The 72,089-nt window shown below is 36.5% G+C and overlaps 2 protein-coding genes and 1 long non-coding RNA gene across 4 annotated transcripts in view; all 3 read left to right on the top strand.

The window, feature by feature from the left end:
- The window catches only part of tlcd4a (TLC domain containing 4a), a 24,811-nt gene extending 22,035 nt beyond the window's left edge, over positions 1-2,776 (top strand). For both annotated transcript variants that reach the window (XM_055181565.2, XM_055181564.2), the window contains exon 7: positions 1-2,776. This exon is cut by the window's left edge and continues 257 nt beyond it. In XM_055181565.2, the coding sequence (XP_055037540.2) occupies positions 1-59 (59 nt within the window). In that variant the 3' untranslated portion in view covers positions 60-2,776.
- Positions 2,777-3,173: 397 nt separating this feature from the next.
- hccsb (holocytochrome c synthase b) lies at positions 3,174-7,908 on the top strand. The gene is made up of 7 exons (XM_055181567.2): positions 3,174-3,307; positions 3,966-4,127; positions 4,219-4,352; positions 4,474-4,622; positions 5,703-5,822; positions 6,633-6,719; positions 7,127-7,908. Exons 2-7 carry the CDS (start codon positions 4,007-4,009, stop codon positions 7,323-7,325), a joined length of 810 nt encoding a protein of 269 aa, XP_055037542.1. The 5' UTR covers positions 3,174-3,307; positions 3,966-4,006; the 3' UTR covers positions 7,326-7,908.
- Positions 7,909-38,980: 31,072 nt separating this feature from the next.
- On the top strand, positions 38,981-59,844 carry LOC129426317 (uncharacterized). The gene is made up of 3 exons (XR_008638376.2): positions 38,981-39,472; positions 53,924-54,015; positions 58,941-59,844. It is a non-coding gene; the product is annotated as an uncharacterized lncRNA (long non-coding RNA).
- Positions 59,845-72,089: the final 12,245 nt, after the last annotated feature.

Genomic DNA, 72,089 nt, shown 5'->3' with positions numbered 1-72,089 from the left:
TCTTGCGCTCCAGTCGGAAGTCCAAACCAGAGATCCAGGAGAATGGGAAAAGCGATTGAACGCAAGGAAATAGCATTTGAAACATACAACACTTGATCGCATACAGGGTTTTCGTTGACCTTCGGAGGCAGACAACGAGTGTTGCGAATACGTGGAACAAACCTAAATGTGACCCTAATCACCCCAAAGCAATATTTTTCGATGCGTGGCCAACACTTTTACAGATATTGGACCTTAAACCAAAATGTCAGTTTGAGATCTTTTTCGCCAATCAAGACTCCGCCCAATCAAGGCTCCTGTGCATGTTGATATTGTACAACTAAAGCGCCTGAACTGTATTTTAACCGTGTTTTGTTAACCACGTTATTTATTCATCAAAACGCAGTCATTCTCTTTGAATCACTGTATTGTGCAAAGGGGCCAAGCGGTCAGTGAATCACCCAATGTTTTCATTCACTTTAAACCTATTGTACGTTAAATGAAAGATTCATCTGTACAACTACACTAAACAAGAAAGACTGGAAAACCAACAAGAAAGACACCAGAAGACCAACTGTACAAACAGAAAGTGATTATTTTGGTAGTTCAAACATCACACTGTACTTGTACTACCGGTTATCCAGAGGAAAATATGGATCTTTAAGATCTGACTGTTTATTAATATTGTTGGAAATTGTGAAATGGGGGTTAAACAGCCAAAATATTTTTCCACATGTGTGAGATAACTCCTCTCGCTTTATCTTAAGAACGAAATCAGTTTACACCGCACCAGATTCGGGTCGGATTTTTGTTTTGTTACAATAAAACTGCACTGTACAATTTATTGCATGCAGCAATGTTGTCCTCGGGAATGTTCGCATTGTACATAGAAATTGTATCGGACAAATAATGATTATTTTAATTACATTTGCATACAGTACTGAAACTATCGGTTATGGTTTGGAAAACGTTTTTAAAGAATTACGAGAGCTTTAGATACCCAAGTCAGTTTGACTTGTGAATGTTCGATCTTGAGACGTTTTCCTGCACCGTAACTAATTTATTTAACCAGTTTTACACTGGGAGAGCATGGCAAATAATACATATTTATTATTTTTTAATGGAAAGATATAAACGTGTCAATGTATCTTCTGAGTAGATATGCATCATATGAGAGATTTACAATATACAACACAGAAATGCTTTTATGAATTCATTCTAAAATTCATTCGCACCTTGTTTGAAAATTCACTGTAAAAATGCAGCATGAAGTTAAAACAACTTTGTTTTGCAAGTCAATTCAACCTACAATTTTAAGTTTTGGCTTGTGAAAGTTGATATAAAATTAAGTTAAAATTGTTTTCCTTATTTTTTAAAGTTAAAGTAACATAACATATTAATTTGACCAAAATGCTGCGTATTTTTACAGTCTATGTATTTTATGTGGAAAATTCATACATGGACCGTATATTCATTCACAGTATAGATCTGAGAAAATGCTGGGTTTTATTAAACACATGAGGGTGGTTTCCCAGACAGTTTTTATTTTTTTTATTTTAGGACATTTAAGTAGTTTTTACAAGCAAACCTTACAATAAAAAACTATACTTGTGTGCATCTTGAGACAAAATAATGGTACTGATATATGTTAAAATATGTCAGTGCAAGGTGTAAAGCAGCTCAAACATGCATTTTAGTCTGGGAAACCTCTTCATGAAGGACTGCTGTTTGTGGAAATAATGTTTCAGTTCAGTTTTTTTAACAAAGTACTTGAAATTATTTTTTTCAGAGACAGATCTATATGAGTTGTCTTGGACTTCCACAAGTTCAACAGATAAAAGTCCTGGTAATGTTTGCCTTTGAAATCAATCGTACAAAACGCCTTTTTTAATAAACGTTTTATTTACTCATGTGACTTTTGTACCACATGCTTCATTTGCATATTCATGTAAAGGGATGTACTGCCTCATTTTTATTTTTTTGTTTGTGCCAATGTTGCCACCAAAGGTCAGAAAAATGATTGTTTGAAAGGTGTTCTTAATCTTTGATAGTGACTGAATGGTAATACACCAAACAAGGCAGGTAAATACAAACAAGCATTTTAACTTTAATCACTGAAAGTGTAAAGCAAGCAAAGAGAGGGATCACATTTTTTTACAAGTTTTTACAAGCTTCTCTGTAAGGTCAGCACTGATCTATAGATTGTTGAAGTTTTATCTAAAGATACAAATGTGGTTTAGCCTTTTTATTTTTGCTAAACCTTGCTTTCCTTTAAACATTTAATTGTTACAATACACAAAGGTACAAAAGGTGTCACTTGGACGGTACCCTTCATAAAGGTCTTAACATGTACTATTTAGGGAAAGATATGTACCTTTTCAGGTACTAATATTCACTAAAATGTACAAATGTGTGACAGCTTTTGTTCTTTATTTCCTGAGTGTGTAACAGTTTGAATGCATTTAGAAATAAGATATTTTAAAATATCAGTTATACACAACCTTTCAATTGTGTAACTTTGGAAATTCAATGAGTCTAATTTTTACCATTTGATGTATGAAATGTGGAGAGAGAGTACCATAACATTAAAAAAAATAACCATAACGTTGTCATTTATGCCATAGGCCTATGTTTACATTTACCAGGGTTGTCACAGGGATAATGCCGTGTGCCGAAGGAAAGTACATGTGTCTGGGGAATGACAGCACAGTTTTTTATTAAGCATTTGTTTATTCTTTCACAAGTCTGTTAATTTTTCACGTACATTTGCCTCAATAAAGCAATATGTTCATTTTCATCCATGATCATTGTGTATCTTTCTATTTCAGGTTAATTCTTTTAATAACTCATTTATGTTGTGTAAACATTAACAAAAACTGGCATGTGAATTTACCCATCGTAAGTGATTTTAACACTGTTATAAGTCATTTTGGCATATCGTGCTAAAGACAATCTACTGGATTTAAAGGTAATAATGGGAATTGTATTGGTTTAATGAAACCATTTGAGTTTGTAAAGGGGTAAAAGTTTATCTTTGTATAAACTGTGAGGTTTTGTCGCATGAAAATAATAAATTGACATTAATAATAAAAATAAAAGCTCAAACATAAAAAAACTGCATATGTAATTTTATCAGCAAGCATATAGTGTAATTCAAAAGACCTTCAATGCAGACACTACTAAGCAGTGTTACCAAGCAACAGTACGCGATCTAATCAATATTCATAAGCCGACCCATTCGCCCCGCCCCCACACGCAGTGTACGCTGGGTAGGCGGAAGTGAGATCGCACGTTGACATTGCGCTGCGTCCGATACAGACAAGCAGAGGTGAGTTGTACTCCGTTTTATTTTTAAACCGTTCAGATATCATATCTGTCTTGTAGTGATGTATTAGCACAGATTGTTTTAGTTTATTTGGAGTGTTTTTGTAATATAATGCTTGGTATTTAGTGTCAATTGATCTTTTATGTAAACCTGCCTGACGATTTCATAACGTATAAGATTAATGTTATAAAACGTTTGTTTTGAAGTGGTAAGAACCTAAATGTTTAAACCGGTGTTAATAAATTATTAGATTTTTGCAAGAAAATGTATTATTATTACTATTATTATTAAGGTAATTTACATCCATTATCAGTTTTTTTAAGTTTGATAATTTAGCAACCTGATCAGTAATTTACCTTTAAATAAACTATAAGCAGTCACTAAACTAAGAAATAACACACATGGATTTATGGAAACATTGGGCTTGAATTAAGTCAGCTTTATCATGGATGCATTTTAAACATTATTGCATGAGTTTCCTGCTCCTCTGGCTGGGATAACTTTACTTTAAACATATTCATAAAATAAAATAAAAAATCTGAGAAATTGGTTCATATGCAAGGCCTTAGAGTCTGGTATTGTACTTTTATAATACAAATTATAAAAAGCGATGACCTCTAGATTATTTATCTTATTTTTTTTATATTTTTGCTCTTTTTAGGGATTTTCCAGGACTTTAAGTACTGGTTGTTGTTGGTAATCATGGGTGCATCATTGTCCAGTCCTGCTCCAACTGTTAGAGCAGAGACTGCAATGGCAGGACCTCATTTGGCCGGGGCATCTCCACCCCCTGGATGTCCCATGCATCAAGAGCAACCCAAAAGTGAGTTATCATGTCTTTTATTATAAGCTTAAATAATATATCAAATGTAAATTCATGTAATAATAATCGATAATGTGTCATTTGACCCCAGACACTCCGCCACCTGAGTGCCCGATGCATCAGTCCAATACGGCACCGGCTGGACCAGTACATCAGGACAGAGCGTATGAATTTGTTGAATGCCCAATGAAAGCGGCAGAGGGACCTATTGATCCCACTAACATGGTAAGATAGCTACCACCTCTTTGTGGGATGTGTATGTAATAATATACCACCATTTACTATTTTTATTATTTTGTAATATTGGCTTGTGTGTATTAATGTTCCGCTTTGTGTGTCATACATGATGCCGCCTCCAAACCAGGTGCCTGCCCCTGATCAGCCTTTCCCTCTGTCCGTGAAAAGAGAGGAATCCAAAATCCCACGTTCTGGCACTGAAAAAAAATGGGTCTATCCATCAGAACAGATGTTCTGGAATGCCATGCTGCGGAAGGGGTGAGTCTCACTTATTGATGTTAGCAATAAGGTACGAGAGGCTGTACTGTATCGTGAATAAGTTATGGCTGAAGGATGTTGTGTTAGGCACTACGTGAATGCAACCCTTCAGTCTTGACTTCCGACATCCTTTAATCTGTCCTTCGTTCTTGGTGTATTCGTTCGCGTCTTCACATTCCCATCAAACAGCGTATACAACACACATCTATCGCGGATAATTGCATCCTCATGCCAAAAGTTTATTATTTGCATGCGTTTTAAAGTTTTGAGCCTTTAAACTTTCATACTTTCATACGGATTGAATCCAAATCTTAAAGGTCCCATTCTTCTTGTGTTTTTGAAGCTTTGATTGTGTTTACAGTGCGCAATATAACGTGTTCATGTTTCACGTGTAAAAAATGCGGTATTTTCACACAATTTACTTATCTGTATATCGCTTTATTCACTGTCCTATAAACGGGCTGATGTCTTCTTTGTTCTATAAAGCCCTCCTTCAGAAATACGTAACGAGTTCTGATTGTGTAGCTTGTTTAGTGTGTTGTGATTCGAAAACAGCTTAGCTTAGCAGAGCCGTTTGAGTCGGCGATAGATGTATTCCTGGGGACGGAGTTTAGTCAAATACTCTTGCTTTGAAGCCATTCAACCAGGAAGTAGAGGGCTGTAGTCCAAACCAGCCATTCGCTGTAGGATTTGAAAGGGGAAATTTGAGCTTTATCATTTTACAGGTATTATCTATACTCTAACAGCAAACGTACACACTATCTAAAGTTAGAAAAATGGGATCAGAAAGAACGGGACCTTTAAGTGTCTTGTTTTTATGTTTAGACAATGTCATGCTGGACCTCTAACTGGACCTTATAAATTATTTGCCTATTGTGCTAATATCCCATTTGGCTTGGTTACATGAAGCCTGCGAGGGCTGTAACGTGATTATTCAAACTTTTGAAAAACATGACATTATAGCAGCACCGTGGGATTTTGAGGCACAATATAAACTAGGATAGATGTGCTGAAAATCAACCTGTGTATCCAAAGCCTTTGTCACAAGAATCCTGTTGCTGTCTGTGTTGTTTTTGATAGGTGGCGGTGGAAGGACGATAATCTTGCCCCAGAAGATATGACCAATATTATTCAAATACACAATCGCAACAACGATCAAGCTTGGCAGGAAATCTTAAAGTGGGAAGCACTGCATGCCAGGTAAGATGATAAATGTTTTTACATGACTAAAATTAAAAGTATACACTATAGGCTGTATATATGTGTATTTAATTTCAGAGTTATCGTCACCCCAAATACAATGCACAATACAAAAAAAAGGTGCAGTGTGTAAATTTTAGCGGCATCTAGTGGTGAGGTTGTGAATTGCAACCAACGGCTCAGTCCACTGCTCACCCCTCGCTTTTGAAACACATAGAGAAGCTACTGTAGCCACCACCGGACAAACAGGTCATTGTCGGAGACAACTTAGTAAAAAATTGTCCATTATGGGCTTCTGTAGAAAAGTGGCGGCACAAAATGGCGACTTCCATGTAAGGGGACCCTCTGTGTATGTACATAAAAACATCTCATTCTAAGGTAATAAACACATAACGGTTCATTATGAAAGGTCTTTATACACCCTTGATAATATAGTTTTGTATATTATTTTGCATTTCTGTCAAGAGATCCTTCTAAAAATTACACATTGCACCTTTAAATATTTCACCAGATTTTTTAGTAAACAAAAGCACTAGGTTTCTTGTGTTTATGTGTTTTCACACTTCATGTTTTGTGGTTGTGCATCATGCTGGTCTCATTTCGATTGTTTGCAGATTTGTTGCTCACAGATCTTCTGTTTTCTTGATATTGTGTGAATGAGGTGATAATATGTTGCTTGTCAGATTCTTGCCTGTGGTGTGATGGTCACTGTCAGCGTGATCTTCACAGATTGTTGAGTAAATAAACATCACATAGATTCGTATGTTGTCATCACATCGAATGAAATGTTTTCTGTGTTTGTTTTGCCAGTGAGTGTCCATGTGGTCCATCTCTAAAGAAATTTGGTGGCAAAGCGAAGGAATTTTCTCCAAGAGCCAGAATACGTCACTGGATGGGGTGAGATATGAAAAGCACTTTTAATTAATAGAGCTCAAAAAAGGCCTTGAACCTTCCAATAGGTTCCCTATAACTAAATATGTCTTATAGGGTACCTTGACTATGAAGACTTGCATGCTTTAATATTTGAGGAGTTCAGATGCAAAACCCTCTAAGTGCATCTGATGAATTTTATTTATCAGGATGCTATGTCCAGGTTAAAAAATGTTCATACATTTTTAATTTATGTTCTTTATTGTATATTTATTTTATAGTAACTTTAACTTATGACCACCTGTATAGCTTTGCAATAGCAGCACAAAAGGTCATTGGTTCAAACTCAGGAACACACATAACGTCTGCCAAATGGATAAATGTAATGTTATGTAAATTACCAATATGTGATGTATACTTTATTTTCTCTGAAGATATGAATTACCTTACGACCGTCATGATTGGATCGTAGATCGCTGTGGAAAGGACGTTCGCTATGTGATAGACTACTACGATGGGAACATTGATAAAGACACCTACCAGTTTTCTATCCTGGACGTGCGTCCGGCTTTTGACTCTTTGGGGGCTGTTTGGGATCGAATGAAAGTGGCCTTGTGGCGCTGGACATCATAGACTCATAATATTTCTGTATTTCAAAGACAAACTTCAGGCGTACCAGGATTATTCAGCACCAACATATTACAATCTTTATGTTACATAACGGGTAGAATCTTACAAGGAAGACTTTCACAGAGTTAGATACGTGTCTGGGTTTAAAGTAAAGTTGGATATTTCATTGTAACATATATATTTTCTAATTATTGCACAGCTATGCAATAACAATGACCTATTGGTTGTTAATGTTCTCATTTTGAGAGCCCAATAAATCAGTGTTTGTTTTTAAAGGTTTTTGGTTGCGTATAACATTGACAGTCACTGATTTTTAGAGGAATTTGGCAGCTGAATGTGGTTCAGTGAGATGCACCAAAGGTCTTTGCTTTTTTTTCTTATGAATGTGATTGATCTGTTTCATTTGATGAAACGTCTATTAAATTTGCAGACGATAACATTCAACTTTAAAATGATGACAATTCTTAAACGCTCTTTGGGTTTATTTATTTAACATAAGTGGCTTCTTTGTCGTATACTGTTAAAGAGTGTTTTTAAAATGTTTTTGTCCTCAAATTTCTGAATAAATTTGTAAACTGCTCTAGAATGGCTCGCTGTCTAGTTTTGTTTTAAAGATAATTAGTCAATTTGTTAATTTCAGTTAGAAAGTAAGAGCTGTCAAATGTTTCAGAAGACTATCTTGGCTTTAAATCACACATTATTAGACAAATGTAAATAACATAATAGATGCATTTCCTCAGGCTACCAGCAGGTGGTGCCATTTCCTCAAAAATCCTTAAGAGTGAATAATAACTTACCATCACATCTGAAGGGCAAAAAGCCCTGGTTTTCACTATTATGTCCACTTCCCTTATACATAACTGCTTTTGGCACCTACTCGGGGATAAAACTAAACCTGTTTTACAGCTTTCTAAAGGCTTGTGATCCAAAGGATGATCTTTAAACTACAATCTGCACTCTTCCTGTATTTTACATTATGCATTTGACAGATCCTGTTATCCTAAGTGACCTGCACTGCAATCTATACAATTTATATCAGTATGTGTGTTGCCCAGAATCGAAACCATAACATTTGCATTGCCAATATAGTGTTTTTCCAGTTACTACATGTGTCCATAAACATCTTATTCTCAAGATCAAGTTTCTCTAAAAGAGCTAGAATACAAACAAATATGTAAATGAGGTTTATTGTGTCTGTAAATTGGGTGTGGAAAAGCAACCTTAGATTAAATTCATCCCCACAGGTGATTTTCTGTCAGTCGACTTTCAGCAGGTTGGAATTTGATTTTGGTGAAGGTCCACTTTAGCACTACTATCTCATTTCAACAATCTTAGGTCACCTTTTCTTTAGAAAACAGCCCATCAATAATGCATGTGTTGCGTGTGGTGACAGATATTTTGTATGTGTTTATTTGGTTTTCGTCTGGGCTTCTGTTTGGCAGAAAACCAGAAAATCCCCCTGTAGTGCAGAGAGCAGATATACAAACAGCCTGTAGCAGTCGAGTCTGACGGGGGATTCAAGCCCCCTACAATCCACCCAGTCTGTTTCATTAACATACCAAAAGATGCCCAGCTGTGCCAAGTACAATATCCAGGCTTTGTGTAGATTCCAGAAGTGTAACATTAATTACTTGGGATAACAGATCGAAAGAAAGACAACATTTTAAGCTGGTTAGTGCCCCTGACAGATTTATATCAACTGATTTGTTTTGCAAGAAGAATGACAGAATTCTCCAGTGATGCATCTTTGTTTTTAATGTGAAACATTACTAGTAGACCAATAAATTAGTGTGTAAAGCATGTTAAGGTTGTTTATTTTGTATATATATACTACATGTGGGGTCAAGGTTTGGCTGCTAACATTGTCTAGTTAACCCCTGCTGGTACCAACACCTGGGGGCAAACGTTTCTTGTAAACCTTTCTGACTAGTTTTTTTCTATTATGTTGTAGAATTAATATTTAATTATATGTATTTTAAATCTATTAAAATCTGTATTTCATTATATAGATTTTTGTTAAAAATAGCTAAAACTAGCCTTAGCTGGTTGACTGGTCTTAGCTGGTTTCCACTGGTCCTCTCACCCTTGCAAAGCTGGCCTTTCTGCTAAATCAAGCCAGTGCTCCACTGGCTTTACATTGTAGTTGAGCTGGCTTTCCAGTCTAACCAACTTGACCAGTTAAAAAAGTAAAAAGCCCTCTAAAACCAGCCTGCTAAACCAGCTAAAACCAGACTGGGAGACCAGGATGCAGCATTTAGCATCTTCACAGCTATTTTTTTTTAAATAATTATATTTCAGTATTATAGCAGATTTTATTTTATTATACATTATCATACATACTACCCAATATATATTTTATTATTTATGGATGTTGTGTTTGGTGAACTTCCATTGACCAATCAGCATATTCACGACGCTGTTTTCCTACGGCTTCACGTGATTGGACAGGCAGCATTCTCTTCCCAAACCCCGCCCACCGAAGACTTGACGCGTGCATTAGCAGCAGCTCATCTTCTCAATAGTATATCACAGGTGAGGTAAGAAATACTAAACATGCCCATACAACGAATTTAGATTTTTATACTGAGGTAATATTACATTAGCTTTACAAAACAACAGTAGAAATCAGTAGAATGATCGTTCTAACACGACGAATTTCTAATGCGCATGCGCGAATTGAATCTTTTAAAATGATTGACAGGTAGTTATTCTGCGGTCTAACGTTAATTATTGTTTTCAGGTTAAAAGGTTCAGTGCTGTCACATTAAACAAAATGATAAACATAACAAAAGTTAAATTTTTGGACACTTATATAAGTGCATTTAATTCCATAAAAAGTGTGTAAAATATAAGCCCCGTTTCACATTGATTTAGCCTCTGTGTGAACCCATGTGTGTTTGTTTATCACAGCTTAAAATGTAATTGCTTGTTTATCAGCGGCTGTTTTAAATGCAAATCCCATATCTGATTTGCATCAACACGTTTTACATTGCTACATGTTACTAATAACCAAAAAAATACCATTATACTAAAGCTACAATTAAATAAATGGATGCCGCCTGCCTTAAAATGCAATCTGTCCTGGGCCCATGGGAAGCTTTTCTGCACTTATTAATAATTTTTGTTTTTTAATGCTGATGCAAATGTGAATTGCCCGATAAAGCGTGTGTGAAAGATGGAGATGAATTTTTCTCTGATGTGCTATTAATTAAGACTGGGTTATGTTGTCACACAGGAAGTGGAAAGTTGCCTCATTTGTTTTAATTGTTGTACATTTATTTACTAAATGATTATTGTATGTGTTGGCCAAAACAAGGGTTTGATATAAAATTTACATTTATGGATTTGGAAGAGGCTTTAATCCAGAGATAAATTTAAGTTTTTAATTGACTTGAACTTGTATAGTGTGGTAAGTTATAGTGTGTCACAAAGTCAACCGGTATAGCTGCAGATGTTATCCTAAATAATCCCATGCCAATGTTCAACACCTTTCTTTTAAGTATGCACCTATACAGATATTTAGTAAAAAAAAATTAAAAATTACAGAGAAAAATCAACTGGATGACTTAGTTAGTGAGGCAACTAGCTCCAGTATATGTAATGCAGATTAATGAGTAACATGCAGGATGTAATTTAGATACATTTGCAAACAAAAGCAGTATTATACAACAGGACCACGTGATATCACAGAAATAAGAAAAGAGATATTTAACATCCTTAACAAGAAAGTTAAGGAAGTCTTTAAAACATCAAGTCCGCTTAGATGTAGCGACCCTTAGGCTGGAAAAATCCACAGACGTCAGCAATCAGAAACAAGGCTGTCTGCCTCGCTCACGGCTGATAATTTATGCACCCAGCGCACCGCCAGAGGGCTTTTGAATACATTAGGCTGTGAGACTGGACCTCACACTGTTTGTCATGAAAAAGTGTGTATGTGTGCATCATAGGCCGTCCACCTTATGAGTCTGTGGCCAAAGGATTGGCATGGCTCCATCTCACTCCACCCTTGAGGGATTTCTGATACACAGCCCACTGGAAAAAGAAAGCGAGAGAGCGAGGGCCTTTCGCAAGGTCTAATCAAACCGGTTTCAATTTGTGCCGTGGGCTTATCACGGCACTGGAAGTGATGAGTTCTTGACTTTTATAGTGCAGTCAACCAGCACGCTGAGATAGGCAGACCTTCTGCATTGTTTTTTAATGAGCTCTGATGGAAACAGGTAGAAAATCAACCGGATTAATAAGTGCAAAGGGAAACCAGTTCATGCATAATGACTACCGCAGCGATCCGTACAGCCCCGCCCCAATCCCGATCAATAAACTCACCCCCCTCCGTAGCTTCTTATCGCACTGCGAAACGATGAAATGGCAACAGCTGTGGAATAATTGTTTTTTTTGTCTTTGTTTCTTTGCACTATTTTGACCCTATATCCCATCACGATTGGATGGGCACCGCTGCCCATCTGCTTGGCTCTGCTCATTCCCAGCATCCGAATAAAAATGTGCACATTTCCTACACACATTATTTTCTAGATTAGTTGTTGAAATGTAACCAAAGATTTGGTGCATCAGCATCTGCCATGTTAGTCTGCTGATGCATATTTGTGAAACCGGATGTGCTTGCGTTGCTCCCCAAATGCATGATGCTTTTTAAAATGTAAAAATATTTATTTCTTTGTTTATGAATTGACGCACCTATGTATTAAACTCTCCCAGTAGTCAATAATTTTCCCCCTCAAAACACATCTGGGTGATTCTCGCGAAATTAGACTTAAGAGGGGTCATGAAACATTTTGATAAAAAAAGTAAATGCAAAGTAAGAGTATCAAAATAAGAAGCATACAGTTACAAATATCTCTTCATGTACTATTTTGCACATGATTTCAAATGACATCATACAAACCAATTTTGTTGTCTTTTCCACATTTAATGGGAACATTTTCATTACCGCAACGTTTCCATGAATGGATTTGGGTTCTTTAACATGGAAAATTTATAATTGAAACATCTAAAAAAATGAAAGTGTCAGTGCATCTTATACTATAAACATTTTAGTAAAGAAACATGTGGTATTTGGTGATCATTGGTAAATGTAGAGACAATAATAAGGAATATAAATGTGTCCTAGACCAATTTACTCATCCTCTGCCACAATCATTGTTTAAGCCCTCAAAAAAATTAAAAAATTAAAATTAGTGGGGACATAATTGAATGTGACACACAAGATGGCTGCCAGGTAAGCAGTTCTTATCTTTTCTCTCCAGATAAAAGTTGAAATTTTGTTTGTCATAGTACCTAGACAACTTTTTAGTTCTCATTACCGAAACATGAGTTTGTAAATGCATATATTTAATGTACGGTAATATCATGTTGCGGTAATGATAATTTTTGATAATGATAATCTAAAAATGTAACTAATTCTATAGGAAATATTTTTTAAATCCTATAAAAATAATGGTTATAGTAAGTTCAGACCATAATCTTATATGTGCAAAATGCATATATTTAATGTAATATCATGTTGCGGTAATCATAATTTTTGATAATGATAATCTAAAAAATTTAAATAATTCTATAGGAAATATTTTTTAAATCCTCTAAAAATAATGGTTATAGTAAGTTCAGACCTTAATCTTACATGTGCAAAAAATAAATAAATAAATAAAAAATTGGCTCTAAGGGCTTTTTAAAAATTCTGATGCTGGACACCTTCTAAATCTGGATTTCGTGAGAATCACCAATCTTTGATCATCAGAACCACATATTTAAAAGTTTTGCTTGTGAGATTAATTTCTTCACATCTTATAATAACACGAATGTAACTATATACCCTCGTTTAGTATATGACGATCTATAAATATGCAAATCAGTCCCCACCTCTACTCCATTACACCAGCTTGGACCATAGATATGTTTATATGCAAGATAAAGCAATAAAAAAACAGAAGCAAAGAGATAATGTTTCCTTGAATCAGTCTCAGCATTGACCAAAGCATCTTTTGCTTTAATGCTTCCAGCGAAATTCAGTCTTGATGTTGAAATAAAACGAGCTCTTTTGGTGTCTGAAGAGCACAGTGGATTATTTGATCCATCTCATTGTAATGGCCGACCATGGTGCTCGTATCTGGCCATGAGTGCTAATAGCTTTGATGATGATCTCTTATCCAATTACTGACTGGTGACCGCTAAGGCTACCTGTGTTTGTGAGCTCAGGCCGGATTCATTAGTGGGATAAAGCGTCTCCCGACCTGCTTGATCGGCCTGGATTTCGAGGGCATGGGGGTACGGCCAGTTCGTATTTTCTCTGGAGAAAAAGAATGCGAGTTTTGCCCATCGCCTCACAATTCCAGATATCAGCTCTGTGGCTGTGATAAATGGTAACAGCTAAAAGACCCTCTGACCTCATTCAACAGGGACTGAGTCAGATAGACATAGAGATAAAAGACCACTGAAGACAAACAGACGGGATGGATAGACGGTCTCCGGCTCTCTCAGGTTTGGGGCCCCGGAGGCCCCCGGGAGGAAAGATGCACACAGCCATGTCTGAGCAGGGCTGCTATTATCTCAGCGGGTCTTTAATAACAGTAGTGTGTGTAAGAGACAGAGGCACTGTGGAGATTACAGTAATCAGCAGATACTGTACATGAAAAGACGCCTTGCAGCATGTCAGTAGGTGGAATTCTGGGATGCTGACTGGATGCAGCGTTCCCAGAATCATTTTAAACTCTGAATGAACCCATTCTCATAAGAATTAACTTATAATGGGGGAAGAAGAGTTTCTAAGCTCTTTAACGAAAGTTTTTGTTGGTGACTGAAATGATTGTCGATAAATGGCATTTAAATATGCTGTGGGCGAGCTTTAATGTTGTTTAAATGTACTAAATATATAAAATATTAAAAGTGAGAAAGATCTTATGTTACCTTCATTGTTTTAATTTGTCTATATTTGCCCTGCTTATTTAAACTGTTTAGGTGTTATTATGAAAACAGCCTTTGAAGCTGTTATTGCATTTAAAAAACAAAAATACATACAAAAGGTGAACGTTTTCAAATTACTGTGGTGTTTATTTTTATCATTCACGTTTTGTTTTTTGGCCTCATTAGTTGAACATTATTAGGGTTAATCTAGTCAAAACAGCAACTTTAATTGATGGTGAAAGAAGTGCTTTATTTAAAGTTGAGAAAATTAAAGAAAAAGTTTGCGACAGTGAGGAGACTTGTAATTCTATCTGCATTAAAGGAACTGTATAGGCTTGTTTGACTTCAAGAAATGACATGCGGATGACGCACGATTCGAGAAACCATACGGAAAAGTCTAAGTTCGCGGTACCTTGACGTCATCCGCTTGTCAGTCGAACACTCCTATTGACTTCTAGCATTGACTTTTCTCTTAACCCCCTCGGGTTGCCAGACACTTACAGGAGAACAACTGACAATGGAAAGCATAAGTTTAACATTTGCAATGTTTTTGTTATCTGCAAATTATGAGCCATCGTGTGGATTTTTTAACTCAATCTGTGGCTCATTTCGGAGGTTGTGTCTATCCTTTCATTTGAAGGGACACTCAACTTTTACTGAAAATAGGCTCATCGCAATGATATTACGCAGCGCCCGAAAATAGTCCCCTTGGTAACTTTCAATAGCAGGGGACTATTATCGGACACTGCGTAATATCATTGCACCTGCTGCAGCCATAGTACAGCAGCAAAGTCCTTGATTATTATGCCAGAATGAGAGTATAGTTACCAATATCGGCCTAGAAAATAGCAACATTTAATTTTCTGTCGGTTTTGGTACACAATGTAACTACAGAAGAGTCGAGTTTTAAATAGGAACGATATTGAAACTCATAGAGACAGAGCGCAGCGCGTCATAACCTGAAAACCACGCCCACGGGGGGGGAAGCAATCCAACCGTCTCCATTGACTTTGTATTGCGAGAGGCCGCCTCCTTGTCATTTCTGGCTTACAACAAAAAACAGAATAATGCCTAAAAGCTGCTGTGTGACAATATGTACAGCTAACAAGCCAAAGAACCCAGAAATACGTTTTTATAAGCTGTCGAGCCGTAAAACCCAGCCTTTAAGGAGAATAAAGTGGATTGCAGACTACGTTTCCCCCTAGTGGACGCAGTTTTACTAATAGTAGTACTATGAAAAGTTCCCTGTTTCCATTTCTGTGTCTTTAAACGCTAGTTTTTTGAAGTCGACAGCTAATGGCCCTTCAAATGCATTCAGAATGTATAGAGGGACTCCAGAAGTATTTTGACACTTAAAAATGGATGAATGCCATTGCATTAGCTAACAAAATATCAAAACAAGTGGCATTTGCAAACAAATAAAGCTAGAACTTTTCTCAGAACCACTTTCAAAGCTATTTAAAGTGATAGTTCACCCAAAAATGAAAATTCTGTCATCATTTACTCATTCTCATGTTGTTACAAACCTGTATACATTTTTTTGTTCTGATGAACACGAGGAAGACATTTTAAGGAATTGTTTGTAACCAAAACAATTCCTTAAAATAGTTTTTTTATCAAATTTATCACCAATATTATTTTCTTTGTATATTAATGAGTATAAGATAAAAATGTGGGCTTTAGTCTCCTTAAATATGCCGATGATATGGCACTTGTGGGTCTTATGAAAGTGGGAGATGTTGGTAGTGCTTCGGTATATTATGAACATGCTGAAGCACTTTTTGAGTGGTGCCAGTCGAGTGCATTGGTGATAAATACAAATAAGACGAAGGAGTTGGTAATAACTGGAGACAAGCGTAATATTTTGGGGTTGGAACCTGTAGTGCTTAATGGAAATCCAATATTTTTATACCAAATATTTTTTTAGAAAATACTGATAGCATCTGTAAGAAAGCTCACCAGAGGTTACATCTAATTAGGAGGTTGAATCACTTTGGTGTGAGCAAGATTATACTTGAAATGGTTTATAAAAAATTTGTGTTATTATTATGCCATCATTGTATGGTAACCTGAGTGTTGTGAATAGAGAAGACTGTCCAAGATTGTGATTGAGGCAAGCATGATAATTGGCAAGACACAGAGACACTTTAATGATCTTTATCGTGGAAAATGTAAGGAAAAACCTTTAAAGATAGTCGGGGATGTGTCTCATCCTCTACATAGCGAGTTTCAACTGATGCTGTCGGGAAGACGTTATAGGCAACCACGAGTAATTAGGAAGGTTTACCAATTATCCTTTGTGCCAAATGCTGTCAAGATTTTAAATGGTAATGCTTTTGTTTCCATTCTCCCTTTTTATTGTATTTTATTAGTTATGTGTTGTTGTATTGATGTATGTGAAGCCAGAGACAAATTTCAGAGACAGTAAAGTAAACCGATCAAAAGACTGATTAGTATTCTTTTTCACTATGGAAGTCAATGGAGCATCTAATCAACCAGTTGGTCCCAAAGTGAATTTATTAGATATTTGAGTCAGTTGTCCTAAAGCTTGTTATTACTGAATCAAAGTAACAACAGGTGATGTTTTGGGCATATATGAATGTAAAACACCAGCACTTTATTGTTTTGTTGTCTTCTGACAATCTTCTTAATGTGATTAGTTTTGCTTGGAAAGCATATATCTGTGATTGTTTTTGAAAGCAAATGCCAGTTGGCAAGAGTATCCATTTTTTGTGGCATCCATCATGTTTGTGGCATTTACAAAACAATAAAAAAATAACATTTTACATTGCCAGTTCATGTTTGAACGGATGATTTAAAAAGCAATGTTGCTTCCAAGAACAAAGCGTTTTGAGACCACAAGTTTTTAGTTTTTTTATGAGCCTTAGCGTTTGCTTCTGTTTATCTTCCAAACTTTACCTTACAGCTGTTCCCGTTTTAAGGCCATTTCGTGAATAACATCCAACAGTGATTTTGTGTGTGTAGAGTTTGTTGTGTCTGTTTCTCTACCATTCTTGTATCTCTGTCACACGACCCTTAATAGTTTCAATGTCCCGCAGCTTAACGGGGCGAAAATTCAGTCACCTGCCTCTGTCGACCCAGCGTCTCTCTCTATTACAATCTCTTAATTACAAAAACAGCCAGGTTACAGTCGCTCATCAGCATGCACCCTCCCGCACTCCTGAATAATTTATCAAAGGTGTGCAGATGTCCTGCGTTCACACAGTGGAAGCAGGTTTGAACCATTCAAACGCACCTGCGTTTCAAAAAATAAAGAGGTTAGATGAGGGATGTCTTTACAAAGATCAATGTGAGGGGGGGTGATTCTCACGAAACCATTGAAACACCACGGCACTAATGATTTTAGCTTTAAAATGTGTAATATAGTAACATTAAAAAGCATCAGAATTAACACAATACTGTGTTCTACCTTGCACAATGTGTGATTTCAACATAAGAATTAATAATTGTAAATTTTATCTGATTTTCTGCTGAAATTCTCATTACCGCAATGTGTCCGGCTGTGTTTGAACATGCGTTAAGTTGTAATTTAATCAAATTAACACAAAAATATTAAGAAAAAAAAAAATTGATGTTTTGCTAGACTACTTTAGATGACAGAAATAATATTTACTGAATATTCATGTATAATAATAATGAAGAAAAATTAGGAAAATGATGTGTCCATGCCTGATGTTCTCATCCTCCGCAACACTTTTTGAGAACAGTTTAAGCACACATACAGAATTTTAATAAAGTTTGATTTTGAGGGACCAAGCACATGGACCAGTTACTTCAAGATGGCTACCAGGTAAGATTATTTTTTTACAGTTAATTTGAAATATTGTCTTGTCAGAATGCTTACACGACATTTTAATTATCATTACCGCAACAGATGCTTATTAAATGTTAATTTAATTAATAGAAGCATAATACTTTGATTTTAAATGCATGTGCAGAAACTCCAAATTATGTTCTTTTAGGTTTGTCATGTCATTTTGAAAATATGTCAGTGTTGATGTTTTCTGACTGTTGCGGTAATGAGATTTTTTAGGACTAATTTTTTAAATTATGTTACAAAAAGTGTTAAATGATAAGTAAAAGTTTTTAAATTAATGTTCCCATTTACTCCAGACTTTGTTTTTCAATGTCTGGTGGGAAAAAAAGTAAATTTAAGCAATTTTTACATTTTCATGCTTGACATTTTTAAAACCAAGTTTTCATGAGAATCACCTGGGGATTCAAAGAATGCAAGCTGAAATAAAACGATTTTGTTCACTTGTTTTTTTGTTAAATCTTACTTTGTTCATCCAGCGTCATGGTTTATAACATCTTCAATTTGCTAATAAATATTGCTTTTCAATAAAAATTGAGTGAAAAACCAGCCCTGTCAAAGTCTCATAATGTAATAATGAAATTAAGCGCATCAATCATTTCAATCATTGATTTCACTTTACTTTCAATCTTTGAGATGACCTTACTCAGTCAATATATAAGATATCAAAAGAACGTTCTTTACATTATTTGATATTCAGTGGTCTTTAAACGTTTCGCTTTTCAAAACAAGCATCTTTTATACGCTCCTGCATCTCTGTGAAGGCAAAACATAAGATATCATTTAAAATAAAAGGAAATTTGTAAACCAACTATGTTCAAACGCAAGATGCGACACATTTCATTGAGCTGTAGTGTCAATTATCAGCCACCAGAGGACACCATTGCACTTTAAAAAAAAGGTCATCGCTCGCACTTTGCGTGGGTGAATGTATGTCACATCTGATTATGAGTCCTTTTAAATATAAACTCAAATTAATGAGAGTGGATAGATGCATTATGCCGAGAATTATGCTTAATTGGACTTCTTTAAATAACACTTACTGTCAGACTCTATATAACCCCGTAGAAATGTTTATTTCTGCCTCTCTCCACTCTTGCATGAAGTGATGGCGTCTGCTGTCAGCGAATTAACCAAACTGTCATTACAGTTTGATTAAGCTTTTCAAATGTGCATTTCTATATTCGTCTCGTTCGCTTTTTGCTTTTACTTTTATCATCCGTGCTTTGCAATTTCCAGAAGGCTTCACGTCCTTTCAGAGATGTGATTTGATTGTGTTACGGATTGTTGGAGTCAAGTGCACTTGGCTTTTTCCTAAAAGTTTTCATACAGTAAATATTTTTCGTTTTTAGCGTACAGAAGGGTTTCTCTTGGTTTACTTTCTGGTTGTTGGCTGACACGTGCTGTGTCCTCTGTTCGCTTGGCACTGTGCCCTTGCATGCCCAGGCTCGGCCCGAACTGCATTTTAGCCAGAAATCTTGACCCACTGACTGGAATTCCCAGAGCGTGCGGCTGAAATCGGGCGGGCAGGTCGGCCCAGAGGGAGAGTCGGGGATCTTCACACTCACCATCTGCCCTGGTGTAGTAGTAGAGATTTAATCACACTTTAGTTATTTTTATTAGAATAGACCCTTAAAAATAAAGATTGTGGTTTAAAAAACAAATTGCTAGATGTCACTGGGGCGGTACCCTTTCAAAAAGTATACATTTGCACTTAAAGAGTTAACATCAGTACTTCATAGGTATATGCAAATTAGCACCTCAAGTACCAGATGTATGCATATCTGTACCTAAATGGTACATAGGACATTTTTAAAGGGTAAGAGATTCGTTTTTGACCATTTTTGAGTCGAAATGTTTCTTTTGAGAATGAGAAGTCCTTTTGTTTTTTAGAGTGTACATTGACAGAATCAGATGCACTTTAATAGCAGGGCCTGAAATAAATCCTACAAATAAATGCATTGGAAGTACTGTAATATTGGATAGCATGATTTTCTCTCTTTTAAAGTGTGTAAGTCCTGTACCATGCAGAATTACAAAATAGTGATTGTTCCCAAACAAGTTTTAAGCACACACGTCAAAGCCCCCCAAATGGCATCGGTTGAGCAGATTTTGTTATATGTGGCCCAGCATGCATAAACATTGCAAATCCATTTGGTGTACAGAAATGACACACTTGGCCTTTACATAAAGAAGTTTGATGTGTTGTGATGTGTGGCTATTTTTTGCTACATTTTGCTGCTACAATTTTTCATTGCTTTTTACATTGCTGTTCATGGTGGTATTGCAAATATAATGTAGATAAACTCCTACTCATGTATATTTTTTTCTTCTTTTAAATGTCATTTCCATGTAAGAGGGAAAGATGTGTAGTTTAATATGACCTTATTTATCATTTTAATTTTGATAGTTAAAGAAAACGTAGTTTTATTTAAAGGGCACATTTTACAAGACTTTTTAAAAAATAAGTCTTTAGTGTCTCCAGAGTACGTATGTAAAGTCTTAGCTCAAAATACCACATATATAATTTATTATAGCATGATAAAATTGACACTTTGTAGGTGTGAGCAAAAATTTGCAGTTTGGGGTGTGTCCTTTAAAATCCAAATGAGTTGATCTCTGCACTAAATAGCTGTACCGTGGTTGAATAGTGCAGATTAAGAGAGGCTGTATTATCCCCTTCTGACATCACAAGGGGAGCCAAATTTCAAAGACCTATTTTACACATGCTTGCAGAGAATGGTTTACCAAAACTAAGTGGTTTGATCTTTTTCACATAGGTTGATAGAAGCACTGGAGACCCAATTATAGCACTTAAACATAGAAAAGTCATATTTTCATGATATGTCCTCTTTAATTATTATATATTTATGGGGATTACAAAAATTGCAATGATATTACTATATTCTATTCTATTTTATAAGTCAGCATTGTTTTCAAAGCAGCTTTACATGAAATTAAATAAATTATTTATTTTTTTCCATGTTTAAGTGCTTTAAATGGCTCCCCAGAGCTTCTATCAACCTAGAAAATGTGAAAAAGATCAACCCAGTAACTTAGTTTTGGTAAACCATTCTCTGCAAGCATGTGAAAAAATAGACAATTGATATATGTCTCCCTTTGAGATGTCAGAAGGGGATAATACCACCCCTTAATCTGCACTATTCAACCACGGCACTTATATTTAGTGCAGAAATTAGCTCATTTGCATTTTAAAGGACACACCCCAAAACAGCACATTTTTGCTCACACCTACAAAGTGGCAATTTTAACATGCTATAATAAATTATCAGATATTTTTTGCTATAACTTCACATACTCTGGGGACACCAAAGGTTTATTTGACATCTTAAAAAGTCTTGTGAAATGTCCCCTTTAAGGTTCTCTTTACCTGTTGGACTCTGATATGTGTGTGTGAATGCATTGCCGTTCATCACAGAAGCACGAAGCGTCTCTCGTCCGAGCTTGTGGTCGTGCCGCCCTTTGAGCGCTAATACTGATAGATGATCTCTGTCAGAGGGGTCAGAACCCTCCCGTCATGCATCAGAGGTCGGACAGAAGGCCACCGAAACAATCAATGACAAACCAATCAAAGCGGCTTCATTTAACTATGTGCGCAGAACATGTCAACCAATCAGAACACAGCCGTCTATCTCGCCGTCTTACGGGCTGACTGAAACTCAATGATATGATATTATATGAACAAAATATACCAGGATTTAAAAAAATAAACTAGGTTATAAAAATCTTAGCTGAGAAGGTGTGCAGTTCCGCCTCAAACACTATATGGGTCAAAATTGTTTGCTTATCCAACCAATAGCATATAGGAGGATTTTTAAATATTTTTTGCAAACAATCATTATATTTGCAATGCTGTTTAGTGATGCTAGTGGTGCAAAAATAAGACAATGTATGAATTATCATAAGATTTACTGTAAAAGGTGAAAGTTGGATTAACTTAAAAAATTAATTCAATTGGTAACACCTAAAAATGCAAGTTTTGTCAACTTAATTTAAGATGGCAAAATTTTTTAGGTGTTACCAATTAAAGTTTTTGAATTTTGTAGTTACTAATTGAATTTTTTATGTTTTTTTTCACCCTAAATTTTACACTTAAATTGAGTAAAAATGAAAAATAAAACTTTTTTTTAAGTTGTTTTGAAGTAATTTTTTTAGATCCAACTTTAAGTTTTTACAGTGTATTTTATGAGGTGGCTAATTTGTATAAATTTGTACAATATCATTGGTACAATTCAGTACAATCTGCTTCGCCACAGTGAATTGGGTTTCAGAGTTACTGTGGGTTTACACCAGATGCGAGTTCAACGATTTGCGTGAATAGATTACATACAAAATCAATGCAAAGACGCAATTAGACGCGTCCTTGCATGGGGCGATGCGAATGATGCGATATGGGCGGCGCATTTGCAGCGAAAACACGCGCTATTCGTCTGACACAAATTTAAATCCCGCGAGTAATCTAGAGTGAGGAACGCGATGCCCCGTATTTTGGTGTGTACGTAACATTATGGGACATACACACCAAATGCAAGTTCAACGGTTTGCGAGAGAAGATTACATACAAAGTCAATGCAAAGACGCGATCAGACGTGTCCTCGCACGGGGCGATATGAATGACGCGATATGGGCGGCGCGTGTGCCATGAAAATGCGCTATTTGCCTCAAACGCGTCTTCGCCCCCAGTTGAAAATGTTTGACTTGCATGAAAAATTTGCACGGCACGAAGTTAAATCCCGTGAGTAATCTAGAGCGAGTAACGTGATGCCCCGCATTTGGTGTGTAAGAAGCATCAGACTTCATTCATCAGAACTATTGGTGTATTGGGCAGTGCCCCGACATATGGTGCAGAAGCACATTCAGGGACCCGATTTCGAATCTTGGCTCAAGGTCCTTTGCCGATCCCGTACCCCTTTTTCCACCCTATACTTTTCTGTCCTCTCCTGACATACTATCAAATCAAGGCAAAAATGGCCCATAAAATAACTTAAAAAAAGAATTAGACTTCATTCTTTGGTATTTTTTGATAATCTTATGTTTAAGTACAATTAACATTATACGAATTTGTACAAAATCACCTTTTTTCCTGTGAGATCAGGTTGGAAATTACACACTTCAGCAATTTTTTTCCTTACATGGCAATGATATTCAGATAAAAATAGAGACTTCTGCTGAAATGTTTTTATAATAAGATTGCCGACCCGACTATCTCAGGACTCTTGTGTAGAGGAAAGCTTCTGAAAAGATCTCAAAAAAAAAAAAAAAAAAAATTAAAGCTAGTATCGATATGAACATTTCTTATCAATAACAAATTACAATTCTATACACCCTAAACACAGATGTAAGGATTTTTGGATCAAACAATAAGAAAAAGTTGATACTTAATTGAAACATAACTGAGAGCTCCATTAAGTCTCCCGAGCAATGAAAGAGCAAACGCTGAGCAATTACGTTTTCCTCTAGGAACCCGAAAGCATTACAGCTCCGTCTGACGCAAGCACTTTCTTCATCATCTAGATTTGGTGTGAAGTTAGTGATTTGTTCTTGTATAGTCTCTGAATTATGGTCTGCCATGCCGCATGATGAATGTGGCGGCCCAATTTTAATGTAGAGTAGTTTTCAGTTGTGTGTGTGTGTGTGTGAGTTTGATTAAACGGCTAGCAGATTGTAAAAGCTTTCATTATCCTCCTGCTACACAACTGCAGCGTCTCAGACTTCACACTTCTGCGATAATCTAAAAACAAGCTTATTTTGAACACACATTGTTAAATCCCAAACGGATGCCACACCTTTGCAACATCTGGCTTTTGATCTCTCGTTTCGACTTTCTCTTCACACTTGCAGCTGTAATTTTTTCCTGTTGTTTTAGGGACTTGGCACAAAAATCATTATTTCAAAGTTTTTGGATCAGAGTCCATCTCAGAGTTCATTCAGATAACAGTGATTTCCACATTTTGTCTAGCTTGGTTACAGTCGGTGCTGAGGTGGAAGTCTTTCTGTGGTTAAGATTATCGGGGGAAAATGAATTTTATACGCTCATTCGTCTGCATATGTCAGTCATAAATGGCATCCATGCACTGCAATACAAACACCCGTCACTGTTGAATTATGTTAAAGGGGACATTTTGCAAGACTTTTTATGATGTAAAAAAAATCTGTGGTGCCTCCAGAGTAAATATGCAAAGTTTTAGCTCAAAATACCATATAGATAATTTATTATAGCATGTTAAAATCGCCACTTTGTAGGTGTGAGCAAAAATGTGCCGTTTTGGGTGTGTCCTTTAACATGCAAATGAGCTGATCTCTGTACTAAATGGCAGTGTCATGGTTGGATAGTGCAGATTAAGGGGCTGTCTTATCCCCTTCTGACATCACAAGGGGAGCCACATTTCAATGACTTATTTTTCCACATACTTGCAGAGAATGGTTTACCAAAACTAAGTTACTGGGTTTATGTTTTTCACATTTTCTAGTTTAATAGAAGCACTGGGGACCCAATTATAGCACTTAGACATGGATAAAGTCAGATTTTCATGATATGTCCCCTTTAAAGTAGTTAAAAACTTAAGTAGACATGATGATACACAAGAAGCAAAGTTTAATGTACACAATAATGGTCCAAAAGCACATGGCTGCCTTTCAGGTGAAATAAATGTAGATGCAAAATTAAATCTGGGTTCTTATTACATTAGGAAAGAAATCAATGAGATATTATCACCCATTTATAATGGCAATTGCACCACCGCTGTGAAAACAGCAGTATGTCCATCTGGGAAAAAGCACCAAATTTAGATGTCATTTGTCCATACTTACACACCATGAATCAATTGGTCGTTCTTTTTTAATATGTCAGTAATGTTAGAGAATCTGAAGAATGAATATGATAAATAAAATATTGCAAAGTTGCCAACAGTAATTATTCAATCCATATTTAAAATAGTTTTACATGTAAGTGCACTTTTGTTCGCATAAATATTAAATAAATAACATCAACATTTATCATGGCACATTTGGGGTTGTGAGATAAACAAGTGAGTAAATCAGATTTTAACACAGGCCAAATCAGCAAGTCACCTGCGTATGTTGTGAGAAATTGGGTGTACTTTATGACCCAAGAGTAAGCTGCACGACGTGCATGACCTGCGCTCACAGCAATCGCAAAAGAAACAAACAAGTAGAAAGGAGCTTTAAACTCATCAGATCACATCATTTAATGGAAAATGAATAGAAAAGATGGATCTGTAAACATGTGTCAGTACAACTAGATTTCCCGAAATGTGAATTTTTTTGGATTTAATGTAAATTCAGTCAGTGAAGCACTGTCATCACAAACACATGGGAGCGGACGTAAATGAATGTGTTTGTCTCACGTTATTGCTTAAATTGTTTGATGCTGGACAAGGGATGCCGTGACACTGGCATGGTTAAACTGTAATTAAAAAATGACACGGTAATACTAACCGTTGGACATTTTTATTGCTGTAAACCATTAAACCGGTAATCGTTACATCTGTATTTGTCACGTAGCTGAACAAGCCCACTTCCTGTCGCTATCGGTCACTCGTGTCACCAGAAATCTGCTAGCTTCCTTCGAAATAAATAATATTGCATTGATCCGCCGTTGCTAGTCGCTGGCAGTGTGCACGCAGCTTTAGCCAATAGTCGACCGTTTGGGGGTCATCTGACTTCACCTTAAGGGGCGGTTCACATATCGTGTCTTTTGCGCGCTCAAGTTTGTTATGTCAAATGTAGCACGCTCATAACGGAAGCGACGCGGTTGCAACGCTGTTGTGGTACGATGCGCAAGTTAAAAACATTTAAACTTTTCAGGAGTTTCTCGAACAACGACGTAACTCGCTGCTGAACCAACATAGTACGATGCATAGTTGGAGAAACGAACTACTTTGTCACAACTGTTTCCAGAAAGCATAGTAACTTTGTCGCACATTCGTCGTTTGAACCATGTTGGTTTAACAACATAGTTGATGATGTCACGTGGGAGGTGAAGTACTAATTAATCTGTGCAAATCGATTTAATTTCAGATTATTGCTGTAAATAACATATTGCATCGGAAGACAGATTTTGTTATCATGATTTAGTTATCTGTTGTTTATTTTCAAGATATTCAATTAATGCGCAAGTTCCCTCTTACATCACTCCTCCCAGGGATTCCCCAAGGTTTTAAAGCTCGTAGGATTGCGCACATGCGCAGTTTTCAAATGCAACGCTTTAATTCTGTTTACAAACTTAAGATGTAAAATAAAGATTTTATATTTTTAGAATGATGGATATAGAATGTACTACATGTTTTTTGCTTATTTTGTTCAAAAGCATGATCAACTCTATGTATTATAATAACAAGGAACTGTGCTTCTAACGACAGTTGAAGAGCTGCCGTTCAAACCACAAAAGTTTGCGATGCAGCTTGCGAATGTTCGTTTGAACTATGGTTTCGGGAAACACCAAATCCTTGACCTTCGTCAGTAACGACGTAACTTACGACAGTAGTTGGCTAACGATGCTTTTGGGAAACGCGCACCAGAATGCCGCAAGCACACCGCAGGCCATGTGACAAGAACCAACCAACGTGTGAGCTCACCGCACAGACTGCACAACTTCGTTGGAGTCGTTTTGGTGTGACCCTATCCTAACATACACCCTCCAGGACCGACAGCACAGCTGAGCCTGACACACACACACACACACACACACACACACACACACACACACAAAAAACTTATTTAGTATCTGTTTCCTTTATTAGTAGAAGTGGAACATGTGTTCTGATACAATGTGTTTTTCTTTTAGCATCAAAAAGCATTTTCTTTTCATTGCTTGCTAAGCTCAGCTGAATAAAAATATGATGGATTGAGAAAACGGTAGATAGAGAAGAGAGAGACAGGTTGTGTGAGCTGTTTGATATTACTGTTTCTGCTCTCATGTGTTGTACGTAGTGATGATGGATCTACGCTCTGATTGGCTGAGACGTCGTTGAATGGAGCACTGCGGCCCTCGATGATCCAACAAAAACCAGAGCCACCTCAACCAGACGTGTATTGGATGCGACTGTATGAATTAAGGGTGTGTGTGGTATGATTTATAGACGGGACAAAAGCCGCAAAACTGATCTGAATATTCATGTAAAACAGCATCGTTCATAAAGTGCAATTATTTGCATAAATGTTTGTCGATGGAGGTTGAGAAGGACGGTAGTTTTTCTCAGAAATGAATATCAATAATCTCAATTTTAGTTTATAACAACAGTACATCTCTAAATCCTGCAATTATGTTTTAACCTATACCTTAAATTTGTTACCTATACCTAGACAGCATTTTAAAGCATCAAAGACGTGTTCACAAAGATTTAGACAGCAGTATTGTGATGCTTTTTATAACAATTCAGTAAATCTAAGACAGAATTATACTTATGCTAAGATGACATGTTTTCTTCTAAACGTTTAGGTTCAGTAATTTCACTTTAATGACAATGAAAAGGTTATTGGTCAATTATGGAAATGCCTTATTTTTCACAAATGTCACTTTTGTCATTTGATTGGTATTTAACAAATTTGACTTTCTTTCACAGTCCTTTCTCAATAAATTTAAAAGGCTCAAAAACTTCGGTCAATATCCTAATATATTTTGGTAAATGTCCTTTAACCAAGTAAAAAAACCTTGCACCTTGACGTATTTGTGCTGTCGTTCATCCAATTCTTATTCTGTGCACTTAGAGGACTTCGTAGAAAAATCATTGTAGTGTTTAACCAACATTTCTGCCATTATACAGGATTAAGCCATAGACCAGTGCTTCACAAACTGTGGGCCGCGGCTCCCCAGTGGGCCGTTGTGGTAGTGCAAGGGTGCTTTGGCTGGGCTAAATCAAAATATTAAAATAATTAAAATATTCTAATTGTTCTGAAATGTAATTTCCCCTCCCTATTACATAAACGTAAAACATATAAACCATTTTTTACCCATTATAGTGAGGTGAGATACATTGCTTGTAAATGGTTTTAGATTTTTTTTAAACATAGTTATGTGAGTAATTGCAATAGATTTGTGAAATATGTAGCTTCTCGATTATACACTTTGCATTATAATTGTAAAAAGTATGCAGAAAGTTGTAGTGTTGTGAATTTAAATATATTTGTAAAGATTTTACATCATCTTTCACCAGAATCTAAAAATACTTCTCATAACTTTTTTAAATACACTGCAAAAATGATTTTCAAGAAAAAATGTTCTTAGTATTTTTGTCTTGTTTTCAGTAAAAATATCTAAAAATTCTTGAATTAAGATGCTTTATATATCTGCCAATGGGGTAAGCAAAAATATCTTGAACATTTTTCTTAAACACTGAATTCAAGTAAAATTCAAGAAAAATTCAAGAATTTTTTTTTGCTTGTTTTATGCACAGAATCACTTAAATGTGATATTTTTGGTCTAAAAACTAGACTTATTTTCTTGGTTGTTTTGCTCATCAAGAAAAAGCTTCTTAATTTAAGAATTTTTAGATGTTTTTACTGAAAACGAGAAAAAAATACTAAGATTTTTTTTTCTTGAAAATCATTTTTTGCAGTGTATTTCATAGTGTATTCACATAGTTCATATGCAACTCTTAAAAACTGGTTAATAAATGTTTTAGTGCAAACAGACAATCTGCTTTATTAAAAATATATTAATAAAGATATTTACAAATGGGGGTGGTCGTGGAGCTTTGCTATGTTTTTGGGGGGCATTACCACTCTGAAGTTTGGGGAGCTCTGCCATAGACTGTAAAAAAGATAAAGTGACATCACTTCCTTCCATTGTAATAAATTGAAGCCAAAAATGTCCGACCATGGGCGCTGCCATGTTATGTAAAAACGTTACAGTTTGGAGCCAGGGCATGCGTAAAAGGAATTGTCCGTGAAGCCAGAAGTGGAGCAGCGGTATCAAATTTCTGCCCAAACGCCCAATTCAACCACGCCAATCATAACGACATGCCCCATTTCTATATCATAAAATTATTTGCTAAAATTAACAATTGAACATACTGTATATCAGTGTGATAACAACTACCATAAAGGACCAAAAACATCTTTCGGAAAATTTTATTGGAAGTGTAATTTTTTTATTTAAACCCGAGTCCCATTTGTTTGCATGGAGAGGGCGGGGTTTATGACTTGTACTGCAGCCAGCCACCAGGGGGCGATCAAAGAGCCAGCGGCTTTGCTTTTCAAAATGTATGAATACGTGCAGAGGGCATTCGATCAATATCATTTATCTCATTTTTGACGGAGGTGGCTTTTGCATCTGACCCCTTCATATATTCTTCAGAGATGAGTTAATCCCACAATGTACTGGGTCAAGCTTAGTCAATAAAGTGATCCGAGATGGCAGACAAAGCATGTGGATTCTGCTACAGTAATATACAGTAAACCACAGAAAAGTGGCAAAAAATTTTGCACATAAAGAGCACATATGTAGAGTTGCTGTCTATTTTGACTGTTCCAATTCAGTCACTTTTGTTTTTTGTTTCAGTTATGATGTTTCCGTAAAAGACTATGTGCACTGCTGACAGCCTGCTAGGTTTTGGAAAGAAGCTTTACTGTTGTTAAAAAACAAACCAAGAAAGGAAAAAAAGCATTTGACGCCTTTATGAATCTTATTACCCCAGTGTTCACCCTTAAGAGCGGAACAAAATGGCCACGTTAGAAATGATTTTATGTCATGTTGTAATTTGTTGTGTTTTAGTGCACAAGTTCCCCAGCGAACGGAGAGCGGTGTCATTAGTGCGAGACGCGTGCGCGGCTCAACCCGGCGCCGGGGTGGAATGAGCTGTTTGAATTCTTAACAAATGTAATTTGTCAGCGTTTATTGTGGCAGGTGGGGAGGCTTCACTTTCTGGGAAGGGGGTAAATAGGTAAATCCACCAGGATTAGTGTTGGAGACAGTTCCCTGGATCTGAAGTTCATGCGCTGTTAGCAACCAGGACTCAGTACAGAGAGAGAGAGAGAGAGAGAGAGAGAGAGAGAGAGAGAGAGAGAGAGAGAGAGAGAGAGAGAGAGAGAGAGAGACTAAACAGCAGTGTTTGGGAGTGACATCTGTTATCATCAACTTCAAATCTCATTGGTTCCTGCATGTTTCATGTTGTCATATGATATGCATAAATGTAAGTATATTTAATCACAAACCATTCGAGAACCAATGAGATTTGAAGTTATTATTTTGGTTTCGCCATTACAGCACTCATATCTGGTTGCTTTGATGCTTTCATCTGGTAGATCTTGTGATGGATGGATCAATAGATTGATAGATTAAGTGAATATATAGCATTGCCAAGTTCATAACTTTATATTAAAAACACAAATCACATTATTTAAACATTATTATGTAACAGTTGTGCCATTTCAACTGTAAACAGTGTAATTGCGTAATGTGTAAAAATGTGTAATGCTGCGTTCAGCCGCTAGAGGCGCCAAGCGCGAGTGATTTCAATGTTAAGTCAATGTGAAGACGCGTTGACGCGCGGCTGGAGGTCTCGCGGCGCAAATGAAGCGTTTAGTGCGGCGCGGTAAGACGCGATTCTGCCTAATTCGCGCGTCTAGTTGCCGCGAATTGAGCGTTGCTGCGGCAGACGCGTGAGTTGAAAAATTTGAACTTTGGTGGAAAAACTCCTGATTAACCAATCAGGAGCTTGCTTTAGTAGTGACGTGATTACAGAAAGCTAGCGGAGTCGCAGAAGCCCCTCCCATGACGCAAATTTCCACGTGAATGTCTCGATGAGTAGAATTTTACGTGCGACTTTCACGTGCGAATGAAGCGAGTAAACTCACACTGTTCAAGCGGCAAACTAGGCACGGTAGACGCGATTTTGACGCCTCAAGCGCGGCTGGTGTGAACCCACGGTTAATCCTAAATTCCACTTCCCGTGCCACTTTTGCAGAATAAATATGGCTTAAAGCCGGACTAAGTCTCATGTTTTGTTTCCATGTATGAAGAAATGGAAAACAGGAAGCGCCATCTCCCAAAGCGCAGGTGCCAACCAGCAAGAGATTTTCCAACAGCCTGAAACTTTGGTCTCCAAAGGTGATGACAGGGTGGACAATTGTGGGGATTAAGTCCTGGTATAATCCTGCACTTAGCCGGCCAGAGTCGTGTGCAGGAGAAGTGTGTGTATTGGTTTTTTGCCACGGTGAGCCTGTGTGTTTGTCGGTGTAAGTGTGCTCATGCACAGAGGAGTCCGGGGATTACAGGCCTTTTTCAATTTTCTTTTTGAAGCATTATAAGCTGTTTCTGGAAGCTCACATGGGCGGCTTGTACGCAAGCAACCTTTGGCGATACCCGAATGTGCCACGTTGCATAGGGATCAGACCAGACCCCTGCATTTCGCTGGCTTAAAATTTCATGGGCAGCCAGTAGGTGACATTGTACTGTGATGATCATCTACTTATAACCCAGCAGCCAGTGGCACAGACAAAGCCGTCCGCTGGGTGAACAAGTCCAATGGGAAGCTACTTCAAAATTTGGAAAGTTGGCATCAAAGAACCTTTGACTACCTGACAATTATATTCAAGGAAAAGTTGTCATCATGATATATTATTTGGTCTTGGAAAGTTTTTAAGATGATACTTTAAACTTACAGTTATGGTGCTTAATGTTTTTGAATTTTGCGTTTATTGACTTGTAGATTATATTACAAAAGTGCTCAAAATCTACTAAATGCTGCCTTTTGTGTTTCATCTGAAAGGAGAAAGTGATATGGGATTTTTTTTCGGAAACCTATTTTGTTGTATTACCATTTGGTGCCGATATATAAGGCTAATATACCCGTAAAAAGTATTAGTTAACTCTTTCCCCGCCAAGCTAGTTGGTTGCCAGCCAGCGCCAGCATTTTTCTTGATTTTCACAAAAGTTGAATGCCTTCCAGAAAAAAAAAAATCTCTTTAAATATATAAACATACAATATATTAAATGAAAGAACAGACCCTCTGCATAAAAAAAAACAAAAATGTTTCATCCTACCTTCATTAGTTCATCCTCACCTCTCAAATATGGGTAGGTTTCTCAAAAACACCAAATTTTGAGCAAAAAAGATGAGATAATAACATTTTTGTGAAGGACTTTTGCTAGAGATCACATTCAGAGCGATCCTCAAAACCTACACAGACATTAGAGGTCTTCACGGGTCCACTTAGATCCGAAAACCCGAGGTCTAAAAGTTTCACATGTGCCTCGGACACGGGTCGGGTACAATAATAGCGGCATCGGGTCTTGGGTAATTTAAAAATGAATGTGTTTTTTCTGAATGGACCCGAGAAGACCCGAACTCTCTCGCCTGTGTGTGTCAATGTCCTTTTCAAACCTCTCATCTGTTTGCCAAGAGCGCTTGCGACATTGTGTGGTTGTCGGAAGGTTCATTTTCGTTGAGACAAACATGTCAGTCAATTATAAATGTATATTTTAGCGGTTACGTTGGTGTCGTCGTCAGATAACAAAGTAAAACGAATGGAGCAGCTCGCCAAATTGGTTGCAAGGCCACTGGAGTTTCTTTCTGTCTGACTGCTGCGCGTGGGTCTGCAGAATGCACACACGTCAGTGCCGTTTACATTCGGTTCCAGTCGGGTTAAAAAAAAATTTCACTAGTTCGTTTTTTTATTTATTTTTATTTTTTATTTATGCACGTCGGGTTCGGGTATGAAGTGATTCGGGTCATTTCGGGTCGGGTACATTTCTTTGGACCCGAGAAGACCTCTTACGGACATACAGCAATTTGCCCTAGGGCAATAATTCTGTGTTTTATAAGTTGTGGAAGAGCACCACCTGGTGGATATTAGCGGTAATACGGATTGCTGAAAATACTCGTCATTGACAGGGAAGCGTTTTCTCTTAATTGTCGGATTAACTCGTCAATGGCGGGGAAAGAGTTAATCTTACTCATTTATCCCAGTTGCATTTGCTTGCCAACACACTCATACTCAACATACTAAAAATATAGTCCCAGGATGTCACTGGGGTAGTACCCTAAAAATTTCTAATATGTACTATTTAGATACAGATGTATACATTTGATACCAATATGTACCTAAAAGTACTAACATGCACGCTTTGGTACAAAGCAAAACAAAACTCTTTACTTACAAAGGTGTACTTTTTTCAGCCTGCTAATGTTAATCGATCTGAATGCCAGTGGTTGCAGAAATTACACAGTTCATTTATAAATATATGTAAATGTGTAAATGTAAAAAACAGGTTGCACATTTCATTAATTATCTTATTGTGACCTCTATCCCGTGTAGACATCCCTAAAATGAGGGAAGATGCAACAACGAGAACACTTCTAGTACAAGTGAGGATCCTTCACAACCTTTGTGAAGTGCAAACACAGGTGAGACTGACATTTTTGGTTCAGTTTTTTTCTCTCAGATGGAGTGAACATGACTCAGCCACATAAGACACAAAAGCTCAGTTTCAAAATCTAGCTAGCTACCTCCTGAGGCGGGATTATAAAGCAATAGGCAGCTCTCGATGTGAAGTCTGCTCCGAATGGAGACATCTTAATTATGGCACCACATAAAATCCTTCTTTTGTCTAAACTGTTAGGCTGAATCACATTTATCCGTTGCATAGACATCAATCCATGAATCCAAAAATTATGGATTGAAGCTTTAAAGACTTAAAAAGTGAGTATTTTACCAAAAATTTGTTATTTATATTTATTATGCTAATGTATAATGTAGTTTCTTTAGCTTCGCCTGAATTAAAATCTGTTTGTATATTTGTATAGCAAGCAGAGGTTCATTGTTTTTTATTTCAGTTCAAATGCTACTATAGCAGGGGGCTTCATCTACTCTTCTTTGAGGGCCAGATTTTAAAATTGTAAATATGATGGGGCCAAGCTTTTTTACTTGCTTTTTTTTGCTACTTTTAGGTCATAACTAGATAAAACAATTGCAGTTTAACATTGCAAGAGCCAAATGTTTTAATATTTCAACTATGAACATTGCACAAAAAAGTGCAAGTGTAAATAATCAACAAATGTAATGCAGAGCTCTTAAACTTCTTTTGTTTATAACTGTTTAACTTTCATAAATTGTTACATTTTAAAGGAATAGTCTACTCATTTTCAATATTAAAATATGTTATTACCTTAATTAAGAAGAGTTAATCCATCCCTCTATCATCTTAGTGCTTGCACGTAAGCGTGGGGCGCGCTGCTACACTTCGATAGCATTTAGCTTAGCCCCATTCATTCAATGGTACCACTCAGAGATAAAGTTAGAAGTGACCAAACACATCAACGTTTTCCTATTTAAGACGAGTAGTTATACGAAAAAGTTTGGTGGTACAAAATAAAACGTAGCGCTTTTCTAAGCGGATTTAAAAGAGGAACTATATTTTATGGAGTCGAAGTACTCCCAAAAGTGCTGTTCCGCCATACAATATAGTTCCTCTTTTAAATCCGCTTAGAAAAGCGCTACGTTTTATTTTGTACCACCAAACTTTTTCGTATAACTACTCGTCTTAAATAGGAAAAACGTTGATGTGTTTGGTCACTTCTAACTTTATCTCTGAGTGGTACCATTGAATGAATGGGGCTAAGCTAAATGCTATCGAAGTGTAGCAGCGCGCCCCACGCTTACGTGCACTCACTAAGATGATAGAGGGATGTATCAACTCTTCTTAGTTAAGGTAATAACATATTTTAATATTGAAAATGAGTAGACTATTCCTTTAAGTATTCACAACATAAGTCAGTTTTCTCCTAATGAATAAAAAAGTTTTTCATGTTTTCTTTTTTAATATATTTAAGCAATATCGCTTGAGTAGGAGTGTGATAAGGCTCGGCCTACGGCCTCATGCCTCTGGTCTAATCACAGCCGTGATGATATAGAGCTATATCACACGACTCCGAGAGCGATATTGCTTTTATACAACAGTTCGACGGCACACGTTTGAAAAACAAAAACTAGAAAACAACAACGGAGTTATTTTAAAAGCCTCTTTGTTTGAGAACTACTTCTTCCGCCACGGATTTGAGGGCTGCCAGAATGACAGGTAACACTTTCGGCTGCTTTGAATCTCATAATAACTAAATGGACGGATAGGCATTTCTTTATATTAACGTTTCTTGGTCACAAAGTGTAGTTTTAAGATTAGTTCAGTCGAGAATATATATTTATTATATTTAAATCTACAGTCGATTAGTAAAGATAGCGCCTGTTTGAACGTTTGCTAGTGAGATTCGGTACGTATGAAAACCAAAGCATGAGCGGACGTCAGTGTTCACTCGCCCCGCTGACCACCGCCCTCTCTGGGCTACATCTCTGACCGGGATTCCCTGGCTCTGATATTCGCCTTGTTTGTTTTTGATGGTCAAAATGAGATCAAATTAGCAGTATTACTATTACTATTACTAAAACTAAAATTATTACTTGTTTTCTTATTCATATTTAGTGTCTTTTGTGTTGTTATTGTTTTGGCGCGAGGTAAAAGTTAATAAAACTATACTTATATAATGTTTCTATTGGTTTCCCATTTACTCTTAACGCGATACGAGCACTCGATTATTATTAAACTTTGTTCTTGTCAGTACTATATAAAACTGTTTTTTATAAGTGTTAGAGAGATGTTTTTGCATGCTGCTTATAAATATACCAGTGGCGATATTCTCATAACATGTTTTAATAGTCACGTCGCGATTAAATAAATGATCAATGTCCACATTTAAAAGCTGCGATGCTTACCTGCAGTTCCACTGTGTTTTCGCGTTCTGTTAAGAGATATAGCTCCGGAAAAAATGAGTGTTTACATTCCTCTTTCCAAGTGTCCACACGATGTGAAAAGACATTAATCCCATTAAGTTTAACGTAACATCCAAGAGCGCTGATCTTTGACGGAATAATAACTTCAGAATTGGGATTCACTGACTGATTTACGAGCTAGTGAAATAATAAGACACACGGAGAGTGTTTAAAAACAGCGCGTCTGTGTTTTTCCATTCAGAGATGAGCCTGTTTAGGACCTCCATTCACTAGGTGGCGGAATGATACGAAAGGTGAAGCGGTTACTGTGCCGTTATCAGTACAATATCGCATAGCTCTTAGCCAATCAGATTCGAGAACCAGAAAGAACTGTTGTATAAAACGATATATATGCTAAACCGCCTTTTCATTGTACCCTACATTCGGAGTTCGTCCCCTAGGGGCAGTCGTAATGAAATTTCAGTTTAATTGTAAATCCATGTCAACATGGGACAGAATCTCATTCCAGCGCAAGAGCCTTTAATCTACGAATATATTTTTAGGTAATTTACTTATCAGTTATAAATCGTTTTGAAAGGATTTAAGTGTTACAGATAAACTTTATCAAAAAAGGATGAATCATTTTCACCTTGAACACAGTGTTTGGATTGGAACACATTAAAATACATCACTTCCGGTCATCGTGTCACATTTTTTTATCCAAAATAATCCAAAATAAGGGTTGGCACCCCATGCAGCCCCTTTCCGACTCTTCTTCCAATTTATCTGCCATCATTTGTCTTGTACAGTGGAAAGGTTAAAGTAACCATGCTGATTTTAAATCAGACATAGATGATTGCCAGGATGGATAAAGATGATTGGAGGGCCGCTTTTGGCCCGTGGGGCGCCAGTTGACTAGCCCTGTCCTATAGCATATAACACATTTGTCTATTTTAAGTTCATCCCTTTCTAAATTTCAGCTTAACGTAAAGATAAATAAATAGCAGTTTTTCTATTTAAATGGACACTCAAGCTGGTTGAAATACTTGATCTAATACAGTATAATGATAATACATTTTGTTGTTTCGTCTGTACAGCTCTGAGTCCTTGGATTAAGTCTTTGCTAGCTATTAGGTTAAAGCAGTGTTCACATAGGATGATAAACATGAAATGATACAATCATTCAAATGATCATTTCAGGAATCTCGCTGTGTTGGGCTGCGCTCAGTGGAAGATTTCTCCCATCTAAGAGTTTTTAACATGAATTACGATCTCCACCAGAGACTGTGGGTGGCTATTTTTGATTATGATCTGAATTTATTTAATTTGTGTTCCTCTCCGGAGCATTGGAGGTTTTAAGCAGTCTTTCTTTAATGCAACATCAAAGTGGTCCACAGATTAGGCTCTAGCAGTTAATGCAGATTTAAAAACTCATATCACTGCATGAAGATGCTGCCCATAAGGGCTTTTTCTAAATAATTCACGTTCTAATGTACAGATATGTATACACTTGGTATCAATTTGTACCTTTGAGATGCAATTATATACTTTTGAGGTACTAATATGCACTCTTTGGTACCAATATGTACCTTTGAGGTGCTATTATGAACTCTAAGGGCCCTATTTTAACAATCTAAGCGCATTGTCTAAAGCCAAGCGTACAGTCGAAAAGGGTTGTTCATATTCTCCTAATGAGTAATGGGTGTGTTTTGGGCGTAACATGCAATAAACCAATGAGAGTCCCAGCTCTCTTCCCCTTTAAAAGCCAGTTGCACTGGCGCTATGTCTAATCCCTATTTAGATGACGGACTTTGTAAACTGAAAAACTAAGCGTTTCAGCACTCGGACAGCGCCATGTTTTTTTTTTTTACAAAGCATTACTTAAAATGTTTCTCATCTCACCATATCCACAGGCACAGAGCCATCATATACAATAAATCCGTGAGGTAGCATTTAAAAAAACCATTTAAAAACAGATGCATTTGTTTAAAGCAAAGCATCTATTTACTTACCAGTCTACAGGTGAAGCAGCTCTTTACGCCTTCTAACGTCTCATAATCGGTCCTCATTTATGTCCAAGAGACTCAATAATAATCTTTTACATTTTAATCCTTTAATTTTTCATATTTAAAATAGTTTTTGTGCTGCTGCGCATTCATGTATGTAATAACCAAACCCAAATAAAAAAATAACCAAACCCGCGTTGCCGTCCCGTTTATAGGCGCATAATTACTAACACGCTCTTTAAATAACAAAAAAAACATATTGCGCCATTGACTTTAGATTTTAGACCAGGTTTTAGTTGGTCAATGGCATAGTCTATTTTAGTTGCCTCAAAATAGCAACGCGCCAACAATGCGCCTGAAAACACCTCGTTTTCAGACTAGAACGCCCATGGGCTAGACGTGAAAATGATCATTGCGCGGGTTGAAACTAGCAAAAGACACTTGCGTCGCGCATTAGGCTACATTGCGCTGCATTGCGCCGGCCGGGTGTATGATAGAGCCCTATGGGTGCAAAGGTATCCTTTTTAAAAGTGTACTCCCCCAGTTACACCTAGGGAAATTTTTTTGACCATTTCGTATGAATAAAACTTGCAATTGTTGCTTCTTTTTCTAGCAACACCGCAAAGAAATGAAAAACATTCCGTAGTCCTACATAGCAACATCATGGCATTTATATTAAAAATATAAATGTAAATATGAATGAAAATGATTTTGGAATGACTTTGACAAGTCTTCAGATGTTTTATCAGATTAATAAAATTTGTCATGAGTCTAGAATAGAATAAGTTTGTTAATGCAATAAATGCCATTTTCCGAATGTGACGACCTCTATAATGCAATGAATTATGAGATCCGTGCATCTCTGAACTGAGGAAGCTTTTGAATATTCACATGCCACCCCCGTTCATTCAGATCTGGGTTTCTTTACATAAGGAAGTGACACAGTTGATTTTACACTGTCAGAAGAAAATGTCATCGCTACTTTGCATAATGTTTTTTGAGAGAGAGAGAGAGAGTGAGAGAGAGAGAGAGAGAGAGAGAGAGAGAGAGAGAGAGAGAGAGAGAGAGAGAGAGAGAGAGAGAGAGGGATGCATACACATGAACGATTATTCCGGCTAATCAATTTCAGGATTTTCAACAGTCTGTTACTTGCACACACACCCGTACGCACACAATGCTTCATTCAGAGCCCTGGGTGTACGGCTGCTGAGAAGGAGGGGCTCATGAGATCTTCGGGAGGTGGAGGGAGATGAACAGAATGATGGCACAGATGGCCCAGTACATTCCCAGTACCAATTAATCCCCAGTTAAATCTGACACATCTTAACCTGCGCTGAGACTCATTCAGCACTACAGGAAAACCCATATGGCAAAAAGACACTTTCAGGCAGCAATTTAGACCTGGCAGGATGCCAACCCTTTTCTGGCTAACCCCCCACACCCCTTCCCGTTAATAGACATGTTTGTTCTACACGTCTAGCCAGCATGCGGTAAGACTGTCCGCTTGTTTTAATGAGGGCCGGTTTTGATATCACCTCGTCTTGCACTCATGCATTCGGCCATTGCGAAGAGACGCTGAGAGTTACTGCAGAGCGGAGTGCTTTACTGAAATACGACGTCCGAGAATAAACCGCAACAAGGTTCCGAAAGTAAGAATGCCATCAAAACTGATAATGTATGAACCCTTAATAACAGGCCTACTGAGGCTGTTACCGTGACTAATGGTATGTGCTTTTGGAAATGCATAAAGTAATTCGCAAAATTTGTTGCGAGAAAGTTATTCGTAACTTTAACTTTATGTAAACATTGTTGCGATAAAGTAATTTGTACTATAACTTTATTTAGTGTTGTAGTCAAGCCTAAATCGAATCAGAGTCAAGACCAAAGATCAAGTGTCGAGTCCAGATAAAGCTGGACATGGACTCGTTTTTTTCCTCTGACTTGACACTTGACCTCTGGTGGTGGTCTTGACTCAGGGTGTTTTCACACTTGTTGTGCGGCCTCGGAGCGCACCAAATTACATTGTATCATTTTTCAGTTAGTGCGGTCCGTGTTCACATATGTTGTTTTTACCATACTCGAAACGCCGCACCATACATCATTCGTACAATCATTGGTCTCTGACAGCTCTTACCATCTCATGACCACCCCACCATGTCTCCACGACAACCAGCCTGACAGGAAAAGCGAAGCTAGCAAGATATGGAGATAAAAGATGCGAAGTTTGCAAAGTTTCTTTCCTTTAACGCGAAATTGCGCAACTGTTCTATTAAAAGCTTTTTTCGCGGAGCTATCACTACTTTTGTGTGTGGAGGACAGCTATGCATTTATAAAATTATCAGCTCAAACGTCCAGGAGACAGCGAATCTCTGCAACGGACCAAGATTGCCTTGTTTGTTGTTAACCCACAATATAACACATCACGACGGACGCCCAGTAGCTCAAACATGTGGAGAACTTCCTGTATTTGCTTCGGCCCAAGGTCAAGCAGCGTTCACCCCACAGATGGGTTGCACCAGAGTTCGCCGACAGCTGCTCCGAGATCACCTGTTTAGAGCGGTCTCGGAGTGGCCGTTTAGTGCGCACCAGAGTGCGGCTGTTGTGTTCACACCGACCCAAATTAACCGTACTTGGACCGACACGTCATTTGGGCGGACCTAAACAGTGCATGTGTGAAAGCAACCTCAAGGGGGTCGGACACCGGCCGCGCAGCTCAGCTTCGCGCCGCGCCGAGTCGCGTCCAGGACAACTCGGATGTATCGTAAACCGGAAGTGAACATCAAATAGCGCATGCTTCGTCAGATCTCGTCTACTTCAAAATGCAAAATATACGTTAGCAGCCGATGTTAATCGTTAATAATTTGGGACAAATATGATGATATTTAATGTTAAACTATGTGAGTGGCACTCTATGGTGCGACAGGGATTTGAGCAACTTCCTGAGTAGTAGCTGGGCGGCGCGGACAGGCGCCACCTGTTGGCGCCGGTGTGCGTATACTCATAGAAAGCAACGTCGCTGAGCTGCGCGTCCTGTGTGCGACCCCCTTCAGACTCAAGTTTGACTTGACTACAACACTGATTTTATTTAAAATTGGTTGATCTTGGTAATCTTAGAAATGGGAATATAAATAAAAATATAATAATTTTAAATAATAAGCATGATCTAATATAGCTAACATGGAATTTTGTACCTGGATAATGTTAGCGAGTGATAGCTATGTAAAATATGTACGGTAATATGAAGCTTTGAAACTAGATAACATTGGTTAATGTTCAATAACCACCTAATAATCCACCTAATTATTATTATTATAATATTCTAGAATATAATGTTAGGGCATAAAAAGGATTGCCATTTTCTGATAATACTTAAAAGACATATCATGAAAATCTGACTTTTTTTGGTAAACCATTCTCTGCAAGAATGTAAAAAAATATGTAGTTGAAATTTAGCTCCCCTTTTGATGTCAGAAGGGGATAGTACCGCCCTTTAACCAGCTCATTTGCATTTACAGGAACACACAAAATGGCAATTTTTTCTCACACCTACAAAGTGTCAATTTTAACATGTTATAATAAATTATCTATGTGGTATTTTGAGCTAGAACTTCACATACGTTTTCTAGGGACACTAGAAAAAGTCTTGTGAAATGTCCCCTTTAAAACAAGGATTGATTTAAATATGTTGGAAAACCTTTTTGACGAAATGCTGTTCTGGAAATGGAAAATATGTCTCCTGAAATCCAGGCACCAGCCAAAGTTTTGTGCTCTTTCTGAAGTCTGAAGTCATATTGTGACATACCCAAGCGTTGTCTTCATCTTACGTTTGTTTTAAACGGAAACTGTGACAAAATGGATTACAGGGTCCCACCTCCAATTTCTAATTGTGATAAATTTGTCCATTTTATCGAGACGACGAGCCAATAAAGGGCAACGTGATCCGTTAAACTGGATTTAGTTTCACAGGCGTTTGGCAAAGCCAGTGAGATTTTACGAATATCGCACTTCCATCTGCCCTTCTTCTGGCAAAGGAGTTTCCCAAACACTCGTTCTTAGCCGTGCCAATATTTATTTACAGGAGCATCAAAATCTTACAGATTTCACCACATTAACTCCCTAATATTCGAACGATTGCTTTATCTGTTAGCACTTAAGGTTGAAGTTTCGCATGAAATCCCAATGTTTTGTGTGGTGAATGTGACATCATTTAATTGTTGTCCTTCTTGAATGAGTGTGGTGTAATTTTGTGCATGTTAACATATGCAGGCGAGCTCTGTCGCAGATACAGATTATCCGCTGCCTACCTGAGCGTGAAAGGAGGGGGACGAGGCAGCTTCAAGTGACCCACGGAAAGTGGAAATCCTGCTCTTTACAGAGGCGTTGAAGTGTGCAGTAATTGTAATGACTTCGGATGAACATGCCCGGCAGATGTGCTCAGACTGGAATATGTACTCGCGAATGCGAGCTGTCTGTTTGAATGCATGTTGATGTCTGCTGTGAGGTTCTACCTATGGCTGCATTAACTACATAGTGTAGAAGACGTGCATTGTTTTGTTGAAGCAGAGCAGTAGATTTGAATGCTATTCATAAGTTTTCTTCATGAATTATGAAGTTTCTTGGTAAATCCTGAGGTATAAATTATACTTTTATATTTCATTCTGAACCTCTATGCCTTTACTTTAAAGTCTTTTACTCACCTATACACTCTTAAAAATAAAGGTGCTTAAAGGAAAACACCACCATTTTCAATATTTTGCTATGTTCTTACCTCAAATTAGACGAATTAATACATACCTATCTTTTTTCAATGCGTGCACTTAATCCTTGTACAGTGCGTCGTGACTGTGTTAGCCTTTAGCCTAGCACCATTCATTCCTAAGGATCCAAACAGGGATGAATTTAGAAGCCACCAAACACTTCCATGTTTTCCCTATTTAAAAACTGTTACATGAGTATTTACACAAGTAGGTGTGGTGGCACAAAAATAAAACGTGGCGATTTTTTAAGCGGATTAAAAATTGAGAACTATATTGTATGGCGGAAGAGCACTTAGTTTGCAGCACTTTGACCTCGGCGCGCAGTAACATAATCACTTCTGACTACTCCCCCCCTCGCTCAAACTTTCGTCAAACTTCCGAAGTGATGGGGATGAGACCGCCTATGCCAAGTCCGAGTCAAGACCGAGTCTTTGAAGGGTCGAGACCGAGTCCGTTGGTTTTCAAATAGAGTCGAGTCTGAGTAAGGGCCGAGCCTTTGAGGAAGCAAGTCAGAGTCGAGACCGAGTCCTTTAGGAGTCGAAAAACATTCATGATTTAATATCACCCCAGTTAATAATCAATAGTTAGGCCTACAGACTAAGCAAGATTGGGAAATGTTTAGAGGAGCAGTCTTAACATCTTAATAAGGACTATGCTTTAACTATCATTTAAAAAATCCCTACCACATGTATCATCTTTTGCCTATGTTTCTAGAGATAAATAAACGGCTCTGATGGCAGTATCTTTGCATTGCACCATGGGATGTCATTTTCAAATAATGCCCGTCAACATTGCATTTTATTATTATTGTTATGTGTTGTGTGGTTTTTTATATGGATATAAAAAATGCGTTGGTCTCGAGGACTCGGTCTGAAATTACGAGTCCTTCTCCTTTCACTGTGGTCCGAGACCGAGTCAAGATCGAGTCTTTGAAGGAACAAGTCCAAGACGACTCCGAGAAAACAGAAATCGGTCTCAAGTCGGAGACCGGACTGGAGTACTACATCACTACTCTTCCGCTATACAATATAGTGCTATCTTTTTATCTGCTTAAAAAATCGCCATGTTTTATTTTGTGCCACCATACTTACTTGTGTAACTACTCATGTAACAGTCTTTAAATTGGAAAAACATGGAATTGTTTGGTGGCTTCTAAATTAATCCCTGTTTGGATCCTAAAGAATAAATGAGGCTAGGCTAAATGCTAACACATTCACGACGCGCTGTACAAAGCTTAAGTCCACGCATTGAATAATGATAGGTATGTATTAATTTGTCTAAATTGAGGTAAGAACATAGTAAAATATTGAAAAACGGTGGTGTTTTCCTTTAAAAGGTTCTTCACGGTGATGCCATAAAAGAACCATTTTTATAATCTAAAGATCCTTAAAGGTGCTACTCGATGCCATAGAAGAACCATTTTTTGGCTTTATGGCTCCATAAACGACCTTTAAAATTTAAAGAACCTTTCTCGTAGTAAAAAGGTTCTTTTGGTTATAAAAATGTATGAAAGTAATGGTTCTTCTAAGAACCTTTGACTGAATGTTTTTTTGAGGAATCAAAAAGGTTCTTTTATGACATCAATGTAAAGAATCTTTTTAACCACCTTTATTGATCTATGTTTCTCATCCAGGACACACCTGCAGATATTCCCTATGGTCCAGACCACTTCCTTGTTGTTAGTGAGTGAATACTGATTTTCAATAAATTCATAAATATCATTCACTACGTACGCAGTAAATGAAATCACGCTCTAATTGGATAAAGAAGTAATATGAACATTCTCACACGTCCTTTTATTACCAATTAATATAATTAGTGATTCCGGAGGAATGTGTGCCTTACGCCGATCCCGACTGATTTTATTTCACGTAATTCCATTGTTTTTAAATTGTCGAGAGCCAAGTCAACTAGCGCGACGGTGCCTTATAAAAATCGAATGCGTTTGTAATCTCATCTGTTTTAATCACATCTAATCAGATATTATCTAAACTAATCACATCACAGATCAAATTAACCCGCTCTAATCTGATCCTGTTGCCATGGTGATTTCTGGTATCCCTGAAGTTGGGCTTCTGGTTTTTGTTGTCCAAAGTTTTGTGTTTCTGTAACTGAGTTGCTTAATTTAGAAGCGACATTAAACCTGTCATTCTCTAACAAATGAGAGGAAAGCTTTAAAATAGCTACGTCGTGATGTCTATTTTTATATAGCTTTTAACACGTGATATGCTGGAATGGTTTCCAGCACTCGTCGCAACCATGCATAAGATTAACAGTATAAAAAATGTATGAAGGCGTGTTTTTATGTACCGTAACTAATGCCTATGTTCTTAAATTGACACGGTGTACCTTACAAGTCTGAACAAACTTGTCACCTTAAAAGTAATGGACTGGCATTTACAGTTAGAGTTTTTGAATGCATTCTGGGATAAATCTCACAGCCTGTTTTATAATGTGTCAGATTATTGCAAACCTATTCATTGTCCTGTTCCTTGTTGACATTTATGATCAACAATTTGCAAGAGTGCACCACTTTACCCCGTCACAGCTGTTTTAAATGTCTGTAATATAAACCATGGCTGTTTTACATCCCTCAGTATGAAGTACAGTATTTGGGATGTTTTATTCAGTTGATTTCAATGCTTTTTAAAAAAAAAAAACTTAAAACACAGTTGCATCAAGTATTGCATGGATAAACACCGGTCATATTTATTTCTGAAAAGCATTCTATTGACTATTAATGATGTGTTGAATTGCCTGTATTTTTAGGCCCATAAAACGTGTTCCCATTCTGTCTTGATGCTGTCAAGGCGCAGATGTTGGACACCTCGAGGTCTTTTATGATAGAATTTAAATCGTTGCGCAGTTGTTTGCCGATCGGCGAGCACGTCTTGACGAGGCAGAGGGAATTATGGGTCGCGCTCTCAAACACCTGCTCCACCATACTGAGCGTTTGCAATCGTCATTGTTTCACGAGATCAGACCGCAGACAGCGGCGGCCATTTTAAGAGCGATATGAACCAAGCACCCCCTTTTTCACTTGTGCACGCATGCTAAATCACCTCGGCGGCTACATTTCGACTGAAATCCTGATGTTATATCGCTCGGCGAAGGGTTGCGATGATTTACTGAAACAATCACCGGCTCTTCTATTTCTCCCATGAGGGCGAGGAAGTCGCCATATGCTGTGGAGATGAGACGTTTTAAAAAATCCAATCTTGATGAGGAAACGGAGATTTTGAGAGAAACTGTATGACTCTTCTCGCAGATGTGACACTGGCTGCGGGATATATAAAACAAACGTGCGGGATATTGGCCGGCCGGAGGTTGCAGAATGCGAGAATAAAAAGCGGTTTAGCTGTAATTATAGAAGGAACTGAATCACTAGAGGAAGATGACCGGAGCAAATAGTGAGACTGATGCAATCGAATGCCTCAGGCAAATATTCCCTCAGCCATCTCTGGCCACGGTAAACATACACATACAAACACCCGATAAGAAAGATGAACCCCGGTCACTCAAAGATGAGCGTCTGGCTCTTGGATTTATCCCCTGCCCTAACAAACGTATATAGGTTGTAATCCTACGCAAACAGTCATCCCAACCAACAGGAGGACATTGATTCACTGGGTGTAGGCCAGATGCGGAAGGTTCTTGGAAATATTACATGATCTTTCCGAATAGCCGAGCAAAAAATTTAAAAAGAAGATTTGGTCATAAGTTGCTTATGTTGTTTTTACCCATATGACGTTTACATTTGTGTGTGTGTGTGGGGGGGGCAAGTAAAAGAAACATTGAGATATGAAAATGTTGCCGAATATCCATTTTATCCAATATGCTATTTTTGGTGTTAGGCAGAAGTAAGGTCCATTTTTTAAGCGTGCGTGAAGGTCTGCGTACAGTGTGTGTGAGACGCACTTTTTGTCATCAGATGAGTGTGTGCGTACTGTACGTGCACTGCCAGATTATTAAAACAATGTATACATTGTAATAAGTCTTGCACGCCTGACCTCACGTTGTTTTCTTGTCACTTCTTGTGTGCATTTGGTGGTAAGACAGTTTGCGGACCTGGACAAAGTTGTCGGCGATTCTTCCTATGCTAAAGTCATGCAGTGTGAAACTTCCTGTCACCGATTCATCGTGCAGTCAGCTATTGTGTAGCTAACATAATTTACATTAATTTTACACAATAATGTTAGCTCAGTGTTGTAGTTAATACGCATTAGATATGATATCTGAACAAAGGTCATTTACTTTGCTTGTTATCAGAAATAAACTACTGTATTTTTCGGACTATAAGCCGCGTTTTTTACATAACTGCGTCTTATAGTCAGATGCGCCTTGTAAGTCAGTAAGAATTAATTTTGACATTATGAGGCAAGAGACATCATTACCGTCTACAGCCGCGAGAGTCCGCTATATGCTGCTCCTGTATTTATGTAATTCAATTAATTCAGTGATGTGGAATGACGAGTCTGTGAACTTCATGCTAGTTGGCTTGTTCGGTTCATTTAGCCTATTCAACCTTACAGGTAAGTTCTGTATGCTATGGTTTATCTTTTAAATAACTGATAATATTACTTTAACGGACAGACATCTATTCAGCCTGCTGTTCTATCTGCTATTGTTTAGTTGAATAACTTGCCTTTCCAGATTAAATGTCTGTTCTTTGGCTTGGAATTTGTGAAATAATTTTCTAAATAAACGCGACGTGTAGTCCACTGCGATTTATATATGTTATTTCGTCTTAATTACACATTTTTGAATGATGCGACTTATAGTCCGGTACGTGCGGCTTATAGTCCGGAAAATACGGTACTCTAAAAAGACTTGATTTTATGTGGAAGTCTACCAGAAGTTACGTTTGGTCCACAAAAAATGTTTGTTTAAGTTGTTGCAGTCACTAGCGGTGTGCATGCAGGTTTAGGGAGTGTGCACACCAAGGTGTTTACGCTGGCATTTGTTTCCAGTGGAAGCGCCACGCTTTTCAAAAACGTCAGCAGCTGGGTAAAACCTCAGCTCGTCAATGTCACTTCTCAATCGGCCATCCAATCAAAGTGGAGGGGGGGGGGGGGCAAATATAACAACAACCAACCGGCGCATTGTCAAAGACTGATAAATAAAGCAGAAGTATCATAGCAACCAAAGCCTCACTGAAAAAAAAGCTGGTAAGCGCCTACAGTCAGCGTCCGGCTGCCATTTTCAGCCGCCTTTGAACGCTTTGGTGTACACGCCAAAAATGAGTGTGCTCAAAATATAATTCAAATGATATACAATTTTTATTTTTGTTAGAGAGAGAGTTGCTGCATCCGAAACCGCCTACTTCCATACTATATAGTAAGCAAAAAGCAGTAGGCGAGGTGAGTATTATGTCCGAATAGATAGTATTCCAAAAACAGTATGCGAAAAGTACCCGGATGACCTACTCATTCCGGTTAGATTTTGAAGTGTGCATACGACAGACACTTCACTATCCCATGATGCCCCGGGAGCGGAGTTATCCAACGAAGAAGAAGAGGCGTCATCATATTAGGCTTGCCGCATGAATCGACAGCCAGAGTACCGCAAATCGTGGAACTTTGACGTCATTCGGCTGTCGATTCTTCCGGCGCCGCATAAAATCAAACAAGTCTATTAGGAAATGGCGGAAAGCGACAATGTGGCTGTATTCGCGCTGGTATGATATGACGTGATAACGATGTATGTCACGTGATGTATCCACATTGTCGAAATGGCCGAAAACATGTAGTACATCCGAAATCGCATTTATACTACCAGGATTAATACTGAACAGTACCTTCTGAGTAAGTAGGTACTTCATCTCATTCAGTACGTACTGTACAGTATGCGGTTTCGTGCCCAGCCAGTGCAACTTAAATTATTGATTAAAAATAAAAAATGTATTCCTAAAAAAAATGTAAAAAGATTTACATTTATGCATTTGGCAGATGCTTTTATACAAAGCAACTTACAGTGCATTACAAGGTATACATTTTATTCGTATGTGCTTCCTCTGGGAAGATATGTATAACGGCTAGATGTATTACGGCGGAATCTCTAACGGCATCACCTAGCGGCCATCCTACCTCAGACAGATCGCTCACTCGTAGCATCGAGTGCAATGGTGCAGGTACTTTCAAACGACCACCACTTGCTCAGTTTTCTACCGATTTTCAAACGGTTTGGTTTCTTACAAACGTTATTAACGTGGCTATAATTCTGGATGCTTTAACATGTTTCATGAATTTTTTTTTTTTAAGTATGCAGTGTCATAGGTACATCTTTGACGTTTATAACAAACCAAACCGTTTGAAAATCGGTAAAAAATTAAGCAAGTTATGGTCATTTAAAAGTAACTGCATCATTAAAACTTAACTACGCTACGAGTGAGCGAGCGTCATGTGGCAAGATGGCCGCCAAAATGCGGACGTTCCACTCAATTGGCCAGCAGCGAGGGCGAGACATCTAGCCTTTACACATATCTGGGTGATTCTCACGAAACCATTGAAACACCACGGCACTAATGATTTTAGCTTTAAAATGTGTAATATAGTAACATTAAAAAGCATTAACAATACTGTGTTCTACCTTGCACAATGTGTGATTTCAACATAAGAATTTATAATTGGAAATTTTATCTCATTTTCTGCTGAAATTCTCATTACCGCAATGTGTCCGGCTGTGTTTGAACATGCGTTATGTTGTAATTTAATCAAATTAACACAGAAATATTAAGAAAAAAATAAATGGATGTTTTGCTAGACTACTTTAGATGACAGAAAAAATATTTACTGAATATTCATGTATAATAATAATGAAGAAAAATTAGGAAAATGATGTGTCCATGCCTGATGTTCTCATCCTCCGCAAAACTTTTTGAGAACAGTTTAAGCACACATACAGAATTTTAATAAAATTTGATTTTGAGTGACCAAGCACATGGACCAGTTACTTCAAGATGGCTACCAGGTAAGATCATTTTTTTACAGTTAATTTGAAATATTGTCTTGTCAGAATGCTTACACGACATTTTGATTATCATTACCGCAACAGATGCTTATTAAATGTAAATTTAATTAATAGAAGCATAATACTTTGATTTTAAATGCATGTGCAGAATCTCCAAATTATGTTCTTTCAGGTTTGTCATGTCATTTTGAAAATATGTCAGTGTTGATGTTTTCTGACTGTTGCAGTAATGAGATTTTTTAGGACAATTTTTTTTAATTATGTTACAAAAAGTGTTAAATGATAAGTAAAAGTTTTTAAATTAATGTTCCCATTTACTCCAGACTTTGTTTTTCAATGTCTGGTGGGAAAAAAAGTAAATTTAAGCAATTTTTACATTTTCATGCTTGACATTTTTAAAACCAAGTTTTCGTGAGAATCACCCATCTATGATCAAACCCATGACCAATGCTAACGTAATGCTAATGCTAACACACATAAAAAAATCAGTAAAACACACAAAACCTCAGAAAGGCATTAAATTTTATATGTATTTAATGAATGATTTCTGAGTCCAACAGTTGTTGGGCAACGTTTGGTTTTTATTCAGACCGTTATACGTAAAAATCCGATGCTTACTTTAATAACTGAAAGCTTTGAATCAACTCATTTTTTAATGTTAAATCAGTTCACACACATGAAGACCTGAAAAATAAGGAAAAGTCGAAGTCACATGAATATTTCTAATGATTTGACTCCTGATTGATGGTTCACAATATTTGGGGGAGTAAATGAGTGTTTTTTACCATATGGTTTAAACCTCAAGCTGGACCTTGTCACTTTTTGATAGAGCGACGTGTGAAGGCTTTGCTCTCAGGATATCAGTCGTTCTGGTTCTGACAGTGTCATTATCCAAGTGCCTGTGTTTGATGACTCCCAATAAGACCCTTTCACAGACTCCTGGGTATCCGAAGTAGTACAGCATTTAATGAACAATGTCGCTAACAGGTTGTGCAGAGGGGGAAGGAAAGGCCGCAGAACGGTATGGCTGTAATTACTCGCTGTTTATCTCACCGGGCACCGTGTAAAGGCGACAGCCAGTCAGCGGCCAATTCTTTACAACTTCTGTTGTAAAATCTCATAGAGGTGTACATATTTTTTGTTGCCTATGAATAATTGAACGCTTGTGTGAGTTTGAAAATTTTAAGCACCCGCTCTCTTTCCAAAGTGCTTTTTGTGCACTTAGCATGCATTTTTATGGATGTTTGTCTGAGGGCTTGTAGACAAAAGATGCGATACAAAACCAATACCAGCGTTTGGATGGGGAGATGATATCTTTTAAGTGTTTCTTTTGTCCAAATGCACTTCAGTGGCTAATTCTGTAATATTTTGCTCTTTTTAATGCTGTGTATTATGTTGTACGCATACACTTTCAGTGTTACTGGATCAACAAAGGAGATGCGGTCCTGTGACCATCTTAGAAAATGGCTTATATTATTATTATTTCCATATTCCTGTGATACTCCTATGTTATCATTTCAAATGAATGTTATGCGTAGACCGGAAAGGCCTGATTAACTCATTACAAACCTGAATGTATAATTAATGCACAATTATGCAAATGTTATTAGATTCCCCGTCCCTTTCTACAAATAATTAAATACATTATATTAAAATTTTAATTATTTACAAGAATGAAGATGCAGCTTTACACCGTATAAAACAGACAGAGAAACAACAATCTGTTCTCAAAGGGAAAATGTACCTATTTTACCTGAATTATACAAAACACATGATACAAATGAAACCATGCCCTAACCTTAGCACCAAAGGAACGAATGAAATTTTATGCTAAAACGTACAAATAATATTGTCCGTCTCGAAAATATTGTGTTAGAAAAATCTGTCTTTTGCAGTTATTTGTTGTATTTTTGGATTTGATATCAAAAAATATATATACTGTAGTATTGAGGGTTTGAGGGGTTAACACACGTTAAATACGGGTAAAAATCAGCTGTGGCGGGTAATGTTGTCAAATCAATAGCCAATTTGGCAGGTTACTTAAAAAAATGCTTAATTGTTCATTTCTCTGTAAAGTTCATGTAAGCCAAATCTGCACAGTTTATAAATACTCAAATCTTGAGTCATCATGGTACTGTAAAAAATTTGCTGTAATTATGCAACTGGCTGCCAGTAACTTACTGTAGAAGATAAAGACTGAAAATGTTTTATGTTCATTTAACTTTGAACAAACTATTGCCAGTAAATAACATGAATGTAAAATTTACAGTAAGTTACTGGCAGCTAGTTGCATAATTACAGCAATTTTTTACAGTATCATGATTGTAATTTCTACAGATTTTTTTTACATTGCATAGACTGTAAAAAAGATGGATGACGCGATGTTGCTTCCTTCCGTTGTAATGAATTGAAGCAAAAAATGTCCGACCACAGGCACTGCCATGTTACATAAAAACATTGGAGCCAGAGGTGAAGCCACGATATCAAACTTTCCCAAATGCTTGCGTGCCCAATTTAACCACGCCAATCATTATGACACTCCCCGTTTCCATAGCATCAAATTACTAGCTAAAATGAAACTTCTCACAAAAATGAATAATTGAACATATATCACTGTGATAACAACTACCTTAAAGGACCAAAACCATCTTTCGGAAAATTTTATTGGAAGTGTAAATATATTTTATTTAGAGCTGTGTCCCGTTCGTTTGCATTAAGCGGGTGGGGTTTATGAATTGTACTGCAGCCAGCCACCAGATGGCGATCAAAGAGCCGGCAACCTTACTTTTCATGATGTACAGTATGAGGCACATCCGTGGAAAACTAAAAACAGCATTATTGGACAGCATCTGCGCATCTCTGGCTTACTTGAACACACCTGTCACAATGCACGCTACACTCGAGACTTGAACATAATAATGTTGCGATACTTAGCTGGGGTTACTAACTTAACTGGGGTGAAGTGCTTATTAAAACTAATATTTATAAGCATCAAGCAGAAACAACATCTCTCTGACTTATTTTTTTAAAGAGCACCTATTATCCGATTCACGATCAGTGTTGGGGGTAACGCATTACAGGTAACGCGCATTACTTAATAATATTACCTTTCGAGTAACGAGTAAAGTAACGCATTACTTTATAAATGTACACATTCATGATTGAGTTACTTTTTTATAAAAATAATGCGAGTTAGTTTTGAGTTTATATAATTCAACTTAAAAATAAAATAATGTACTGAATTAAACTGAACATATTAACGTATTTGAAAGTAGTTGCGTCTGAGCGGGAAAAGTTTGAGTCAACTGAGATGGCAGGCCAGAGCTTGACATTTTTCCGATCATAAAAATACCTGGAAGGCCTGAAAGAGATCAAGCCTCAGCCAAGTGAGAAAAAGTAACGCAAAAGTAACTTAAAAGTAACATAAGCATTACTTTCAATGGAAAGTAACTAAGTAACACAATTAGTTACTTTTTTTGGAAGTAACTTAATATTGCAATGCATTACTTTTAAAAGTAACTTTTCCCAACACTGTTCATGATTTTACATTTCCTTTGGTGTTTAAGTGTGTATTAGTACATGTTAACGCAAATTGTACCGTGTTGATTTGCAAGGACAAGGATGAGAGACGAAGGGAGGAGATGGCAGGATGACAGAATTTTGTTTGAATAATATGTAATTCAGATTTTATAATAAAAAATAATAAAAAGTTTAATAAATGTTTATAGATAAAGATGTGACATGGTTCTGGTTATTTTCTTTCTTTTTTTTGGCCAGTAAAAGTTCTGAATGGCCGGTAACTTGAAAATGTAGTAACCAAATTGGCTGGTGAGTAAAAAAGTTAATTTCAAACCCTGGTTGTATGTATATTTGTATATGCTTAAAAGTTTGTTCAGGTCCCCAAATCATAATTTTTAAAATGGTAGTAGTGTTCCATAGCCGGTCTTTAGTCTTCACTTGGTTGAAGAAATTAGATAAATAAAGGCTAAAGATAAAAATATAAGTATATTTTAGCTCACCGTCATCTTTTATCTTGCTGTCCCCACATTATTATTCCTCATGTGTCCGAGGAGCAATCTACAGGATCCTGCTGTATACACCAGGGACCAATTTATCCTTCTGTCTCCCAGGCCTGTATTTACATCAACAGGGTCTCTGATATGTACAAGTAATTATAACAGGTTCCCTATTGAACTGTAACGCTGCGGCATCATCCAATTACCGCACACGGCCTTTATACCACCTCTAAATACGATGAATCCGAATGCTGCGACTTTTAAACAATTGCGTTTCATCATTACATCTCTGTAATGCTAACAAATTGACCCATTCAGCCTGCATGCTAATGCTGCGTACCATTTCTTTCAAATGCAGCGGTGAACAACAGCGAGATGCTTTGGCTGTAGAAATGAATGGAGAACAAAGGTTGGAGTGTTGAATGAGGATTTAATGCAGTTGCTAATGAGGTACGTGGTATTCATTGTGAACTATAAGCTTTCTGTATAACTTCACAATTATTGCTGTCTAATGAACCGAACATCGGAATATATTAAGACTTCCTTTAAAGGGTTCAGATGAATTGTGAGGACTCCAGACACATCTTCATATATAGCTTAAGACTTATTATGTTAAATGTTGGTAAATTACAACAAAGACAGACGTACCATGATACTGTGATGGGATTAGATAGTAGTAACATGGCATTCTGAATGTTTACCATATTTATTGGTGTATATGATTCAGGCATTTAACAGATGAAGAGTTTTGTTGCAAAACGAGATAAATCCATTTTTTAACATTTTTGTCAAAACATGTTTATTATTATGTTATCATGTCATTATTTTGTTTTATGGTGCTACTTAGCTGTATTTTTTAAGTTATGAAGGTTTAAATCAAAACAAACCAACTGCAGTTCAATTGAAATTAATTGGAATGCACAACCAAAAAATGAGATTTCTGAACAATTAAAAAAACGGTGGTTATCTCGTTTTGCAACAAAACACTTCAGATGCTTTTATCCAAAACCACCTACAAAGGTGAGGATGACCTAACCTTTTTTTATCATAAGCAATAGTATGAGAAATGGCATACAAAGTTGACAAAGTTAGAGACACAAACTGTTTAGGAACAGAGAAAATATTAGTTTTTCCTCTTTACATAATAATATTTATAATACTTTTTTATACTAGAATAATTTTTTAACACTAAAACTTTAACTTACAGTATGTGACAATTTTCATTTTATCATGCTTCATAATCCTATACAAAAAAACACGATAGTGAAAAGATAAAGCAATGTGACACTTTTTATGTCTAATAATTAAATGACATGATGGCATCTGAACCATTTAAAAAAATATTCAGTAAAAATGAAAAAAAAAATGTTGCTTTGCCAAACCATTTTAATTATGTCCCCTTTGAGCTTGTGGTTACTATGAACATTGATAAAAATATCTACATGTATGTGAATTCCTTAAAAAACAAATTCCTTTTCAAACAAACAAACAAATGCGTTGGAGCTGATCCCACACCCCTTCTCTCATCCCCTGTATACTTTTCTGTCAACACTTCATTGTCCTTGGGTAATCTCGAATCCTTATGCCTTTATTCCCTTTAAAGATCAGAGCTCTTGATGTGTAAACTCTAGAGCAGCAGAGTTTTCAAACCATAGGTCATGAGTCGTGACCCACTAGTAGCTTGCACGGTTGAATAAGGTAGCCAGCAAAGTCACTTGGCTGTTGCAATTTAATGAAAATTAAAGGGATAGTTCAACCAAAAATGAGAATTTTGTCATAATTTTCTCACTCTTATGTTGTTACAAACCTGTTTAAAATTCTTTTTTTTTGATGAACACAAGAGAAGATATTTTGAGGAATGTTTGTAACCAAACTGATCTAGAGCCCCATTCACTTCCATAGTAGAATAAATGAATACTATGGAAGTGAATGGGGCTCATTAATAGTTTGGTAACAAGCATTACTCAAAATATTGTCCTTCGTGTTCATCAAAACAAAGAAATGTATACAAGTTTGTAATAACATGAGGGTGAGTAAATGATGACAGAATTTTTATTTTTGGGTGAACTATCCAACGTGATCTCATGAGAATACGTGTATATTTTTAAGTTTCAGTGTGGTTGTACCATACGTACATTTACTTAATTTAAAACACAATGAAATGTATACTATTGTCTATTGACGTTTTAACAGGACTAATACGTAAATTATTTACGTATTTACAGCCTTACAAACGTACAAATTTGTCGTTTGACATACAAATTGCATGGCATTGGCTGTCTTACTCATATTAATGACATGTTTTTAGTCATATTTTCTGGCTTATTTATTTAAGACAGTTTACCTATTTACCTAATGAAATGTTTGTGTAATTCAGAGAATTTCACAATTTTGAACATTTTAAAACTTTAAAATGAATAACATTTCTGTATTTATTTATTTTAATATTTAGTTTGTTTGCCATGACACACAAAAACGCGTTTTCTCCTATGCCGTCTTCTATGCAATACGTTATTAAGCAATAATTACACCAAAATACAACATAGATTCACAAAAGATGTTACTTTTATTCATTTGCTGTAATCCACATCTTTAAAATTCATATGATTGCGAGGACAGATTCAGCCCTTTATCCAGTGCTCTTGATCTGAGTTCTCATCAGCAACCGTAAAGTCAGATCGCGCGTTCGTTATATGCTAATATAAATTTGAATTCAAATAGCGCGCCTCATTTAAACTACTTTTGGTACTGATTTTAATATTCACAATAAATAAGTTGTTGTGATTACACTTGTCTGTCTGTTATGCTTTTTGTAACAGTAACATTAAATTATTTGAATAAACTGTTTTCTTGGACTGTAGTGGCTTGAAATATCTTTTAAATGCTATATTGTAACTATTGTTACTAAAGTGTTCCTAAACATATCTGTCCATTACGTTGCATAATATAAAAATAATACATTATGTATTTAAACATTTTGTATAAAAAGGGTTTGGGTTTAGGGTAAGGTTTGGGGTAGGGTTAAGGTGGTAACATATCACTAAAATGGTTAAAGGGAAATTATACAGCAATCTTTATGAAATGAAAGATACGTAAATGTTTTAAATTTTTTAGCTGTAAAAAACGTAATAATGCTACGTTCAGTGTTGGGGATAATGCATTACAAGTAACGTGCATTACGTAATAATATTACTTTTCTAAAGTAACGAGTAAAGTAACGCATTACTTTATAAATGTACACATTAATATTTGAGTTACTTTTTTTTAAAAGTAATGCAACTTACTTTTCAGTTTATTTAATTCAATTTAAAAATAAATTAATGTACTGCATTAAACTGAACATATTAACGTAGAATTACGCACTCTGTGCGCCTGAGTGGGAACAGTTTCAGTTAGAAAAAGAGATGGCAGGCCAGAGCTTGACATTTTTGTGATCATAAAAAACTCCTGCAAGGCCTGAAAGATATTAAGCCTCAGCCAAGTAAGAAAAAGTAACGCAAAAGTAACTTAAAAGTAACGTAAGCATTACTTTCCATAAAAAGTAAATAAGTAATGCTATTAGTTACTTTTTGGGGGAGTAACTTAATATTGTAATGCATTACTTTTAAAAGTAACTTTCCCCAACACTGGCTACGTTTAAATGTTGTAAATACATCTACATTGTATGTTTTAGCATCTATTTAAACGTACAAAAAATATGTTTTTTGTTTTTGAAAGTTATGTGTAAATACTACGTATTAACAGTGAGACCAGGCTGAACTATCCCTTTAATGACAATGGTTTTGATATTGGGTATTTTGGGATTGCAATTTAACTTAATTCTAACATAATTCTTACATAAACTACTCCCTTCAAAAACAGAATACATTTCTTTTTTATTCCTAAATGTATTTTTTATGCATATTTCTATAAAAAATATATTTTGATGGGTCCTAAGATTAAATCTGTCTAATTGGGTTGCAAAATGAAAGATTTGGGAACTAGGGGTGTAACAATACATCAATATGGATTGATACATCGTTTTTTTTTCTAACAATCCGTAAAGGTAAAAAAATTGATTTGTGGTACATTTATTTGGACACTCTCCACGTCTATCTATGCATTTCCAGTGAGCATTTTTTGCCCCTCATTATTAATTTTTCTTGTTTTAAAAAAGTGAATTTTTGTTAGTTTGTTGTTGTAAATGTTCCAATCGGGACAGACATTTGCGCCATTTTAAAAGAGTTTAACTAAATGTTTATGTTATATATTTTGGGTGCATTTGTAAGTAAAGATCATAGACTGTAAAAAATATGGACGTAGTGTCCGTGACGTCAACCATTGGTTTGTGAAGATCGTTTTTGAAGCTTAAAGTAGGCGTTGCCTGCCGTCAACATCTTGGCCGCCGGTCACCGCAAATCACACGCGGAAAACTGAAAATGGGGAAAGAGGCAGGACATTGGTGAAGCTAAGGTGGCTGGTTGCTGAAACCACGCCTGCCCAGCTCGATTCTAGTGACAGCAGTGGCCGTTCACACCTCACTCAAGTGGCCACGCCCTTAATTATGCAGAAGTTTAAGGCTTAATATAATTTAAACGGATGAGTTACAAAAAAATTCACCCCTCTCACAGTTGTCATAAAGGGCAGAATTAGCTATACAGACCAAAAACACTTTTTGTACCAGGCTGTAAACATATTGTTTACTACTGTAAAGTTGCACATTTTTAAGATGGTGGTCTGTGGGAATTGACTCCCTTTTGGAGCCTGCCTCAAGTGGCCAGTCGATGAATTGCAGTTTAAGTCACTTCCGTAATTGTCTTCATCAGAAAGATCGGAAGGATGCCCCTCGGTAAAAATTTAACTGCTTAACTAATCAGGTAATATTAAAATACAGATAAAGCAATCGAATCATATCGTAATTGCATTGAAGAAGTGCTTGATGTATCGGCCAAAATTGCACCACTGGCGGAGAAAATCGTGTTTGTATCGAATGTAATGAACATTCTACAAAATGAATAACAGTTGAACAGATTTACAACCCTATTGGGAACCTCGTACGGCAATTGTGTCCAGTAGTACGACAGATTAAAATACACTTCACTTACAATACAACGTCACTTTATCTTTTTCTGGATTGACATTCCCCGGTTTCCCTGTCCGAAGTTCCCTTCAAGGGTGCGACTATGTTAAATAACATTTGAAATGTAAGAATAAGGGCTAAAAAACATGAAAATATTTCAAACAAACACAAAATCAGCATATTTAGTTTGTACCAACAACAAGGGTGAATAAATAGCATCTGATTACATTTTTAGATTTTGAGTAAACCATTCCTTTTAAGATCTATTTTAACTGTTTGTCTGTGTTCCCTCAACACTTTTTTGCTCCACCATCAGTTCAGGTAAATGAAGCGATGGCTGATGGACACAGCTTTTGACTGGACTGATAAATCCCAGACTGCAGCTCAGGTTCAGCTGCTCTTATTGGTCCAGAGGCCATTGATCGACCGGGCAAGACTGTGGATTAGATCTTCAGATAAAGCTTGTTGAAGTGCTTTAGATTGACAGTGACCTCTTGCTTGTTGTGAAATCAAATGACAGAATCTTAACGCTGCTGCCAGCTTAAATGGTGGAAAAATCGGATTTGGTGATACCGAGCCGTTATGGCTGATATAACGATAAGTCGGATGCAGTGCAATAATTGATCAGTTTAGATTAACAACAAAACTCCTTTAACTTGCTTGAAATAAATCTGCTGGTGACAGGAGCCCATGATGACAGCAGTAACTATCTGATTTAAGTTGTGTCAAGATTAATTTGACAAATTCGTTGTCAGCTGTGGATGATCTTTAAGATTCGTCTCACTCGCTCAGCAAGACAGATTTTATCCGAGCAATTGAGCCATCACCTAAAACTTTAGTGAAGAATCCTTTCGATCTAATTGCTCACTGGAGGTATATATCTGAAAGCTCACAGACCAACTCATTTACCACAGTGCTCTGTATATTTTACATTATTAAAAGCATGTCTGATCTTCGCTCTTTATTATAAGTGCCACTGCATGAATCAGGTGCCAGACTGGTCTATCTGTAAATTAGAAGGCTTGATGTCGGATCAAAACCTATGAAAATCACACTTTCTTTAATAATTATGGCTGTGAAGATGTTTTTCACAAGACATGGACTTCAAAGAGAGAGGAACATATTTATTTGAATCATTAGAGTTGAACTCGTACACTTGGCTTTGTTTGAAATGGTGCCGGTAAAAACGTAAGGCCTTTTATGAACAAAATCCATTAAAAATATCGTAAGCATCGTACGTTTTCTGTGTAGTTTATTTCTATGCTATATATTTTGAAGAACATACAGTATGTGCATTGCTTTGATTATTAAACTTAATTCACATAGAAATGAAAATTAGCCCATATTTTACTCGCCCTTAAGCCATCTTAGGTGTATATGACTTTCTTTCTTTCAGCCAAACACAGTCGGCGTTCTATTAAATAACATCCTGGCTCTTTTTAGCTTCATTGCTTTGGATAGTGCCCCATTTTTAAAGCACATTCATTCATTAAAAACTAATCTTTACGGTCATTAAATGTCTTCCGAGGTAAAGCGATGGGTTTTTGTATGGAAACATTTATTTATCAAACTTTATAAACTATGGCCGTACGTGTGTTCATGAAAGAGTTGAGGTTAGGCAGAACGCTGACCTTTGACCCAATGTTACAAAAATTCATGGCTTCAATTTAGAAGAGATTTGTTAAATGTATGGATTAGTATTTGATGGATGGATGAGCTTTTTTAGCTTTTAAGGTGCCAAAGAATACATTGAAATAATTTGTTAAATTGTTCTTTGATATTTACATAGTTTTTAGTAACTTCATTAAGTGCAGAAATTATCCAGAAATGTTTTACAACAAATGTTCATTTACAACCCTAGAATTTGTCCTTTAAATGAAATGGTCTATTTTTGCCCTATTTGGAAGGGTCATGAATAATAATGTTGAGCTCTGCTTTAAAGCTACACTGTGTACTTTTTTGAGTTAATTCTTAACTCTTTCACCGCCAGCATTTTTTAAAAAGTTGCCAGCCAGCGCCAGCGTTTTTCATGATTTTCACCAAAGTTTAATGCCTTCCAGAAAATGTTCTTCTTCAGATATATAAACATACAATATACCAAATGAAAGAACAGACCCTCTGCTTTCAAACCAAAAAAAAAACTGTTTCATCCTACCTTGAGTAGTTCTTTTGTAATCAGCTTTTGAATATGGGTAGGTTTCTGCAAAAACACCACATTTTGAGCAAAAAGCAGAGATAATTCCATGTTTGTGACGGACTTTTCATAGAGATCCCATTCAGAGCGATCTTTAAAACAGACACGGACATGCAGCAGCTTGCCATAGGGCAATACTTCCGGGTTTAAAAAGTTGCAGAAGGGCGGTGGATAATAGTGGTATTGCGGAAAGACGGAAAATCTTGTCATTGGCGGGGAAGCGTTTTCTCTTAATTGACAAGATATCTCGTCAATGGCGGGGAAAGAGTTAAGGGGATCGCACACCGACCGTGCAGCTCAGCGCCGTGCAGCGCCGTGTCGATTCGCATCTAGGACAACTCGGAGGTATTGTAAACCGGAAGTGCACATTAAATAGCGCAATAGCATCTACTTCAAAATGCAAAATATACGTTAGCAGCCAATGTTAATCGTTAATGATTTGGAACAAATATGATGTTATTTAATGTTAAACAATGTGAGTGGTGCTGTGTGGCGCAACAGGGATTGGAGCAACTTCCTGAGTCACAGCTGGGTGGCGCGGACAGGCGCCACCTGGCGGCGCCAGTGTGCGTATACTCATTGAAAACAATGTGTTTGATTTTTTTTAGAACGACGCGGCGCTGTGCGGCTCTGAGCTGCGCGGCCGGTGTGCGATCCCCTTTAGCAAAAACCCATGTTTTCTTTCAAAAGTATGTGCTCATTCATGTGCAATTACTTCCACCCACTAATTAAAGTATTCTCGTAAGTGTAGAATCTTCTATTTAAAATACATACGGTCGAGTCGCTCGACTGGCTGAATCCATGTTGTGCCTCCATCTTTGAAATACATTTGCCGACGAGGGACATTCCTGAAATTCAAGCTCTGCCTTTCGCGCTTCAGACTACACTTACGCTGGCCGCTAGCTGAAGCCTCCCGAGGTTGCATGTGTAGGTGGTATACGTCATCAAGATGAATATTCTTATTTCAGAATATTAACAATTATAAAGCTGACAATTATTATTAGTTAATTGTAAATTGATGTAATATGCGTATGACTTGCGAATGTAATGCTCAGTTAATTTAAATAAACCAGGCTTGATGACGTACTCACCTGTAGTTATAACAACTCATCTCTAGTCAAGATAAATAATAGTAAGTTGAAATGACTTGTAAATCCGAGTTGATTCAACAAAAAATTTTAAGGCAGCAAAGTATTTTTTTTTTACAGTGCATTAGTAAACAGATCACTGCTGTCCTCATCATAATCCAAAATATTGTAGTTCTAAGGTTTTATTATAAATGGTCAAACATTTACACACATACAAGTTCAATTATATGTCTTTTGAAATATGTTTTTCCCATTTAATACCATTTTCTTTGATTGGATGTATGCGATTTTGGCATGTCCCAGACCTTGCTCAACTAACTTTAGTGAGTTTAAAACATGGGTGGGCATTCCTGTTCCTGGATGGCCACTGTCCTGCAAAGTTTAGCTCTAACCCTAATGAAACATACCTGAATGTCATTTCCAAATCATCCTGAAGCCTTTGATTGGGACTTTTAGATGTGTTTGATTAGGTTGGAGCTAAACTTTGCAGGACAGTTTACATAAAAATAAGGAAACAAGTGCGTTTGAGGCTCATGATATGTTATTACCATGTACAGAACTCTTATTATTTATCTATGCTTAGGTAAATAAAGTATTTTTTATTCTATGGCACCTTTAACTCATTCGCCACCAGTTTTTTTTTTTTTTTTGAAAAGTTGTCCGCCATCATTTTTTGTGATTTTCACAAAAGTTTCACAAATTGCCTTCCGGAAAAATTTTCTTCTAAAAATGTAAAAAAAACCCCAAATATATCAAAAGAAAGAACAGACTCTCTGGTTTCAAACAAACAATAAACAAACAAACAAAACGAGAAAGAAACGTTTCATCCTATCTATATTTTATCTCTGCCTAACTCTTAAATATGGGAATTTTTGCAAAAAAGTTGAAATAATCCTTGAAATAATTGAATTTTTGTGAGGGAATTTTTGTTAGAGATCAGATTCAGAATGATTATCAAAACATATACAGGGTTTAAAATTAGTAAAAAAATTTGCTTCAGTTTTTTTTATAAATTGGGTTAGTGCATCTAGTGGAAAATCGCGGTATTACAGATTAACACAAAACCTCATCGGGAACACGTTTTTATGCAAATGATATTTCGTATCATATCTCGAAATAATTCGTCAATGGCGGGGAAAGACTTAAAAATAGGGCACTATTCAGTGCCATTATAAAGCATAGCCATGTAATATAACTCAGACTGTGTTTTAACTGAAAGAATAAGGTCATATACACCCAAAAAGGCTTGAGGGTGAGTAAAATATGGGCTGATTTAATTTTGGGGTGAACTATTCCTTTAATTTCCACCGATGCCTGCTCTTTGTGGATGGTGTTGCTATGGTTGCCAAGACTCTTTTAGAGCCTTTTAGCCTTTTACCTTTGTTTTTTAGAAGTGTACTAATTGAAACAAGCCCAAAGTCTTGTATTTGATAGAAATTGAAAGTAGAAGTAGAAACAAAACCTCCACCTAGAAGTGCCTTTGAAATCTAAAACGGTAACAAGAAATGTCTGATGATCCAGGGAATCCCTAAATCAATGTGATTTAAATCAAACGGGTCTATAGATCTTATAAGAGCATTCAATAACTGACTGATAAAACAAACCATGCATCTATTTAACAAGCTCTTTATGTCATACACAGTATGTTTTATTGTGACCATTACAATTCTTTTTTACCTTTTAATGGTCTGTAAGTTAACCATAATGTGCATCAGAAACGCTCTGTGGATGTTTCACAAAAGTTTCACAAATTGCCTTCCGGAAAATGTTTCTTCTAAAAATATATAAAAATACAAATATATCAAAAGAAAGAACAGACCCTCTGCTTTCAAACAAACAAACAAACAAAACGAGAACGTTTCATCCTATCTATATTTTATCTCTGCTTATAAACTCTTAAATATGGGTATTTTTTTGCAAAAAAGTTTAAATAATCGTTGAAATAATTGAATTTTTGTGAGGGAATTTTTGTTAGAGATCAGATTCAGAATGATGATCAAAACATATACAGGGTTTAAAATTAGTAAAAAAATTGCTTCAGTTTTTTTATAAATTGAGTTAGTGCAGTGCTTCTCAAATAGTGGGGCGGGACCCCCAGGGGGGGCTCGAAGCGACACCAGGGGGGGCGCGCGAGACCCCAGGGAAAATACTTTTTCAGGAAGTGATTTTTAAAGACATTACACCCCAATCACGCTGATAAGCCGCTTGTGTTTTTTATTATTATTTATTGATTATATTTAATTTTTCAGTATCAAATGGTCAAAAAATATTATACTTTAAATAAGGATAAGGGAAAGAGTAAAAATAGGGCACTATTCAGTGCCATTGTAAAGCATAGCCATATAATATAACTCAGACTGTGTTTTAACTGAAAGAATAAGGTCATATACACCCAAGAAGGCTTGAGGGTGAGTAAAATATTATGGGCTCATTTTCATTTTGGGGTGAACTATTCCTTTAATTTCCACCGATGCCTGCTCTTTGTGGATGGTGTTGCTATGGTTGCCAAGACTCTTTTAAGATTCTTTTAGAGCCTTTTAGCCTTTTACCTTTGTTTTTTAGAAGTGTACTAATTGAAACAAGCCCAAAGTCTTGTATTTGATAGAAAATGAAAGTAGAAGTAGAAACAAAACCTCCACCTAGAAGTGCCTTTGAAATCTAAAACGGTAACAAGAAATGTCTGATGATCCAGGGAATCCCTAAATCAATGTGATTTAAATCAAACGGATCTATAGATCTTATAAGAGCATCCAATAACTGACTGATAAAACAAACCATGCATCTATTTAACAAGCTCTTTATGTCATACAGTATGTTTTATTGTGACCATTCCCTTATACCTTTTAATGGTCTGTAACCATATTGTGCATCAGAAATGTTCTGTGGATGTTTAAATCTTCTTTTTTGGAGCCATACAGTCCAACCAAAACCAAAATATTTTTTTTAAGAATGTATGTGTACTTGAATAGAAATGTTTCAAGTAGCTGCTACTATTTTAAATATTTTTGCATGGGTTAAATGCTTTTATCCAAAGTGACTTACAATGCATTACAAAGTATACGTGTTTTATCAGTATGTGTGTTCCCTGGGTTCAAACCCATGATGATGCTTACGCAATGCTTTACAACTGAGCTATACAAGTGGTGGTTCACTACCATCACTGCCTGTTTAATAAATGTAAATGTTTATCATATTTGCATAGAATCAAGTAGTACTATAAACAAGCAGTTAAAGATTTTAAATAGCCAAGTGAATGTGTATACATCTTACTGACAGGCTTCCTATGCGCTGCAGGAAACAAAATCGTTTACAAAAAAGCAATACATTTTTTTACTGCAAAAGTTCACTTGTCTTCTGCCAATCTTCACACATTTCCTCGGGGTTCAACAGGGATTGAAATAAAACAATGCAGAAGAATGAGTCTTCGAGCTTCCTTGACTCCATGCATCTTTATGTCCGCGGCGACCGGGCAGATGATCAAGAATTGTTTGCCGGGTTACTCATGGGGGCATTTTGTCGGCGCAGGGAAGAAGGGCTGTAATATGACAGTGATGGGTAGCAGTGAGTATCCTCAGGCCAGCTCCATTTTTAGGCCCTCTTCCTAATGTTCACAGATCTGGGTGCAGATGGCACATTCTTCCTCTCTTTGGTCTGCCAAGTGCAGCTCTCCAGTAGCTTGGCAGGTAGCCGGCCGCAACATGACTTTGATCCACTGCGACCTTTTAACAAATTCTCAATTTTCTCACTGGTTGAAGAAAGAGAGGGAAAGGGAAGGAGGGACCCATTTGTAAGCCGTTTTTACCTTCACCGGCTCTTGGCCGTTTATTTGCTTGGACCAGGAAGAGTCTCCCTGGCAACATATCAATGTCTGTCGTCTATTGGAGAGCTGTCGTCCTGCATTGATACAGCACATTCTTAATTTACCCTTTCTGCTCAATGGGAAAGTAAAAGACTGGGTTTTTTCACATGCGCCGGGAGAGACTAAATGGAGAACAGTGGGTAGCTTGGGAAATGAAAGCTGTTGAAGACTACAGTTTTAGGGTTTAGACAATATGTTACTGGATTGGGGTAATTTAGCCTTAATAGGATAGTCTGTGAACAGTTCAGATTGTTAATCTTTTGCTGTGGTCTTACAAAAGCAGGTGGATGTATGCTACCTGATTTGAGAAAAAAGTCAGGAAATATATTATGTTTTAATGTACATTTACATTTGATGGGCATTTAGATTTATCTAATGGAGTATTTAATAATAATATGAAAATTCTCTCATAATTTACCCTTGTGCTTTTGCAGATGTATATTACTTTCTTTCCAGTTGAACACACATGACATCATTTTAATGTTGGTATGTTAATATATATGTCTTCTGAAGCGAAGCGATTAATTGTATAAGAATATTTTCTTAAAGGATTAGTCAATTTTCTTAATTTAGTCAAATCCAGATAATTTACTCACTACCATGTCATCCAAAATGCTGATGTCTTTCTTAGTTCAGTCGAGAAGAAATTATGTTTTTTTTTTTTAGGAAAACATTCCAGGATTTTTCTCATTCTAATGGACTTTAATGGACCCTAACACTTAACAGTTTTAATGCAGTTTAAAATTGCAGTTTCAACAGAGTTTCAAAGGACTCTAAACGATCCCAAACGAGGCATAAGGGTCTTATAGTGAAACGATAAACCACAACTTCTTTTCTTACTCTGGTCCTGTGACGCGCCAGCGCGACCTCACGTAATTGTGTAATGCTGTGGAAAGATCACGTGTTACATATATGAAAAGGACATTTGTGGACCATTTTAAACAATAAACTGACACTAAGACATTAATAAGTATCATCACACATACAATAACGTCAGAATGGTCCTTTTTCTCCACACTTGTAAACACTGGGGCGTAGTTTCGCATACATCATCCGTGACCTCTTGACGTGATGGCGTATTGCGGAGATAGATGAGAAGTTGTGGTTTAAAAGTGCATATTTTTTATTTTTCTTGTCAAAAATGACAATCGTTTCGCTAGATAAGACCCCTATGCCTTGTTTGAGATCGTTTAGAGTCCTTTGAAACTGCAATTTTAAACTGCATTCAATCTGTTACGTGTTGGGGTCCAAATCCTGGAATGTTTTCCTCAAAAAACATAATTTCTTCTCGACTGAACAAAGAAAGACATCAACATTTTGGATGACATGGTGACATTTTTTTTTAAGAAAATTGACTAATCCTTTAATATTTTAAGCTTATTCAATGATCAATATGTTGCATATCCACCACCACCTAGAAATCAGTGCATTAAGTCCAAATTGTAACAGATAGCTAACAGAACTTGTTCTTCTTCACACAGAGGGTTCTGAAATTTTCTAACATAGAAGAAAAAACTAAAAAAACTGTTTTTGCAGTGATATGGATTTAACGCTGCATGGCTTAACCCAATGTTATACCAGTTTTCAATTAATTTTAGGTGAATCGGTCACCAATTGCAATAAAATATAATTTTATCAATTTTAATTATTATTATTATTATTATTATTATTATTATTTTAACTGAAGAATATTCATGACACTGTTATAAAACTATTTGACAGAGTATTAACACTTAATGACATTTTAATGACAAATTATTTGTACCACTGTAGTTGAGGTCAAGAAAAATAATCCTGACGCTGTTATACAACTATTTGACAGAGTATTAACACAAATACAATTTGTATTACTGGTAAAAAGTGGTCAGTTATGTTGGCTTGGTAATGTCAAGTTGTCATGACAAGTTATGATGTATTGGTTTATGTCAAGTTGTCATGACAAAGACATCTCAAACAATATCATCTTTGCATTAAAAATTACATAATTGAACAAATGACACTTAATGACAGTTGTCATAAACATGCATAAGATCTCCTTAGTGTTCATGACACGTGTCATGTCATGATTATGAAGGTGTCATGTCTTATGAACACCCCTTCAAGTAAAGTGTTACCAGTTTATTTTACTTAGTTGTCATTATTGTGATTCAAGGTATTAAAAACAAGAATCTAATATACAATATTGATTTTTAATTAATTTGATTAATTGCAATAAGGAAAATTTGGCGTGCGAATGTGCTTCATTTGTCATGGAAATTTCCTACTGTAATTATATAAAAAAATTATTTATTATTAGTAATATGTGTTGCTAAGGACACATTTCTACAACTTTAATGGCAATTTTCACAGTATTGTGATGTTTTTGAACCCTCAGATTCAAGAATTTCAAATAGTTGTATCTGGCCATATCCTAGCAAACCATACATCAATGAAAAACATATTTATTCAACTTTCAGATAACGTATAAATCTAAATTTTTTTTAAAAATGGACCCTTATGACTGGTTTTGTGTTTGAGGGTCACATATTGGCTGTTCATTAGTACATATGAAGCACATATTACCTTAATGTTGATGTAGTATTCTTCATCCCGTAAATGTGATATTTGTAGTTAATAGCGTTACCATTAATTTCTTATTTTTGCTTGTTTGATTTTGCAGCAAAACATAATCTGGACCTGGATTTTCGTGGATTGTCTCGCCTGATTTTCCTGCTTTTCTAATTGTGTCCAGAGATTTGTGTGGCAGGGAAACTGGGTTAAAGGTATGTAATGAACAATGATTTTCTCCATGATGTTTGCGCTGGGGCCGATTCACCCGTGTGGCCATTTCTGATGGCTCTCCGATCCGCCGATATCTTCTTGATACAATAATCTGACCTGAATAAACACATTATGGTCTGCATTATTAATACCAATTTCACAGGGATTCTGTTCATCCTGTCAGGTTCAAGACGAAGGCCTCGCAGATGCGGCTGTAAATGTGGCCACGGTGGCCCTCATCTGCAGAGGACGTGGAGGCAAAGGTAAGGTTAAACGCAAATTGTTTCAACTCCCAGCAGCTTGTGTTGATTCAGGACTCAGTGATATTTGCTGTGCTGTGCTATGACAGCTACGTAATTCCCAAAAAGGTCTTAGCCCGCTGACTGCTGGGAGCTCGGAATAAACCCTCACCATTAATTACTCCGAGAGTCATCTTCTTGGCCCCCAGCCATCCGCGGCCCCACCTGCTCGGGGTCTAATGTCACGCAGTGGGGCTTTTTCTGCAGAGCCACCCAGGGAGGTGGCCTGATCTCCCCCGGTCAGTCCAAACCCTCCTGCTGCTCGTCTGACAAAAATATCTGCCTCGGCGCGATCGCGCGGGACGCCCGGCCAGCAGCTCAAAGCCGGGCTGGGGATGCTTCGTGGCAGATGGAAAGAAATGCATCTTTTTTTGTGTGTGATGTGCAACGCTTAAAGCTTAGAAACATCTAGCGACTGGTGGACACATTATATCTCACAGGAATAAATCTATTTCACAGCTGACAGGAAAAAATGACATTTTTGAAAAGACCTACATTTACATTACATTTATGCATTTGGGAGACGCTTTTACCCAAAGCGACTTACAGTGCATTGCAAAGTATTCATTTTATGATTATCTGTATTCCCTGGGGATCCAACCCATGAGTTTCTCACAATGCTCTGTCAATTGAGCTAGTCTAGGAAAACTAGAGCTAAAGTAAAATGCATGCACTTTGTTTTTAAAGATTTCTTAAAGATGCGAATGCTTGAGTCTCCGGAGTTTGCAATAACATTTTACAGATTAGGAAAAAATTTGTGCTGGGCAAAGATTAATCGCGATTAATCGCATACAAAATAAAAGTAAATTTTTGCATAATGTGTGGGTGCGCTGTGTGTAATTTTTATGTATATTTAAACACACACAAACATACATGTATACATTTCAGAATTTTTTTATTTAGATACATTTTTAAAATATAGAATATATTGAAAAAAATTATTCATTCAATTTACTAAATTTTTTTAAGGTAAGTGGTTGCAATCAATTTATTTAAACTACATTTAAACAAAAAAATTGAAAAACAAAACAAAAAACTTTTGTTTAAATGTAGCCTAAATAAATTGATTGCAACCACTTACCTTAAAAAAAATTAGTAAATTGAATGAATAATATTTTTCAATATATTCTATATTTTATATATATATATATATATATATATATATATATATATATATATATATATATATATATATATATATATATATATATATATATATATATATATATATATACACACACACATGTAAATGTTTCTTAAATACTTACATGAATGTGTTTGTATTTATATATACATAATAATTACACACAGAACACTTTTATGTTGTATTATGTTACAAATCACTTCTATTTTGAATGCAATTAATCGCGATTACTCTTTGCCCAGCGCTAGAAATTAGAAAATTTAAGAGAATAATTCTTCCTGTTAAGAATTTAAAACAAAGGAAACCTATAGATTACTGAGATAAAAGTAGAATATATATTACATAGTATGCATATGCATATGAATACAAAATATAATAAAAATGATGTGAGTAGCAAGTTAATATCAAAAAAGATTTTACTTTTTTTTGGAGGATGACAGTTCATCGTCTGGCCTTTTTATAATATGGTTCACTTGAGAAACTGAAATGATGTTAATAGCTACATTTGATCGGCGCTTGCCCATGTAAAACTCTTGAGAACAATGCTGGGGTGTCAGGGTGTCGCCTCATCGAAGCTCTGATTAGCTTACATTAATGGTTGAAGTGAAGAATGTTTGCTTTTGGTACAGTTGATGGACGTGCCCCCTCATTTTCCATTTTTAGAGGATTTGATAGACAAGTTGTGATCAGAAAGACAGATTCTCACGTATGAGCTGAGTGTGTTTGGCACCGGATGAAACCAACACCAACGGCACGACTAAAGCCTCTTTAAAGTTGGTTGGAGAGAGGGCAGCTTTTGAAGCTTAGACAATCGTCCACCTGTGTGCTGTGGTGTTGTAAAATTTGGAACGTAAAATTAGGAGAATGACTCAGATTTTTGGGCGACACTTTGCCGCTAATTGAACATTTGGCAGACCTGAGCAAACGTGATGTAATTATGAAGCTTGTAACAGGATATACACAAACAAAAGCTTTTATTTAGGTGTAATTATACTAATTATAGTATTTCATTTTTGCACATTTTATTAATAAACCACTGTAATTTCTATTATTTTTCGGAGATAAAAAGTGTTGCGTGTCTCAAAGTTCATTTAAAAGTTTTTATAAAAAATACACTGTAAAAATGTGCTGTAATTATGCAGCTAGTTGCCAGTAACTTACTGTAGTAGAAGATAAAGACTGAAAATGTTTCATGTTAATTTAACTTTGAACAAACTGTTAAGTAGCATAAATGTAAAATCTACAGTATGTTACTGGCAGTTAGTGGCCAGTAATACCCAGTAATACTGTAATTTCTATATACATTTTTGACAGTGTAGGTTGGTTTTACTTATTTTTGTGTACACTGTCACTGGGGGGATACCCTAAAGTTCTGTCATGTACCTTTACAGGTATACATAGCATAATAAAATGTTGTACCTTTTCGGTACATTACGGTACCTTGAGGATCTACTGTGCACCTTTAAATTTACAGTTAACTGTTTTGTTCCCCTAAAATTAAACTGGTACAAAATTGTTTCTTAATGTACACAATAGGTGCTTAGGGCAGTGCCGGTGCCAGCCGAGCGCTGATGAGGGGGCATCTGAAATACAGAGGGGGCGAATACATGAATGCATATAATTCTCCCAGCTAGAAAATACATATAGCTTTGGTATGTTCCTGAAGTTTTAACGCGTAATGAACAAACATCTCGGAAAATACAACCACAAAAACTACAGCTATACAAACAGAGCTCTAAACCATCCACTATATACAAGAACAAAAAAACCCAGCATACCTATATATTATCACAACACTGCTTATTTGGAAAATGCTTTGAAACGGCAATTTGAAACTGCATTGAAACTGTAAACTGTTGGGATCCAATAAAATCTATTAAATTAAGAAAAATCCTGGAATGTTTTCCTCAAAAAAACTTAAATTCTTCTCGACTGAACAAAGAAAGACAAAAACATTTTGGATGACATGGGGGTGAGTAAATTATTTTTGAGAATGAAGTAATCCTTTAATCCATTTTCGAATGTCCATGGTGAAATTAGTTAATGCAATATACAATCTTGAAATTATTTAATGTTCGTGTTTGTTTTCCATAGTGCAAGAAATTTGATGTAATGTTAGTT

The sequence above is a fragment of the Misgurnus anguillicaudatus genome, chromosome 25 (assembly GCF_027580225.2).
Source record: "Misgurnus anguillicaudatus chromosome 25, ASM2758022v2, whole genome shotgun sequence".
In the NCBI taxonomy this organism is placed as follows: Eukaryota; Metazoa; Chordata; class Actinopteri; order Cypriniformes; family Cobitidae; genus Misgurnus; species Misgurnus anguillicaudatus.
This window is presented reverse-complemented; position numbering and strand designations above follow the sequence as displayed.

Excerpts from the sequence above, each read along its gene's own strand:
- hccsb (XM_055181567.2), top strand. The coding sequence starts at position 4,007 with ATGGGTGCATCATTGTCCAGTCCTGCTCCAACTGTTAGAGCAGAGACT. Across the intron at positions 4,128-4,218 it reads GCATCAAGAGCAACCCAAAA|ACACTCCGCCACCTGAGTGC; the intron begins GTGAGTTATCAT and ends ATTTGACCCCAG. Across the intron at positions 5,823-6,632 it reads TGGGAAGCACTGCATGCCAG|TGAGTGTCCATGTGGTCCAT; the intron begins GTAAGATGATAA and ends TTGTTTTGCCAG.